The 70517-nt window shown below is 46.4% G+C and overlaps 2 protein-coding genes and 1 long non-coding RNA gene across 11 annotated transcripts in view; 1 reads left to right on the forward strand and 2 right to left on the reverse strand.

Annotated features, from left to right (window-relative positions):
• Nucleotides 1–7223: 7223 nt before the first annotated feature.
• On the reverse strand, nucleotides 7224–17622 carry LOC144301860 (uncharacterized). 2 transcript variants are annotated; one of them, XR_013368761.1, is made up of 3 exons: nucleotides 17313–17622; nucleotides 13675–13825; nucleotides 7224–10628 (listed from the first exon to the last, which is right to left on the reverse strand). It is a non-coding gene; the product is annotated as an uncharacterized LOC144301860 (long non-coding RNA). The 2 variants fall into 2 exon arrangements; XR_013368762.1 differs by having other exon boundaries at nucleotides 17345–17617.
• Nucleotides 17623–20281: 2659 nt separating this feature from the next.
• Nucleotides 20282–49360, forward strand: IFNGR2 (interferon gamma receptor 2). Of its 4 annotated transcripts, none has more exons than XM_077879046.1 (7): nucleotides 20282–20417; nucleotides 29958–30090; nucleotides 35204–35412; nucleotides 39633–39778; nucleotides 43371–43530; nucleotides 43922–44079; nucleotides 48674–49360. In XM_077879046.1, the coding sequence occupies exons 1-7, from the start codon at nucleotides 20345–20347 to the stop codon at nucleotides 48812–48814; spliced, it is 1020 nt and encodes a 339-aa protein (XP_077735172.1). In that variant the 5' UTR covers nucleotides 20282–20344; the 3' UTR covers nucleotides 48815–49360. The 4 variants fall into 4 exon arrangements, with proteins under 4 accessions (XP_077735172.1, XP_077735170.1, XP_077735173.1 ...); XM_077879044.1 differs by lacking the exon at nucleotides 20282–20417 and adding an exon at nucleotides 20542–20917; XM_077879047.1 differs by lacking the exon at nucleotides 20282–20417 and adding an exon at nucleotides 28755–28815.
• Nucleotides 49361–61842: 12482 nt separating this feature from the next.
• Nucleotides 61843–70517, reverse strand: part of TMEM50B (transmembrane protein 50B) — a 55989-nt gene continuing 47314 nt past the window's right edge. For all 5 annotated transcript variants that reach the window (XM_077879065.1, XM_077879066.1, XM_077879062.1 and 2 more), the window contains 2 exons: nucleotides 66716–66773; nucleotides 61843–63300 (listed from right to left, as the gene is read on the reverse strand). In XM_077879065.1, the coding sequence (XP_077735191.1) occupies nucleotides 63255–63300; nucleotides 66716–66773 (104 nt within the window). In that variant the 3' untranslated portion in view covers nucleotides 61843–63254. The remainder of the gene's footprint in view (nucleotides 63301–66715; nucleotides 66774–70517) is intronic.

Raw genomic sequence — 70517 nt, forward strand, 5'->3', positions numbered from 1 at the left:
CTAAAGTGCAGCCAGAACCACAAACACTGGGCTGGGTCGTGTCTAGGCCTCCTACACCCCAGCTATGACTCTCTCCACCTCACACAACAGGATGGCAAACAGAAGCTTGCCAAGAGACAGGAAACCAAAACCCCACGGCAAGTATCAGCTCTGTGGCCCGAAATACCTGCATTTGAGCAACAGGGACTTAGGGCTCTGAGAACATCTGGACCGTGGGCTCCTCCTGGGGCTGCTTCTGCCTGGTTTCTCCCCCACTCACCCTTCCCTGGCCTCAGAGACTGCTTCCAGAATTGCTGGCCTTGAAGCATAAATGAAGCCGATGGATGATGGGCACACAGGGATTAAGCACCATGAACCCCGGAGACACCCTGGTGGGATGCATGACTCTAAAAGAGACGTTCTGTACCCATTAGAAGTCGTTCCCCATTTCCTGCTTTCTGCTCCACCCACCCACCCCGCCCCCGGGATCTATTAATCTATTTTCTGTCTACGGATTTCCCTGTTCTGGATGTTTCATAGAAAGAGAATCATACAACATGTTGACCTTCTGTAACTGATTTCTTTCTTTTTTTTTTTTTTTTAAGATTTCATTTATTTGTTTGACAGAGAGAGACAGAGCACAAGCAAGGGGAGCAGCAGCAGAGGGAGGAGAAGCAGACTCCCCGCTGTGCGAGAACCTGACATGGGGCTTGATCTCAGGACCCTGGGATCATGACCTGAGCTGAAGACAGATGCTTAACCATCCAGCGCCCCTAGCACAGGGTTTTCAAGGCTTATCCATGTGAACCTTCTTTTTCTTTCTTTCTTCCTTCCTTCCTTTCTTTTCTTCTTTTTCTCTTTCTTTCTCTTTCCTTCTTTCTTTCTCTTTCTTTCTCTTTCTGTCTTTCTTTCCTGCTGAATAATTTCTGTTAAGTGTATGTACCGCTGTAGCTGCTCCCCTTGGAAGGCACCCCGTGATTCATTGACGGCCAAGCTCCTCACAGGCTAACACTCCTCCCAAAGGACTTAGGCTCAGGACCCACAGTTCAGAGCCCCTGGGTCCTCCCCACTTCCGACACCCGGCCCTGAGGGTGCATCAGAGCCCCAGCCCAGCTCTCCCTGCCTTCATCCACCAAGATGCCTTCCTGTAACGCTGAACTTCAAAGCAAAGGAGTAGAGGGTTCCTATCACTCTTTCCAGAAGCCTCCTTGGCATGTCTGCAAATTAACCCGTCTGTTTGCAGTACCAGGTTGAAGCATCTCCGATTTCCTTCACAGACTGCATCTCAGCCCCAGGACCCTGTCCAGGCAAAAAGGTCCTGCCACGCTCCTACCCCCGCCACTGGCATAATCCCTGGGGAAATGCCTGGTCCCTCTGCAGCTCCAGGGGACACTCGGGAGGTTAGCCCCGGCCTCCAGATGAACCTCAAAGGAAATTCCAATTCCTACTCTGAAAGGAGGATCTGATGACAGCTCCTGAGCTAGGTGTATTCTGGCTTCAGCAGCCTTAAGACCCAGCCTCCTCGGGGCGCATGGGTGGCTCAGGGTTTGAGCACCTGCCTTCAGCTCAGGACGTGATCCTGGGGTCCTGGTATCGAGTCCCGCATCTGACTCCCTGCATGGAGCCTGCTTCTCCCTCTTCCTGTGTCTCTGCCTCTCTCTCTGTGTGTCTCATGAATAAATGAATAAAATCTTAAAAAAAAAAAAAAAAAAGATCCAGCCTCCTCCCCTGGCCCACAGGAGCCGTGTCACACGTCTCTGTAACAAGCGCGTGACTGTCTCAGCATGAGAGCACCTGACTTGTCCCCCAGGGCTGGGCAGGCCTTGACCTCCAAGTGCCTTCCTCCATCAGAGCACAACATAGGGCAAGCGGCCTATCCCAGTTTACCAGGGACTGCCCCAGTTTCAGCACTGAAAGTCCCCTATCAGAGGAGATGCCTCGGTCCCTGGCACACCAGGACCCTGAGTGAGCCACAGCGTTGGCTGCCGGCAGAGGGGGAGGGCACAACAGGAAGTCAACTGTGGCGGAGTCGTCCCAGGTGGGTGACTTGCCCAGGAGGTAGTAAGGCCTTGTCCACAGGTGCAAGGATACTGAGTAAAAACCCTTGCAGAGAAGCATGCAGAATCTAGCAAGGGACAGCTCCTGGCATCATTTTTGGCTTCATTATTATTAGTGAGATAGGACTAACAATTTGGAAACATACAGTTGGGGTTTTAAAAAAGATTTTATTTTATTTTTTCATAAGAGACACAGAGAGAGAGGCAGAGGGAGAAGCAGGTGGGGGACTTGATCCCAAGACCCCGGGGTCCTGGGATCACACCTAGAGCCGAAGACAGATGCTCAACCGCTGAGCCACCCAGGGGCCCCAGGAAACATACAGTTTCAGTGGCATTTAGTATATTTACAGTGTTGTGCAACCACCACCTGTAACTAGTTCCAAAATATTATATTACCCCAAGAGGAAACCCTATGCTCATTGAGTAAGTCGCTCCCTACAGCCCTCCTCCAAGCAGCCACCAACCTGCTTTCCATGTCCAGGGATTAGTCTATTCTGGACATTCCCTGTGAATGGAATCATGTGACATGTGACCTTTCGTACCTGGCTCAGCACGTTTTCAAGGTTCATCCACGGTGTAGCCTGGGTCAATGCTTCTTGCCTTTTTGTGGCTGAATTATATTTCAGAGCATAATTGTTATGTTTATTGAAGGTTCAAGCTGAGCTCAGACTTGCCATGAACCCCTCTAGGAAACAAGATAGACTTCACCAAATGCTTGCTCTGGCTGCTGTTTGGGATTTTTTTTAAAGATTTTTATTTTATTTATTATTTTAGAGAGAGAGAACAAGCAGGGGCAGTGAGGGAGAGGGAGAGAATTTCCAGTAGACTCTCCACAGAGCAGAGAGCCCAACTCAGGGCTTGATCTCACAACCCTGAGATCACAACCTGAGCCGAAACCAAGAATCGGAAGCTCAACAAAACAAGCCATCCAGGCACCCCCTGGCTGTTATTTTTAACCTCACAAATAAAATATCAAAATGTTTTCATTATGGGGGTACCCAGCTGGCTCAGTCAGTAGAGCATGCAACTCTTGATCTTGGGTCATGAGTGTGAGCCCCACGCTGGACATACAGTTTACCTAATTTAAAAACAAAAATGTTCTCCCTATGAGACAAATAAAAGGCAGATAGTAGTTATCAAGCCATGAGACTTGCATGCTCTGCTGTGCTCCAGCAGTTGAGCTGGGCTAGGCCTGCACGTCAGTGCAGAGAGCGCGTGGCAATGGCCTGTCACCTCGTCTTCATCTTGACTCCCTCCTCTGCCAGCACCCTCCCCTCATCAGGTCTCCCTAACTTAAAAAAAGTGACACAAATTTCCTTTGGCCCTACCACTTCCTCAGCTCACCACTGTGCTTCATCACCACACTCTTCTCCACTTCCTCACACCCACTCACTGGTTAATCCCTCCTGATTTGGCTTCCTTGCCAACTTCTCCACCAACACTGCTCTCTCAAAGCCACCACTGGCCCCAGCCACCACACCCCGGGGGCTTTGGTCCAAGACTCTCCCATCCTTTCCCCTGTAGCAGTTGATCCTGCTGAGCGACCCCCTCCTTCTAAGCACTGTTTTTGCCTCCCTCCTCCTCTGCTTGGTCTCGGCCTTATTGGCATTATTGGCGTTCCCAACTCATGCTCCTGAGGGTTGCAAGATCCCAGAGGCAGAGTGTGGGTTATCATTTTATACCCTTTGGAATGTCACATGCCATATCCTAACTCTGGGAAATGAACTAGGGGTGGTGGAAGGGGAGGAGGGCGGAGGGTGAGGGTGACTGGGTGGCGGGCACTGAGGTGGGCACTTGACGGGATGAGCACTGGGTGTTATTCTGTATGTTGGCAACTTGAACACCAATAAAAAATAAATTTATTATTTAAAAAAAGTTCTCAATAAATATTTGTTGTTGGTGTTCACATCAACTTGAGCTGTTGGTGTGCATTTGTTTCCAGAATGAGACAGGGACTGATTTCTCACCACCCTGGGAGGGCTTTTGAGCACGTGAAAGAGCATATGACCTTGACTTGATCTGATTTTTAAGCTGTACTGGATGTGATCAGAAGGCTTCGAGGAATAGTTTCCTGAGTTTCTTGATGTTTGCAGTGCTTACTGTTACTTTCACACTTAGCTAAGTAACCTTTGATACTGTGTGGTTATAACATAATAACCACATGTCTCTTTGTCTTCTCTGTCAAGGGTGAAAAATTCGAAGGTCTTTAACCACTGGTAAAAGTGTCTTCTCACATCAACCACATAGCATCAAATATTATGTGAACCAGATGGCTATTTCGCTAAATGAGTTGACTATAAATTACTAGCAGGTTACAAAGTTGCTTGAGCTCAGCTGAGTGTAAGTTAGCCAAAGACTTTATTCTGGGAAGCAAATTCCCCTCTATCGATCCCTTTCCTATTACCTCTAAGCCAGCCTTCTGGTTGACCGAAGCTTCCAAGACCTGTCTGATGATAGGGTCAGGAAGTCCAAGCTGTGTTAAGCTAAGTGTGCCTGGGGTCATCCCAGGCTCCAGTCATGCCTTCCTCTGCCATGTGGTCTTCCCTCAGCTTTAGTGGAACTACTTCCAGGGGGGCAGGTCCTGTTCAGTAGGTGCCTGGGACAAAGACAAGTCACCCACATCAAATGTCCTGTGGCTCATCAAAGCCATTTCCACTACAAAGAAGGGCCTAGAGCCTCCCTGTCTCAAGTGTCTACTTTCTCCAAATGCCCCATCCACCCAGGCCACTTCACCACCCCCACTAAACCAGTGCTGGGTCCTAGGATGTCCTCAGCAGCTGGGAACTTGCTTCCCTCTTTTCCTGGCCCCAACTAGGGCGATTCCCCTAAAAGAACCACCATGTCTTGGGCCACCAGCTGAGACACATGAATCCCCTCTTTTGGAATATCGCTTCCCTTATAGGGGAATTGTTGAAATCCCCACTAGGATTTCTCGACCTTTCTCTGACATTATTGATGGATAACGTAACCTCAGAGTTACACTGTGAAATCTGTCCCACGGGGTGCCCCATGCCAGCCCCGTACCTCCAAGGCCCTTTCTCAGAGGGCAGTGGAACTTTTCAGGGTCCTATAGTTAGCATAACCACACTCTGGAGTTGCCACTCGAGAGCTAAGGGGAGGTGTGCTGAGTACCCCATGTTACCGTTCAATAGATGGGAGTGGTTAACAGGCAACACAGCACCTTATCTGGAAAAAGTGGGCCAGAAATGTTTTTGCCATCTTGGGTTTAGAAAGCTGATATGATACAGGTGACGTTACATCACCTCCAGCACGACGTGACCAGTACCGTGTAATCAAACCATTTCTAGTTCTCAAAGGAAACTTGAAACTGTTTCACACTTAATGGGATCATTAAAGGCTCTATAGGCTTCGTGCTAGTTCAGATCATGAGTTAACAAGAATTTGTCATTTCAGACAGCCATAACAGAGCTCTTTGGATTTGGGAGCAGTTGATTAGAGTTGTAGACCCAAGGGTACCTGGCTGGCTCAGCTGGTAAAGCCTGAGACTCTGGATCTTGGGGTTGTGAGTTCAAGCCCAGAGTCCTGGGATCTAGCCTGCTCAGCAGGGAGTCTGCTTCTTCCTCTGCCCCTGCCTCCTGCCCCTGTGTGTGCTCTCTCAAGTAAATAAATAAAATCTTTTTAAAAAATTTAAAAATCTTTTAAAAAAATTATGGACCTGTCTTTTTAAAAATTTTTTTAAAAATATTTTATTTACTTATTTATGAGAGACACAGAACGAGGCAGAGACATAGGTAGAGGGAGAAGCAGGCTCCTTGCAGGAAGACTGATGTGGGACTTGATCCCAGGACCTCGGGACACGACCTGAGCCAAGGAAGATAGATGCTCAACCACTGAGCCACCCAAGCATCCCTGTGGACCTGTCTTATATCTCCTACATGACCTAATTATTTTATTCTGTGACACTTGCTTCTTCAAAGGCAGCCTGAAGTATGGACATGTTCATTTCTCGGTGGAGACAATTCTGGACTCTTGGCAAGTTTTCTCTCTCTTTTTTTTTTTTAATTATTTTTGATAGCAAGTCAGTATCTTTCTTTTTTTATGATTTTATTTATTTATTCGTGAGAGACAGAGAGAGAGAAAGAGGCAGAGACATAGGCAGAGAGAGAAGAAGCAAGCTCCATGCAAGGAGCCAGACGTGGGACTCAATCCTAGGACTCCAGGATCACACTCTGAGCAGAAGGCAGACACTCAACTGCTGAGCCACCCAGGTGCCCCAAGTTTTCTCTTCTAATCAGCTCCAATGCCCTTTGACCTGCTGATAGGATAAGCCCCAGTTTCTATGTGACATCACTGGGTTATTGGTATCACCAGGCCCAAAGTGACACTAGAGTTTTCCTCAGGCCTTGGGACTACTTGAGGGGGTCAGACCCTCCAGCACAGATTTGGAATCATTTTATATATGGGTCCTGGTGTGATTTCTGATTCAGATTAAGGGAAAAATAGCTTTAGAGTTAAAATTCCCTGTCATTAAAAAAAAAAAAAAATTCCCTGTCTTTGAGGTTCTCTGAAAGGTAGACTTTGACTCATGGAATATATAGATTGGTCTGGTGCCATGACAATCATTGACAAAGTATTTCGCAACCCTATGTTTCAATATGACATACAATTTTTTTTTTCTTGTTGCTGCTTGATTGAGGTATAATTGGTATTCCTTATGCTATGCATGTTTGAATCCTCCCCTAGGAAGCTCTTGCTTATAAGGGACAAATCCAGTTGTTTGCCCTTTTGATTTTTTTTTTGATTTATTTTTAAAAAGCAAACAACATTCAAAAGAAGGTCTAGATGTCAATGTGATAACATAATATTATTTCTACTGTTTTCGGAATCCTGAATCTGCTCCTTCAGAAGGAATCCAGTGCAATGTGACGTGGTACCCTGGATTGGATCCTGGAACGAGAAAAGGGCATTAAAGTGGAAACTGTGAAATCCAAAATAAGTTTAGAGTTTAGTTAATATTAAGATACCAGTGTTGGTTACTGAGCTTTGGTGAGTGTTCCTTAATAATATAAGACCCTCAAGGAAATGGAAATAGGGTGAGGGGGACCCAGAATGCTTTGTACTATCTTTGTGCCCTTTCTATTTAAAATTATCCAAAATATAAACTACATAGAAAAAAAATTCCAATGGCAATTAGGTACTAAAGGAGAACATGTTTTATCACAGCTGTTATGTTTTAAACAAAAGATTTTATTATACCTCTAAATACCGCAATAGCTCTTTTTATTTAATTTTATTTATTTATTTTAGGGAAAGAGAGAGCAAGGGGAGAGGCAGAGAGAGAGAGAGAGACTCTCCAGCAGCTCAGAGCCCTAGGCCGGGTTCCATCCCGCGACCCTGAAATCCTGACCCCAGTAGAAATCAAGAGCCAGATGCCCAACCTACTGAGCTACCCAGTCACCCCACAATAGCTCTGATTGTGCAGTTTTTAAAAAGGTAACAACAAAGCACATTTCACTTTCTAGCCCTACTTTCCCCTCCTAATTGGTTTTACCATCTTCTCTTACTGTTGCCAAACCATTTCTAAAAGCCAGCTTGGGCAGGAGGTTTGTATTTTGGTTCTTGGAAATGAGACTAATCTGCTTTCAAGTGAAGGAGCCAAAGAGGAATTTAATTCGCAGAATAGAAACAGTCTCTTCTGTTTTGCATTTGCCCAGGAGCTAATGCTGCTGCATTTGCAGGATGGGAGCACTTGCAGAAGAGCCTGCGGACAAAACAAGCACCTTCCCCTCCCACAATCTGAGGATTCAGCGGTCTACGTAGAGCCAAGTTCTTGAGTGACGGGAGGCGGACGCAGGACCCTTGTGGACCCAAGGTCAGGAATTAGTTTTGCCCATTAGTCCATCTGGCTTCCTGTTTAAACGACGTTTTGGGGGTAGATAATTATTAAATTACTAAAGTCTGAGGGTATGTATGTTGAAGTTTAAATTTAGCTATAATGCTTTGAAGTCCTGGCTGTATCTGAAGTGTCTAGAACCATGCTTGACACAGAAGTGAAATATTCAAATATTCAATAAATATTTGTTCAAGAAACTTTTCGTTGAGGGATAAAAAAGTAAATGGATCCATCTCCATCAATACTTGCATAAGTCAAAATTTTAGTGTTAGGATAATGGTATTTCCTAGAATTGGCTTCATTTGAATCCAAGTGTTAGGACTAATTTCCCTTCCTGAGGCAATATGAGTGATGTCTGTTTGGTAAATAAAGGGTGTCACTGTGTCTAAGACAGTCCAGGTAAGTTCTGAGGCTTCATTTGCATGGATGCCCTCATCCTACTTGGGGCAGTGAGTGAGGAGGTGTTCTCAGCACCCCCTGGGTCCCGGGGTTTGACTGTGACAATACCAGCAGGTGTGGTGCCCCCCCACACACTGCTTGTCTGGGGAAGATCAAGGCAGGGCAGGGGGCTCCCCCCAAGCCAAAGAGGGGGTGTGAGCTGCGGGTGAGATCCTTAGGCAGGTGAGAAGAAACTGCCACTTCATGAACACTTCCCAAGTTCCTCCAGGAAGGGTTTCCCTCCAGCTTTAGATGGGGACTTTGAAAAGCTGGGTGGATCAGTAGCTCTCGGGCACAGCCAAGGGGTCACTTCCTGCCAGGGTTTCCCTACTCTCCACACGTAGGGTCGAGTCACCTCAGAACCTACCACTAGCCCTGCAACAGAAGAGGAAGAAGGTCTCCCATAGAATCTGCAACCACAGACTCCGGGGATGTCTGCTGGGACAGAATCCAGTCCAGCTCAGTGGTGCGTCCAGCGTGGTCTGAGACACAAGGTGCTGTGTTTCGTTGGTTGGCCTGGGTGTCCTCTGTCACCTCCACTAAGACTTCATCTCCACAAGCTTGGAGTTTTTGTTCTTGTGTTCAGAACAGGGCCCAGTGTGGAGTAGATGCTCAATAAACATGTGCTAAATGAACCAGAGATGGAAGGAAGGAAGGAAGGAAGGAAGGAAGGAAGGAAGGAAGGAAGGAGAGAACACGATACAGAAAGCAGCCTTGTGCTTTCTGAACATGCTTTACTGTCCCTGGACTCCTTCCATTCTTGCCTTCACCAACAAATGTACCTAAATCAATTTGTATTTGTTTTTTTTTTGTTGTTGTTGTTGTTGTTTTTTCTGTGGGCACCAAGTAGGTCACATAACTATGATGTTTGAGGTTTCAAAGAAAAAATGAAAGTCCATGTTGACAATAGTTTAAGACTGCAAGACAAGGCAAGAGATGCCTTCGCAAGGCATCTAACACCCATGAAATGGAAGAGAAGCTTCATGTAATGACCTGCTGTAAGATGGCCATGACTTTGCATGACTCTATATGGAAGGAGTTGGCCAACCCAAGGCTCAAGCTTGAGGGTGAGTAGGAGGTGTCTGGCATCTTTTTTCTCCATATTCTGGGCTCTGCAAACCAAGACTGCATCTGTAGAATGCCCTGCAACTATAGGCGGCCTGATTTTTACACAGTCATGAAACACAAGCACAAGAAGCAAGATTCCCTTCTAGCCCGTCCCAAATGTGGCTTCTACAATCTTCTCAAAATGAGGGAAGTAGTACTGCCCCCTTACCACTTCACAGCTGCTTAAGAATTTAGGAGTTTTCTAGATGCAAGCTGTGGTTGTCTGAGGGTTGTAAGATTATGGGGGAATTTTTTCTCTTCTTATTTTTCTATATTCTAGATTCACGATAATGAGCAAATACTGTTATTTGGGCCAGGATGAAGACAGCAATAAAGGCTTGCATGTGTTTTTGTTCTGTTGTAAGTTAGCCCACATAGTAGGGCCAACCAAGGCAAAAGTTGCTGTTGTCTAGAACAGAAGTCAGGCTGGAAGCAAAATGCATGTGCTTTTTAACTGCCTTTCTCTTGCCTTTGATACTAGTATACCTGTGGACATTAAGGAACCTGGTTTGTATTTTGGTTGCTGGAAAGCTGATTTAGAATATGAGTAGGATTTTTTACTACACACGGATAGACTGACTTCCCACGGTCACAACACGCTCTATCTTAATTTCCTGGACTCATCCTTTTGCCCTAGACCTATAATTTTGTATCTAATATTTTGTACCATGTATTCTTTTTTAATTTATGAATCTTTACAATAAAAAACATGTATATGGAACAAACAGCCATACAATATATTTGTTATTCTAAGCTGCCTTAGAATTCTAGAGAATGAGGTACAGCATTAATCTTTTTTATTATTATTATCGAGAAGTAGGATTCAGCTGATTGTTTCATAGGCATTGCCCCAAGCTAAGCCAGTGTGTTGACCCAGGTGATTGGCATTATTACATCACAGGCCAGCTTCTTCTGGAAGTCTCAACTTTGGCATGAGTCTTTTCAAGGGGAATGTGTACCCAGAAAAAATTGTGTGTGGAGAGGAAGGAATTAAATGAAGAAGGTTGCTGTTGCTGGTAATGCTTCCTCTTTACTACTGTGAGACAATGGAAAATAGATGTCCATCTCTGCCCCTGGCTCCTGGCATACAGTTTCCGAAGCCCTTGTAATTTCCTGGGTGATGGGAGTGTCTTTTGTTCTAATGAGGTGATGCTGAGTGGGTTCCTGGATGGCTCCTGGATGAGAGCTGGTCACTGGAAAGAACAAGCTGTGATTAGAAGCTTGGAAGTTTCTCGTAAGAAAGGTGAAGGGCTGGGCAGCCCGGGTGGCTCAGCGGTTTAGTGTCGCCTTCGGCCCAGGGTGTGATCCTGGAGACCCAGGATCGAGTCTCACGTCAGGCTCCCTGCAGGGAGCCTGCTTCTCTCTCTTCCTGTGTCTCTGCCTCTCTCTCTGTGTGTCTCTCATGAATAAATAAATAAAATCTTAAAAAAAAAAAAAAAGGCAAAGGGCTGAAAATAAAGTTAATGATTGACCATGCCTACATGACGAGGCCTCCATAAAACATGGAAGGACCTTAAGGGCATTATGCCAAGGGAAATAAGCCAGAGAAAGATGAACACCATATGATCTCACTAATATGTGGGATCTAAAAAAAGAAAACTAAACTCGTAGATACAGAGAACAGATTGGTGGTTGCCAGATGTGGGGGTGAGAGGCAAAATGGGTGAAGATGGTCAAAAGGCACAAACTACCAGCTTTAAAATAAATAAGTCTTTTTTAAAAAAATATTTTTATTTATTTATTCATGAGAGACATATACATAGAGAGAGGCAGAGACACAGGCAGAGGGAGAAGCAGGCTCCATGCAGGGAGCCCGACATGGGACTGGATCCTGGGTCTCCAGGATCACGCCCTGGGCCAAAGGTGGCGCTAAACCGCTGAGCCACCTGGGCTGCCCTAAAATAAATAAGTCTTGAGGATGTAATGCACAGCATGGTGACAATGGTTAACAGTACTGTACATTTGAAAGTTGCTGAGAGAGTGGATCTTAAAAGTTCTCATCACAAGAAAAAAATTATAACTTTGCATGGTGATGTTATAATTTAACTGGATTTATTGTGGAGATCATTTCTCATTTTTTTTAAAGATTTTATTTATTTATTCATGAGAGACACAGAGAGAGAGAGAGAGAAAGGCAGAGACACAGGCAGAGGGAGAAGCAGGTTCCATGCAGGGAGCCCGACATGGGACTTGATCCCGCGTCTTCAGGATCAGGCCCTGGGCTGAAGGCAGTGCTAAACTGCTGAGCCACCAGGGCTTCCCCATTTCTCATTTTTTAAAGGATTTTATTTATTATTTGAGAGAGAGAGCAGAACATGGAGGGGCAGAGGGAGAGGGAGAAGCGGACTCCCTAGGGAGCCTGGGACCCTATGATTGTGATATGAACCAAAGGTAGATGTTTAATTGACTGAGCCACCCAGGTGCTGCGATCAATTCTCGTTTATATACAGACATTGAATCATCATGTTGTACACCTGAAACTAATATAATGTTACATGTCAATTATATCTCAATTTAAAAAAAAAAAAAAGGAAGTTGCAAAGACAGAAAGAGATTGGAGAAAAAGAGAGAACTTGTTTTCAAAACCTCTGTTTGAATCTTTTTTTCCCCAAACATGTGTTTTCATTTCATTATTGTTATTCTTTGTGTTTGTAAAACATGTATTTGAGCCTCTTGTCAAATGTATACTCTAGGAGAATAATGGTTTTCCTCTGTATGTGTGTGTGTGTGTGTGTGTGTGTGTGTGTGTGTTTTGAGGGGGTGTTGTAATTCATATGTCAAATCCCTAACCTTTGTCGTGATAGTGTTTGGAAATGGAGTCTTTGGGAGGTAATTAGGTTAGTTGAGGTCATAAAGATGGGCCTTTATGATAGGATTGGTGGCCTTCCTGAAAGCCAACCACATCAGCACCCTGACCTTGGGCTTCTAGCCCCAAATAAAGTAAACTTTATTTTGTGAGAAAATATTTCTGCTGTTTACACCATACAGTGTATGGTATTTTGTTATGGCACCCTGAGCTAAGACACGGGGTCCTGATCTCTGGCTACATCAAGGTGTAAAACAGAGCTCATAAAACAAAGGTTTTCGAAACTGAAGTGAAGAGTCACAGGGCTTCCATCTGGTGGATGCTCCTCTCATTTCAGGGAGATTGTTTAGGAAACAGCAATAGTCACATTTCGAAAAGTCTGTGTTTGGATTATAGCAACCTAATCCCCCTGCGTGAATGAAATCCCGGGTAGTGAGGTTCCTGTTTTACATCACTGACCCGTCACCAGTTGACATTTCTGGTGGTGGAGCCATGCTGCCATACTGCAAGGTACAATTCCAGCCACAAGTCAAGAAACTGGATGCTCTAACTCACTTGAGAAGCCTTCCTGGGGGCAGATGGATGATGTCTCCAGCGCTTTGTGAAGATTCACATTTAGGTTTTGAAAGCAAGGGGAATAATAACGAACGAGGTAAGAAGTATATCTGAAAGGATAGTCGAACAGATGTGTTTGCATGGGAAGAGAGAATAAATGTGTTTAGGTTTTAGGATATGTAGCATAAAATTATCTTGATCATATGGTTTCCCTCATGAAAAATTGAAGAATTGGGGTCTGAGGGGAACTCCTGGTGGTTCTTGCAGGTGAACGCTTCCATGGCTTCTGACCCAGAGAAGGGGTATAGTGGAAGAAAGCTCGGCTCAGGCCAAGTGGCTGTAAGGGAGGCTGGGAATTGGCATCTCTCTGGAAGGGGGAGTATTCATAAGGCTGAATATCACCCAGATATGCCAAGGGTGTTCAAAAGGTACAGTCAGAAAACAAGATAAGCATACGGTGGTTATGAGGATGGAGGGAGGACATAGGGTAGGGTCTCAATAAACAGTGACTATTCTTATCGGAAGGTGTGGGCAATGCTCCCAGTTTGCTGCTGGTGACTCATCAGATGCCCCATCCAACACCTCCTGGCTACAGTCAGCTTATTTATAGCAGCCACCTCCCAGCCTGAGCCTTTTCACCTCTTATGTGCAATCTGCCAAGTTTTGCGCAGAAGTCTAGAGGACCCAGATGACAAAGTTAAACACAGAAGGATGATACAATCTTAATCCTTCCTGGAAATGGATCAGTTTGAGCTTCTCTAAATTACAAAACTGGAGAGGCCTCATTACACAAATTGTGCCCAGAGAACCTATGAAGAAATCTGAGCCCCACCCCTTCCAGTTCATGTTGGCAGCTTCCTGAAGCCCTGGGCACTTACCCTAGAGGTGTCGAGGCTTTTCCAGGAGACTCGCCAGGATCAGGAATATTAAAGCGTCAGCATGCACCTAATTATAGGCATCCCAAATGTAGTGATCCGAAGGGGCATATGCAGCCCGATGTTTATGGCAGCAATGTCTACGATAATCAAACTATGGAAAGAGCCCAGATGTCCATCAACAGATGCACGGATAAAGAAGATGTGAGATATATATATAGGAATACTACTCAGCCATCAAAAAACCCGCAACATCTTGCCATTTGCAATGATGTGGATGGAACTAGAAGATATTATGCTAAGCAAAATAAGTCAATCAGAGAAAGACAATTATCACATTATCTCATTCATATGTGGAATTTAAGAAACAAAACAGAGGATCATAGGGGAAGGGAGGGAAAAATAAAACAAGATGAAATCAGAGACAGAGACAAACCATAAGAGACTCTTGTGTTTGTTTGTTTTTAAAGATTTTATTTACTTATTCATGAGAGATACAGAAAGGCAAAGACGCAGACAGAGGGAGAAGCAGGCTCCCCGTGGGAAGCCCAATGTGGGACTCGATCCCCGGACCCCGGGATCATGACCTGAGCCAAAGGCAGATGCTCAACCACTGAATCACCAAGGCACCCCTCTTTTTAATTTTTTAAGATTTTATTTATTCATTTGAAACAGAGAGACAGAGAACATGAGCAGCGGGGGAGAGGTAGAGGGAGAGGGAGAAGCAGACTCCTGCTGAGCAGGGAGCCCGACATGGGGCTCCATCCCAGGACCCTGAGATCATGACCTGAGCTGAAGGCAGCGCTTGACCAACTGAGCCACCCAGATGCCCTAAACCATAAGAGACTCTTAATCATAGGAAACGACTGAGGGTTGCTGGAGGAGGGGTGGGTAGGGGTATGGGGTAACTGGATGATAGGCATTAAGGACACATGGTGTAATGAGCGCTGGGTGTTGTAAGCAACTGATAAATTACTGAACTCTACCTCTGAAACTAATAATACACTATATGTTGATTAATTACATTTAAATAATTAATAAATATAGACATATCTTCACTTTTCAAAAAGGTTAAAAGGACCAATAAAATGTCCTCCTCTCTCTGCCTAGTCTCTCCTCTGTGCCAAATTTCTAGATACTACCCATCCCCCTGTTTCACAGAGGAATAGAATGCATAATGTCGTACTTTGTGATACTCTTGTCACTCTTGTGATACCTTGAAGGCGGTAAAAGAGAAAGAGAGTGTATATTTTTGTAATGAGGTTTTATGGGGCCCCACGGGAAGGGGGGGACCAGAAATGCAAATCTGCAGGAAGATGCAAGGGGGCCTCACAACAGACATGATGAGAAGACAGGCCCCAGGCTCCAGTGAATTTGTCCTTTTTGTTGTATGCCAATCCCTGGGCTCTTGCTATTGGCCTTTCTCAGGATGGAGGACTCCAAGTGACAAATCAAGGCTCCACTTAGCATTGCTCAGGGCCTATTCTGGGCTCAGAGCTCTTGCTACTCTGTTTGAATCTATGGAGGACACTCACCCACCTGCACTTTGGAGGTAACCGTCTCAGTCAAGGCTGATTCCAGGAGGTGGTCAAGGAGGGCAACGAACTCTAAAGCAGAGACTGAGCTTTAGAATATAGGGTGTGGGTGGGGGAGGAGGTGAGAGGTGAAGGAAGTGGGGCAGATACCATCAGAAGAGGAGTGCGCAGGGACCCTCAGGAAGTTCATCATCAGAGATGCGCTGATGGACTAGTGGGTCTTGTCAAGGAGTCACAGAAAGTATGATCCATCAGGTAGAGGCAGGCCTAGTGATGAGGAGACTGACATGGCAGGGTGAGAAGTTTGGCGTGAGGTGCAAGGGACCTTGTAGCCAAGAGCCCACCCCACCACTCGTTGGCTGTGCAATTTGGGGGTATGATCAGTCATGTTTGGGTCAGAGAAGCAGAACCCCTGGGTGGGGGGGGGGGCAGGGGTGTGATAGGAGTTGGACCCTGGGTGATTGCAGGAGTTGGCTACCCAGTCTGTATGGGACGATTTTTCCTGTATCTGAGGCTGGATCCCGCAGCTCTCAGGGCAGGCAGTGGGGAAGAGAAGGTTGGAGATCGCAAGGACAAGCAGGAAGCTAAGGCTGAGCTGGAACCACTGTTGGTTTCTCACCATCTCCAACCTCCAACACAGATGACAGCACAAGGGTCCTGCAGGAAAAGCTTTGTCATGGAGCTAACGCACTCCTGGCCCAGGAGACAGGGAGGTTGGTTGTACAGAGGATTCAGCAGGAGCTGGAGGGGCCTGGTCCTCGCTGTCCAGGATGCCAGCAGATAAGCCACAGTGCTAGGAATGGCAACAATGTCCCGTGCCCTGCCCCAACCTCCTGAGAGTGAAGGAATATGGTTTCACTTCTAAATATTGTACAAAAACATCCTTCCCTGCCCATGCTAACTCGAAACTCTGCAAGAAGGGGAATTCTAGGAAATGCAGTTACAGCTTAGCTACGTTGACACAGTACAAACCCACCATAGGGTAAGTTACTTCGTTCTCGGGGCCTCAGTCTCCTCATCTGTGAATTGGGAGTCATAATCCCCCTACCTGAGAGGACTGAGTGATATAACACATGGAAAACCTCCCCCGGCCAACAACCAATATTGGCTTCTTTCTGCCATCCCCCCTGAGGGAGATGAGGGGAGCACCTCCAGATTACTAGTGTAAGGAAAAGATTTCAGGAAGATTAACTGGTTAGAAGATAGCAAATTAATGGAAAGGGAAGGAGGAATTTGGGTTTGGTAAGGCTGAAGTTTATATAAGATTATTAATTTTTTTAAATCCTTTTTTTTTTTTATTCAGAGAGAGAGAGAGAGAGAGAGGCAGAGACACAGGCAGAGGGAGAAGCAGGCTCCATGCAGGGAGCCCGATGTGGGACTCGATCCTGGGTCTCCAGGATCACACCCTGGGCTGCAGGCGGCACTAAACCACTGCGCCACCGGGACTGCCCCAAGATTATTAATTTTTATATAATTTATATTTATATATTTATATGCTATTTATATAATCATCTCTATATTAATGTATTATTTATATCAATTATTGTTAACCATGTAATATTATTTTTTTTAAGATTTCATTTATTTATTCATGAGAGACACAGAGAGAGACAGAGACATAGGCAGAGGGAGAAGTAGGCTCCCTGCAAGGAGCCAGATGGGGAACTTGATCCCAGGATCCTGGGATCATGCCCTGAGCCAGAGACAGACACTCAACCAATTAACCACCCAGGTGTCCTATAATTATATGATATTATTAAATAATACACAACTGGGGCACCTGGGTGGCTCAGTTGGTTAAGCACTTGCCTTCAGCTCAGGTCATGACCTTGGGGTCCTGGGATGGAGCCCTGTTTCTGGTTCCCTGCTGAGCAAGGAGTCTGCTTCTCTCTGCCTCCGTCCCTCCTCCTCCCCGTGTGGGCATGCACTCTCCCTCTCTCTCAAATAAATAAGTAAAAAAATCTAAAAATAATAATAATACACAGCTAAGAATATATAATTAGGTACAAAATCATTTATTCACAATGAGAAAATAAATCACAAGTTATCAATTTTTTAAAGCTTCCAAATACCACTAACATTGCAAAATGCAGAAAAATAAAATACCTGTATTAATTGTCTGACTCTGGAATACGTACATCTTTGTGTCATCTTTGTCTCTGCAAATGACGACCTTCTGAAACATGCTCTGTATACAGAATAGAAAGTCGATTCAGTCTTTCCTCGAGAATGATGTATCAAAGTGTTCATTACTGATACTTTAGAAGGGTTCCTTTTGACTTGACCATTTGTTGGTGATACACAGTATTAAGACACTTCTCAAGAAATGCCACAGCCACCCCCCCCAGCACCACCCTCCATGAGAAGTGAGTTAAAAGAGAAGTCAGAGAGGGAAGAGACAGAGGTCCTAACAACTGTGGTTAGAATCTCTTACTTTGCAGATTTTGGAGAAGCATATGACAATGCAAACTCTGTGCCAGCAGCCCCTTGGAGGTTGGGCAAGCGTGTGTGTGTGGGGGCGGGGGGGTGGCTGGGAGGCTAAGCTTTTGGTAGTTTCACAGTAAATCTGCCTCCAAAAGGGAGAAGCTGCAGAAGGGAACCCACGTCGGTGTTATATGCAATAACCAAGGAGTTGCATGATGCCAGGCGGCTATACATGGGACCAGACAAAGGGTAGTGGATGCTTAGACATCTTTCCCAAGAAATGCAACAGGATTGGCTTCTTGTTCTCTTTAGGTGTAGGATCTCTGCGGAAGTCAGAGTCATCTAGCGATGACCTCAAAAGTAAAAGTCTTCCAGCCAGGAGGAACGCGGAAAGGAGAATTGGCCTTTCCATGGTGATCAAGCATTCTTGGCATTTACTTGCTTTGGGGATATTGTGTGCGTAAAATAACAACAGAATGCCAGGCTCAACAGCACTGGATATGTTCCTTTTAGTATCTTGTCACGGACTTCTGTAAGGAAAAAGTAAACCCTCCACATTTTAGCAGGGAAGAGCTCTGGAAGGAGATTCTCCAGCTGGGAAGAAACAAGTATTCTGTGGAGTTTTACTGCCTTCCCCGCGCCCCCATCGAAAACCATTGTCCTTTCCTCTGAGAACCCTACACCAGCGCTCTCTGGCATGGGCTGAGATGGATGCTCGGCTGTCTTTTCCTTTAACATGATTTTTTTTTCTTGACTATGAAAGTAAAATATGCCCTTTGAGGGGAAAAACGTTTAAAAAAAGAAAACTGTTACCATTCATAATCCCATTACCTACTTTATGTGAGTATGGAGGCATGTTTCCTCCAATCATTCTCAATGTGCGAGGATTCTGGCTTACATACTGCCTTTTCCACTTAGCATATAAACTTATCTCTGTGTCTCAAAAAACTCACTCAAAGCATCATTCAGATAACCGCTAGATATTTTATCACCTTTTTTTTTTTTACAACAGTGACCAATTTCAAGAGTTCTACCAAAAAAAAAAAAAAAAAAAAAGCAAGATGTTGGGGGCGCCTGGGGGGCTCAGTCTCTACAGCTGGAGACTTGTGATCTCTGTGTTTTAAGTTCTAGCACCATGTTAGGTACAGATTACTTAAAAATTAAAAAAATCTTTTAAGGGGCACCTGAGTGGCTCAATGGTTGAGCGTCTGCCTTTGGCTCAGGGCGTGATGCCAGGGTCCCAACGTCCTGGGATCGAGTCCCACATCGGGCTTCCCACAGGAAGCCTGCTTCTCCCTCTGCCTATGTCTCTGCCTCTCTTTCTATGTCTCTCATGAATAAATAAAATCTTAAAAAAAAAAAAAACATCTTTTAAGTAAATGAAATAAAATGTAAGAAGTCCAAAAGTAAAGCCCTATGTTGCCAAATACTTTGTTGGCAAGTAGCCCAGCAGACTCCTAAGTGGGCCTTGGTTACTGTTTTTAAATTTTTTTTTTAAGATTATTTATTTATTTATTCATGAGAGATGTAGAGAGACAGAGGCAGAGGGAGAAGCAGGCTCCCTGTCAGGAGCCCAATGCACGGGACCCCTGGGACCATGACCAACCAACGGGGGCCAAAGGCAGACACTCAACCACTGAGCAACCCAGGCACCCAGCGTTCTTCAATTCTTGATGTCCTCCATTCATTTCCTTCTTTGCGCCTTTCCTCCCCTGCTCAGCTGGGTTTACGGCCCATCTTGGGGGAACCTAGAAGACCCAGATCCTTGCAGCTGGTATCAAACTGGAGCTTGGCCCAGGCTGGGAGAGTAGGCCTCGCCCCAGCCCCACGGCCCCTCACCCCACCCCACTCCCCCAGCTCCTGAGGTCACTTCCTCATTCACTTCGCAGCCCAGACCAGGGCCAAACCCACAGGCCACCCAGAAATGTGGGACGTTTCTCTCTTTTCCCTCCGCCTTGCTCTGTGCCCCCCGCCCCGTTCCCCAGAGCCCCACACCTGCCTTCACCCGGGCCGTTTCTAACCTCTGCACCCTTAACCCTGTTTCCAAAAAGGGGTTAAAAGCTTAGTGTGCACTTGAGAGGCTACGAAAGCAAAGTTTAAGCCAAGGGAGGACCCGTGTGACCCCCACGCATCTGGGAGCAGCAGGGGAAGGGGGGATGATGGGGCGCGGGTGGGGGAGGGCGCGGAGGCGAGGCTCGGCACGAGGCCCACCGCGAGCCTTGGGGGTGGGGGAGGGGGAGGGGGAGGGGGAGGGGGCTCTTCCCGGAGGGGCCGCAAGCCCCGGGCGGTGGGGTCGGCGGGGTCGGCGGGGTCGGCGGGGTCGGCGGGGTCGGCGGGGGCCCCGGTCTGCCCCCGGGGCTGTGCCGGGCCCGGGCGGCCCGCTCCGCGCCCGCTCGGGGAGGCCCGGGCCTGGGCCGCGGGGAGAGTCGGCGCCCACCGCGCGGGTCTGGCCGCCAGGAAAGTCCCGCGGCCGCGGGGCGGGGCGGGGCCGCCGGGAGGGGCCGGGAGGGGCCGGGAGGGGCGCGGCGGCCGAGCCGGGCCGTCCCGCCGCCGCCGCCGCCGCCGCCGCCGCCGCCCGGGAAGGGGCGGGCCCCGCTCTCCCTGCGCTCGCCATGGCCGCCGGGGCGGCGACGTGAGCCGCTCGGGGGACCCCGCGCCGGGGCCGGGCCGCTCCCAGAGCCGCGGCCGAGCCGGCGGCGCCGCAGCCCCGGGCCATGCGGCCGCCGCCGCCGCTGCTGCTGCTGTTGTTGCTGCTCGGCGGCCGCGGCGCCGCGGCGTCCCCAGCAGGTGAGCCGGGCCTGCCCAGCCCCACCCGGCCCCGCCGCACCCGGGGCCGCCCGGGGGCTCGTCGCAGCCGGTGGCCGCCCGAGGGGGCGCGGGGAGGGCCGCGGGGGCGGCTCTCGGGCGGCGCAGGTCGGGGGCGGGGATGCGGGGCGCCCGCCGCGGGTGTGGGGAGCGCGGTGAGGGCTGGACGGCGGGGAATTCCGGGCAGTGCCTGGGCGAGGAGCCCCCCCGGCCGGCCCCGGCGTCCCGGCCCCGGGTCAGCAGCCCTCCCGGGCCGGGGGCGCCCCCGCTGCCCCTGCGTGACTCGCGGCACCCTGCTTGCTGCTCGGCGGCTCCCGCCCGCGAGCCGGTGCGGCCGACGGCTCCGCAGGTCTCCGCGAGGAGCCAGGAAAGCCGGAGGCAGGCCTGGGGCAGGGGCGCCTCTGCCGGCCACGGGCTCGCCGGCCCGGCCTCAGTGCCCGCGGCCCCTGCCTGGCCTGGCGCGCCCTCCGCGGTGGCCCGAGGTAGGCGCGGGGGGCCCCGGGCTGCCTTCCTTGCGGCTGCGACAGGGGTGCGATTGATGGGGAGTGTGGGCGCCCTGATGGGGTCGGGCGGATGGGGGGCAGCGCTCGGGGCAGGACCCAGAAACGCCCCGACCCCCGGTGGCGTTGGCGGCCCAGAGTCATCGGAACCAGACTTTTGACCCCAGCTCAGCTCCCATCCAGATCGCCCCTTCCCTGGGTCAGCCTCCTCCTTACCCCCGACCACCAACTGCCCATACTTCTAAGCCAAATGTAAAAAGTTTAAGAGGACCTCAGCGAGGAAGGTGTGCGCAGGTTATCCTCTGTGTAGACATGTGTGTTTTTGGTTTGCTGCGTTCTTGCCCAGGGAGAGAGACTGTCATCGGTTGCGTAGCACTTAAATCGTGTCAAGAATTTAGATGCTTTGCTCAGGGTGTGGTTTAGGTTTGTTTCTTCTGCCAGCATCACTTAGAAAGGCTCTTAGATTCCAAATCTCCTGATGAGGGGAGCACACAGGAGGGTTTGTGCTCCTGGCTAAAGGGCTGTTTTCCTTTGAGACAGATGGATTTGAATCCTGACTTCACCCCTCCCGGCTTCAAGTCTTGGGCAGTCTCTGTTCTGCCCTCCCTGGGCCTCCTTCGCTTGCGATCTGGGGTTTGGCAAAATGTTGGTAACTGCCTGAGCTGCTGGGTGATGGGCTTGGTGGTGGTTCCATTATACTGGTGCTACTCCTCACTAGTGGTGGTCTGTGCAGCATTTGTTTGTGACTTGTCTGCCGAGAGTCTGAGGTGGAGAGAAGTATTTAGAAACTGCAATTTGACATTGCCCCAACACCGAAGGCCCTGTGTGTCTTTCTAGTAATTATCTTATAGTTTGGGTCTGTGTGATGCATCAGAAATAAACTGGTCCAGGGGTGCCTGGGTGGCTCAGCTGGTTAAGCATCAGACTCTTGATTTCAGTTCAGGTCATGAGATCAAGCCCCATGTCAGCTCCAGTGGGCGTGGAGCCAGCTTAAATTTCCTCTCTCTCTACCTCTATCTCTCCTTCCTCTAAAAAAGAAAGAAGAAAGAAAGAAAGAAAGAAAGAAAGAAAGAAAGAAAGAAAGAAAGCTGCTCCTTCGTCATAGATCCTTTGAAAAATAGCACCATGTTATGCTAATCTCTTGTGAATATTTAAAATTCTTTTATAATAAACCATTAAAAAAACTGGGATATTTTTAAGAGAAACTCCTAGTCCAAGCACAGAGTGAAACTATTAACAATGGTTATATAGTAAATGGGTAGTAGAAAAATTTCCATGCTTTCTCATAATTTTCAAGTATCCTTCAGTAATCATGAGATTGGTTTTATGGTCAGAGGGAAAAATATGAATATCGAAAACAATTTTTTTAAAAAGAAAACTTATAGTATCTATGCCTTAGAGTTGTTATAAGGAGAACGTATGTAAAATATTGGACCTGGTCTAAATTGTAGTGTACGGGAGGAAAACTTTTCCTTTTTGCCTTCTAAGTTCTGCCACTGGTCTAATAATTAAGTTGACAAGAGACAGAGTAATAGGAGGAAAACAGATTTAATTTTGTACCTACTGGAGCTTATAAAAATATGAGACTTGAAGAAGTAACCAAAATAGGCAGCTTTCCTGCCTGTTAGAGAAACAATGATTTGCGGAGATTTGACCAAACAAAGGGGTTTGAGTTGGGGTAGCAAATGAATGAAGAAGTAACAGAGGTTGTTTATAGAGCCTTGCCAGCCTTGAATTCCCTGTCTCTGAGTAAAGATGCTCTTTACCCTTCTGGTATAGGGAGGACACCTTCACAGGAGGAATTTATTTTTGGGGATAAAGAAAAGTCAGACTGTCCTTCTTGCACTGACTATTTCTTAAGTAACTTTAATTCCAAATAATTAACATTTAAAAAAAATCAACCTGCCAAAGTGACATGTGGGGGGGGGCATATTTTGCTCTAAAAAAACTTTTTTAAAAGAAGATTTATTTATCTGGGAGAGAGAGTATGCAGGTGAGTTGGGGAAGGGAGAGGGAGAGAAAGAGTCTCAAGCAGACTCCCCTCTGAGGGAGGAGCCTGACACGGGGCTCAATCTTATGGCCCTGAGATTGGGACTTGAGCTGGAATCAAGAGTCTGATGCTTAATTGACTGAGCCATCCAGGCACTCTTGTATTAAGTGACTCTTGTTTGTCAGAGAGGGTTTTATGTACCCTCTCTGTCTTAATGTTTTTTGGCTTCTCCTCACCCACAAGGTGTTGGAGGTAAGATGTTCATTATAACGCCCCATCCATAGAAAGATCCTAAAGGGTCTTTGCATGTCAAGATTAAATGGTTGATTTTAATGTTAACTGTACTTTAAAAAATATTTTGTTTATTTATTCATGAAAGAGACAGAGAGAGAGAGGCAGAGACACAGGCAGAGGGAGAAGCAGGCTTCATGCAGGGAGCCTGATGTGGAACTCAATCCCAGGACTCTGGGATCACGACCTGAGCCGAAGGCAGTCGCTCAACTGCTGAGCCACCCAGGCATCCCTGTACTTTATTTTATTATCTGTGCTTTATTTATTTATTATCTGTACTTTATTTTATTATCTGTGTGTGATGTATGGGTTTTTTAAAAAAGATTTTATTTATGAGAGAGAGAGTGAGAGAACATGAGCTGGGTGAGGGAGGAGAGGGGGAGGAGAGAGGTCAGGGTGATGCAGGGCTCAATCCAGGACCCTGAGATCATGACCTAAGCTGAAGGCAGATGCTTAACCAACTGAGCCCCCCAGGCACCCCTCTGTGTGTAATGTATGTTAACCAAAGAATCCTTTTGAGACCCAAGAAAGCCTATTCTTAAATACGACTTAAGTCTTAAATGCCTGGATCCAGGGTAGATCAGAGGTGATGGGCGGGGACAGGAAGGTGGCATGAAGGTAGCCCAGGAGGACTGTAGTTGTGAGATGCAGAGAACACTCTTCATACAGGTGATACCTGCGTTATCTCTTCTTACCATTAATGGTTTATGAGTTATTGTCCCATAGACCATGGAGAGGGAAGGGAGAGTGGAACTCTGTACATCCTACTATTATTGCGAACTTTTATCTTCTGGAGCTGAGGTGTCATTAAAGCCCTGGTGTCCACCTCCAGGGACCATATGAGTTCCTGTTGTTGTAACAAATCACCACCAACTTAGTGCCTTAAAACAACCCCAATTTATTATCTTACAGCTCTGGAGGTCAGAAGTCAGGCTCTGGGCTAAAATCGAGGTGTCGGTAGGGATGCGCTCCTTTCTGGAGGTTCTAGGGGGAGAATTGTTTCCTTGCCTTCTCCAGCTTCCAGAGAAACTCTGTTGTGATGACATTGGGTCTGCCCACATATTTCAGGAGAAGCTCTCTATTTTAAGGTCTTTTGATTAGGAACCTAAATTCCATCTACAACCTCAATTCCCCTTTACCATGTAACCTAATATATTCACGGGACACAGACATCCTTGGGGGGCTGCTCTTCTGCCTCCATCAGGGTCAGACTGTTGGATACAGTGCTCAGCATGGGGCTAGGCACCCTGTTGCTGGTCCCTGAAGGCAGGGTCTGGGTGACTGATTGCTACTTGCCATCTGCACAAGTAGCACATCCTGAGGAACCAGGTCACCCTGAAAGAGTCCCGTCTTAGAAATTTACTTAGCAGTGTCTAGTTTGCTTTTCATTTGTGGTCTTGCATTTGTCCCTCACTACAACTCCAGGAGAGATGGCACTGCTCCATAATTAAGGAGGAAACAGAGCCTTAGCTGGGGTGTTGGCAGGATCTGTGGCTGTAGGTTATAGGATCAGGATTCGAGCCTCCACCCTTTATCCAAAAGTTCTGTTCTCTTCCCACTGAGCTTATATGGACCACATTGACAGCAGGCACTATGACCCTAAATATACTGACTCTTAGGAGCCAACCAGCTAAGTCACAGTCCAGAGTGGTTCACCCACTCCCTGCAACAGCAGAGACCAGACAGATGGGAAGACTTCAGCAGAAAGCCAGGAAGGAAGAAGGGAACCTAAGCTTTGCTTGATTTTTGAGTGGGTGAACATGATGCTGAGGACAAGAAATTGGTTATGTAATCTCTGGAGGAGAGCACGCTGCTGGGCTGCAGGCCAGTCCTTCCCCAGATCCTGAGTGCCTGCACTTCCCAGCGGGGGGGCTAAAACAGTCCCCAAATCCAACAATGCCCAGCCTTCCTGGAGCTCCTCGCTCTTGCACTTAGGGACACTCTTGATAAACTGCTAGCAATGAGGAGAGGCATGGATCACGAGGTGCTCACCCTGTCCTCATCCCCGTGCAGAAAACCAGTTCATTCTCTCCACCTAACAACACTGTGGGGTCTGTACCATACCCATTTTTCAGATGAGACAGCCGAGGCACAGAGAGGTTAAACAAATTGCCCAGGGTGCCAAGGAGTGTGCAGCTTGGAACTCAGGCAGTCTCGTTCTGGAATCCTAAGCACCGTGGTGTAGACAAAGAACTCAGGTGGTAAACAAGCATCATTTGGACAAGTCAGGCAGGGACAGGGACTCCCAAGCCCTGGGCCTTTTACACCAGAAACCAGAGCAGAGACCCAAAGGGAGTAGGGGAGAGAGCCATGGCATAGCAGGAAAGAAGGTTCCAGAGAAGGAGCGGCAAGGGCAGGCCCTGGGTTTCCCAGGAACGAGGAGGGCCCCTTGGGGGTGAGGCAGCTCAAGGACAAGCCTTCTGAGAGGTGCAGAGGGCACTGTTCTGAGGCAATTGTTAACAAGTGGGCAGTCTTGGGTGTTTCATTGTGAAACCCTCGGTTTTAAGACTGGTTATCTCCTCTGAATGTGGTGAGGAGGGGATTTCAGGAAAGTCAAATGTCAGAGTAGAACCGTGGGTCACCCTCCACATCTTGGCAAAATGAAAGTTGAAGAAAGCAGAAGGCTCATCTGGAGACTCCATGTTTATGGGGAAGCCTTTCTTCTGGTCCAGCCGTCAGTTGCGGTAGAAGCCCTTCCCTCTTGCTCGGTCCTTTGGTACTTCCTTTCTTAGCTGAATATCTGGATCACGGATATGGGAGTGCCAGAAGAGATGGCTCCCCCCCCCCAACTCAGAGATGGGGAGATAGTGAAAGGCATTGTGACAGGCAGAGTAATGGTCCCCAAACATGTCCACATCCTAAGCCCCAGAGCCCATGGCTGTGTGACCTTACAGCGCAGATGGGACTTTGCAGATGTGACCAGGGATCCTCAGATAGTGAGATGACCCTGGATAGTAGGGCTCCGTAGGCCCACTGTGATCACAGGGGTCCTTCAGAGATGGAAGAGGAGAGTCAGACCAGAGAGGTGGCAGCGTGAATAGGCATCAGCCTATCTCTTCAACAAGTGGTGGTGGGAAAACTGGACAGCCGCATGCAGAAGAATGAAACTGGACTACTTTCTTATACCGTACACAAAAATAAGTTCAAAATGGATGAAAGACCTAAATGTGAGATAGGAAGCCATCAAAATCCTAGAGGAGAAGACAAGCATCGACCTCTTTGACCTCAACCATAGCAGCTTCTTACTGCATATATGGTAAAGGAGACAGAAGCAAACATGAGCTATGGGGACTTCATCAAGATAAAAAGCTTCTGCACAGCAAAGGAAACAGCCAACAAAACCAGAAGGCAACCTACGGAATGGGAGAAGATATTTGCAGATGACATATCTGATAAAGGGTTAGTATCCAAACTCTATAAAGAACTCACCAAACTCAACATCCAAAAAACAAATCATTCAGTTAAGGAATGGGCAGAAGGGCAGCCCCGGTGGCGCAGTGGTTTAGCGCCGCCTGCAGCCCAGGGTGTGATCCTGGAGAACCTGGATTGAGTCCTACGTCAGGCTCTCTGCATGGTGCCTGCTTCTGTCTCTGCCTCTCTCTCTCTCTCTCTCTCTCTCTCTCTCTCTCTGTGTCTCTATGAATAAATAAACAAAATCTTTTAAAAAATTAAAAAGAAAAAGAAATGGGCAGAAGACATGAATAGGCACTTTTCCAAAGAAGACATCCAGATGGCCAAAAGACACATGAAAAATGCTCAACATCACTGGTCATCAGGGAAATACAAATCAAAGCCACAGTGAGATACCACCTCACACCTGTCAGATAGCTAAAATCCACAACTCAGAAAACAACAGATGTTGGTGAGGATGCAGAGAAAGGGGAACCCTCTTACGCTGTTGGTGGAAACGCACACTGGTGCAGCCACTCTGGAGAGCAGTCCGAAGGTTCCTCAAAAGTTAAAAATGGGAGGCTCAGTCAGTTGAGCATCCAACTCTTGATTTTGGCTCAGGTTGTGATCTCAGGTCGTGAGATCAAGCCCTGCATTGAGCTCTGTGCTCTACGCAGAGTCTTGGGATTCTCTATCTCCCTCTCCCTGGAGACCCCTCCCCCTGTGCGATCTCTCTCTCTCAAATAAATAAAATCTTTTTTTTTTTTAAACTTAAAAATAGAACTACTCTATGATCCAGCAATTGCACTACTAGCTGTTTACTCAAAGGATACAAAAATACAGACTCGAAAGGGCACGTGCACCCTGATGTTTATAGCAACATTATCAACAATAATCAAAGTATGGAGAAGGCCCAAATGTCCATCGACAGGTGGATAGATAAAGAAGATGTGGTGTGTGTGTGTGTGTCTGTGTGTGTCTGTGTGTATATGTAATGGAATATTGCTCCGCCATCCAAAAGAATGAAATCTTGCCATTTGCAACAATGTGGATCTAGCAAGAGTGTGTTATGCGAAGTGAATAAGTTAAAGACAAATACCATATAATTACACTCATGTGGAATTTAAGAAACAGAACAGGTTTCAGGAGGAGAAAAAGAGAAACAAACCATTAGAGACTCTTAACATTAGAACACACACTGAGGGTTGATGGAGGGGAAGTGGTGGGGGCTGGGCATTAAAGAGAACACTTGTTGTGATGAGCACTGGGTGTTTTATGTCAGTGATGAATCACTGAATTCTCCTCCTGAAACCAGTTTTGCACTGCAAGTTAACTAACTAGAATTTAAGTGAAAATTTTAAAAGAAAGGGGCACCTGGGGGACCCTGTCGGTCAAGTGTCTGACTCTTGATTTTGGGCTCAGGTCCTGGTGATGTCAGGGTGGTTGGAATGAGCCTGTGTCTGGCTCTGCGCTCAGGGCAGAGTCCGCTTGGGTTCCTCTCTTCTCCCTCTCTGCCCCTCTCGCTCTTGCTCTCTTTCTCTCTCTAAAATAAATCAGTAAATTCTCAAAAAAAATTTTTTTAAGAAAAATAAATAAATGGATAGTCAAAAGAGAGAGAGAGAGGAGGAATCAGCCTGTTGTTGCTGAGGGAAGGAGTCAGAGCCAAAGAATGTGGGCTGCTTCTAGAAACTGGAGGACGCAAGGAGCTATTTCTCCCCCCAGAGCTTCCAGAAGGAACACAGCCTGACCAACATCCTGAGTTTAGCCCCAGTGAGACCAGTTTTGAACTCCTGACCTCCAGAACTCTACTAGAGAAATCTCATTGGTTTTAAGACACCAAACTGGTGCTACTTCATCCCAGCATTAATAGGAAACTGATACAGGAAGGAAAAGGAGGTCTCTGGGACTCTGATGGGTGCCCGGCGCTCACCAAGCCCTCGCCCCGGGGGCCCTGCACGGTGCTCCTGGCAGCAGGGCTCCAGTCCTGGGCTCTGCCCTGGGATATGCCAGGCCGCACAGCAGCCACAGCAAGCGAGGTGGGCCTGCCCTGGAGAGCAGCCCCGTTGTGGGCTGCTGCGGCCTGCCCACCGTTGGCCCTGGCTTTCGCCACGCCTGCTGTCAGTTGGCAGGAGTGTGGGGTAGCTGGTTGCAGAATGATCTGGAATGAAGGCCAGCCTGAGCTCCGAGCTGTGGAGACAGTGGGCATTCTGTAAGTAAACAAGTGGCCACAGACTCTTGGTTATGCATCCTTCCGAGGAAGAGCTGGCCAACTGGCCACCATTCTTCAAGATTGAATGCATTTACTGACAACGTGTGGTTTGAGTTTCCTGCTCTGAATTCTGGGACATGCTCTGCATGTTTTTCAAATCTTTCTTTCCACTCCCTGGGCGTTTCTCATTAATCTTTCAATCTCAGAGAAAGGTTCGTCATGATTGTGTTTCCTTGCGAGAGCAAAGGCTCCTGTGCTTGCACTCCCCGGCCGAGTCCTGTGAAGTATCTGCTGCAGGGGCTGGAACTGTGCCTTCCAGGTCACCCCAGGAAGGGGACTCTGACCTTGGCCGTGGTTCCCTGGGGTGGGTGTTACTTTGCTGTTTGTAGTCTTCAGATTTTACTGTGCCTAAGAATCAGCTGGGAAGCTTGTTGCAAATGTGGATTTCCAGGTCTGGGGGGTGTGGCCTGGGCATCTGCATTTCCAGCGCTGCCTTGGCGATTGTGATACGGGGTGGGGGTGGGGGGTCCTTGAGAAACACACAACTCTCATGGAACCCAAAGGACACGTGTCACCCTCCATGTGCCTTTGAGCTTTGCACACCTGGTTTGGGGCATGTGCATGTACCTGTGGAGGTGTATCAGACGCTCCCTTGGTATGAATGCATGTCTGGTACTAACGGAACTCTGGGGCTGATGCACGTCACGTGAGCACCGATTATCAGTGCTCACTTTTGGACCATACTGTTTTCTATCCCTTATTCCTGAAGGGGAAAGTGAGGCACAGACTCTCAAGTTAACCTGCCCACCAGTCATTAAGATAGGACAAGCATCCTGGTTGAGCCAGGCCCTGGCACCCAGGCCCTGTTCATAAGAACTGGAATCTGCAGGCAGAAAGGCAGCTCCAGGCCTCTCTTTTCTTCCACGGACTGTGTCAGTGGGGCCGTGTGTAGTCGAAGGTGGGGGTGAGGGGGACACACACGCCTAGCGATCCAGGTCATAACCATTTCTGCACTCTTACGGAAACAGAGCTGTGGGCATAGTTTGCTGACATGCACGTAAATAATTGTGATCAGATTTTCTCTTTTGACCCTCCCTTTGTCTCTCACCTCCTCCCCCTCCTCTCACTCTGCCCCTTTCAAGACTCCCTTTCCCAGCTCCCTGCTCCTCGAAACCCGAAGGTTCACCTGTACAACGCCGAGCGGGTTCTGAGCTGGGAGCCAGTGTCCCTGAGCAATGACTCGAGGCCCGTGGTCTACCAGGTGCAGTATAAATAGTAAGCCAGATCTTTCTGTTGTCATCTTTATGGGGAGTGGTGGGGGGAGCCCTGGGGTCAGCTGCTCGAGCCTGCCTCCTGGCAGGACGGCCTGCAAAGCCACTGGAAGCAGGTATTCCCCCTGGTACCTGTAAACTCTCCACGGACAGAGACTTCACACCCTCCCACCCACACAGGGGCTTAGACAGCACTGGTGCCAGAGCCTCTGCTGTCTACCCACATGGCTTCTTAGTTGGGTGGGAGACTGTGCTCTCATTGGTTTCGGGAGAGGCTCGTATAAGAGGGCTTCCTGTCTTGAAAGGCCAGGAGGCACCTTTTAGCCTTCATCTTCTTCAGGTTTGAAAATCTGGTTTATTGAACCTGATGGGCCAGCTGTGGCCTACCGAAGAACATGTTCACTAAATCACTACTAATTCTCGATTTCTAAGGGGATTTTTGCATTTCGCACATTATTCTGGCCCCTCCTTCTCTCTCTCACCCCTTTTTACAGTTGATCATCATTTGGTGTGCAACAGAAACATATGGGAAGAAGAAGAAAGGCAAACTCTTAAGGCCTCAGTTGTTACGTGTTTACCTTGTTACACAGGTTAAGTTACTAAGTTAAAAATGATTGGCTAAGTCGTTTTATTTTACCAGTTAAACAAAATTTAAAGAAATGGTAATGCTCAGTGCTTGGGAGCGCATGGTTGATGGAGATGGTGCTGGATGAGGATTAGTTAACACGGCTGCGCTATAGCAGAGTCATCTGCTGTACATCCAGAGTCACAGAAATGCCCACGTCACTTTTCCCCTACGCAGGTGATACAAGCCCCCATCAGAAAAAGAGAAAAAGGGGAGGGGGCACCTGGGTGACTCAGTTGGTTAAGCATCTGACTCTTGGTTTCGGCTCAGGTCAGGACTTCCCAGTTGTGAAATTGAGCCCCATGTTAGGCTCTGTGCTCAGTGTGGTGTCTGCCTCAGGTTCTCACTCCCTCTCACCCATGTGCTCGCTCTCTCTCTCTCTCAAATAAATAAAATCTTTAAAGAAAGCAAAGCAAAGAAAATAAAACCCCCTCATATTCATGAAGATATACCTTGAAGCCTTCATTGTCCATCAGCAGAAAAATGCCAAATCGTGTCATGTTAGCTAGTAGTTGAACATTAGGCAACTACTAAAAAGGATCATTGTGTGTCATCCGGTAGCAGTGGCAACCGTATAAAATTTGGACTGTATCTCTGGTCAACAACAGGGAAGGAACCTACAAAAATTACAGGCAGTTCATGTTAGAGGAGTGTGTTTCCAGACGACTCCTTTCTCATCTTGGAATGTCCACTGTAACAATATTTGCTTGATAAAAATACACTCTGAACCAGAGTTTTGGGGTTATCTCTGAATTTTGGTTCTCTGTTCCTCAAGTAAGTACCAGTAATCTATAGTACGTGGACCAGTTCACAAGGACCAGCTACATAATTTGTGGGGCCCAGTGCAAAATGAAAATTGTAGGGGGGGTGGGGGGGGCTTTGCTCAGAATTACTGAGAAATTCAAGATGGTGACAGCAGAGCATCAAACTGAGCACGTCTTCCGAGCAGGCCTTTGTGTCCCTGCATGGGTCACACGCCCACGAAGAAGCTGGCCCTACGCAGCATTGAGTAAACATGATATTGTGGGACCAAATAAGGTTTCAGTAACAGGAAATCACAGCTGATACACCGACTGGCATTCCTTAGCCTTGAAGGGGGAAGTACATCTGTGGGTCTAAGGAGCGCCAGGAAACAGTGGAAATATTCTAGTAGAAATATTCCTTACAGCCTTTGACAGTTTCCCATCCCAGATTAGCATGTTTACTTCGTTTTCTTTTCTTTTTTCTTTTTTTTTGGAAGGCATTTTGGAGATAGTTTTTTCTAGGCTAGAGGTTGGTTTTGGTGAAAGAAACAAAATATGGGGTGACGGTGAACGTACCTATTTGGAAGAGTTGAGGGGTAACGAGAAACTGAAACCAGGGCTGATCATGTTTTCTTTTCCAATTGCTGATTCGATGATGCGGGAGGGCCTTTGCTCTTGTTTTTGTTTTTCAAGACTTTTACATGTCGGGGATGTTTCAGTGACATGAAATAATTTCATTTTGAGGCTCGCGGGACTTCAAACTTTTCCATCCCACTTCTCTACAGTAAAGCATTACTGAAATTATAAAGGAAGGTGCCTGTCTTCTCGTAGTACAGGAGCCAAAGCCAAAATACTCTGAGCACTGTGGGAAAATTTAAAGTTTAAATCAGGGATTGCAGATAATGTAGCCTACAGGCTGTGTGTGACCCTTGGTGTTTAATTTTTTTTTTTTCCCCCAATTAGTGCCAACATTAAAAAGTCTGGAGATTTCACTTTTATTTATTTATTTATTTATTTATTTTTTGAGATTTCACTTTTAAAAACTTGACTTGACCAACCCGGTCTTCTGAAAATGTTTCTTTTCTTTTCTTTTCTTTTCTTTTCTTTTCTTTTCTTTTCTTTTCTTTTCTTTTCTTTTCTTTTCTTCTTTTCTTTCTCTTTTCTTTTCTTTCTCTTTTCTTTCTTTCTTTCTTTTTTTACTGATTTTAACAGCAATGCATGTTCTTAACAGAAAGGCGAGACTACCCAGAATTTAAAATTTAAACAACCTAGTGCTCTACAGCCCAAGGATAATCTCTATTCTCCTTTTAGTGTTTCTCTCTCTAGACTTTTTACTAAATGCATGCACTTGGTTTGACAATGTGCCGGTGCATGTGTAAAACTGAAACAAAACTGGGGTTACACTTCTGGGTCCTCCTTCCTTTTTTTTTTTTTTTTTAACCAAACATAGTTAATTAAGTGTAGGAGCACTTTTTCTCATAATTATCTCTGCATAAACATTTTTACTGCTCGTTTTATTGTATGATGTGTCAGACATGATGTATTTAACTCTTTCCCCACTTGCGGGTGTAGACAGTCCCCAGTTTGTGACTGTTGTCGGTAGTGGCCTCGTACATAAATCACCCGATTGTTTTCTTGCATTTGTAGCAGAGGAATTGCTGGGTCAGAAAGGACACTTAGTGTTTTTGGAAGTGATCCAACAGAGGCTGAACAGCGAAGTCCATAATTGTGCAGGTGTTGAACAAATGATTCACATGGTGCTTACTGGGCACCAGGTCCTGGCTCAGGCACTTCGCTCATGTCTGCTGGTTCAACCTTCATGATACCTCGGGGAGGCAAATACTACAGTTGATCCCCATTTTATAGATAAGGGGACTAAGGAACAGAGAAGCGAAGGAATTGGGATTTGAACCCAGTTATCTGGCTCCAGAATCCATTTGTTCAACCACTATGCTGTGTGCCCTCTCATGGTGAGGGCTGCTTTCCAAATGAGATAATTTCAGGGGCAGAGGCAGGTCGTGATGGACCCATCATGGAAGGGAGCCAGTGTGACTCCCTGGGTGAGACCCAGACTGCCCGCCTAGCAGTAAGAGCCCTGGACAGGAGGCCAGAGTCTGGCTGTGAGCAGGGCCACGCTCTTGAGGCCGTGTTCACTTAAGTGGAACCAACATAACCTTGTTTCTCCCCTTTGCAGAGAGGTGGAGAGGCAGCCTCCAGAACGCAGCTTCCTTTTCCACTCTTCCCCCTAAAACCACGGTCATGTGTCAGCTCTCATTTAAATTTGAATGGCTTGTCCCCCTGTAGGCCCCTTTGGGGAGAAACATTTTTCAAAAGCAGTTCTGAGAAAGGGCCAAGTTTGGAGGAGAGAAGAGGATGGGGAACAGGAGTGGTCCCCACTGGTAAATGGGGAAGTGAGCCTTTGAAATGTGGGGAGCCTTCTGCCCAAGTTCAACAGCTGGGGTCTTCCGGGAAGCAGGTTAGAGTACCTATAAGTATCTGTAGAACTTAAAAAAAGAATACAACCCACTTACTCTTGCTGAAGCACACCGCCAACCTAAGATGGGGGTGCCTGTGCTTGGGGATCTCTCTCCCGAGTAGGATCTGGGCACCCAGCGCTTGGCGGTCATGTGAGTGTGGCAGGCATCTTCCATGGAAGCCCTGGGCACGCATCCTGAAGAGGCCTTCATCTTGCCACTTGCCACTTTGACAGAAGAGTCCCCAGTCGAGTCAGAGGTACACTTAGAAGCACGTGTGATGCGTGAGAGCCAGTGGCAGTGATCCTCAGCCTCATCTCTTCCATGTACCCTGGTCTTGCTTTCTAGGCCAGAGCTGCTGTGTGTGTTCTCTACAGAGAACACTGCCTACTGCCCCCCATTGAGGTTTCTAGCAGCCACCTCCCTGGTTTTCTCAAGTCTGTCACCTAAGGACAGAGGTCAGAGGGGATCCCTGGGTGGCTCAGCGGTTTAGCGCCTGCCTTTGGCCCAGGGCGTGATCCTGGAGACCCAGGATCAAGTCCCACGTCAGGTTCCCTGCATGGAGCCTGCTTCTCCCTCTGCTTCTCCCTCTGCCTGTGTCTCTGCCTCTCTCTCTCTTTCTCTCTCTCTCTTTCTCTCTCATGAATAAATAAATAAAATCTTTTTTAAAAAAAATAAAGGACAGAGGTCGGAGCTGGAGAGTAGAGTCCCATGTGGGGGTGTGGCATTGGGACTCTGGGGAATGCATTGTCATTTACCAGAATATGCCGCCTTGGATTTAGCAGGCTTTTCACATGGGCGAAGCAAACTTTAAATGGACAGCTGTGGGGATACTGGGTTTCTTTGGGGGGATAAAAAAAAAAAAAAGCCCTAAAATTGACCATAGTGATAGTTGCATAACCCTGTGTATATACTGGAAGTCATTGAGTTGTGCACTTTGTTATTTTTGTATAAAAATTTTATTTATTTGAGAGAGAGAGAGAGAGCACGAGGGAGGGGAAGCAGAGAGAGAGGGAGAAGCAGCCTCCCTGCTGAGCAGGGAGCCCAATGCGGGACTGGATCCCAGGACCCTGGGATCATAACGTGAGCCGAAGGCAGACACTGCACTGAGCCCCCCAGGTGCCCTGAGCTGTCTGCTTTACCTGAGTGAGTTATTTGGTCTGCACACTGTATCTCAGTAAAGCTTCTTTTTTTAAAAAAATCAGCTCTGGGGGAACTGTTGCGTGTGGGAGAACAGAGAATTCTGTGAAGTGAAGGCCTTTCTTTCCCTTCCAGCGCCTCTGGCAGTCAGTGGTACGACTTCAGTGTGGACAGCATAGGTGTGAACTGTATGAACATCACCACGATGGAGTGTGACTTCACCCCAACCAGCCCTTCACAGGAGTTCCTACCACACTTAAACGTCTCCTTGCGCGTCCGAGCTAAGGTGGGAGACCTGGTTTCCACCTGGGTCAGAGTGCCATGGTTCCAGTACCTTAGGAATGGTAAGTAAGAGAACGTGGCTGTGAAACTTCCTTTATCCTTTCCAGGCTTTCTTCACTTTACTCCTCACTGAGCAGCCTGGACTCCATGCCCCTCCGTCCTGTCCCTCACCCCACACAGCCAGCAAACCGGTGGGGATGATGGTCCAACCCGAGTACTGACCATGGAGGCTGGCACTAGAGGAGTGTGATTTGCTAGCCCAGAGTCTGGCAAGCCACGGCCTGCGGGCCACGTCCGGCCCGCCAACCTGTTGTTGTAAATAAAAAACTATTGTGTAAGAACACAGTTTCACCATCTTTTAATAATGTATGGTCTGTGGATGCTTTTCAAGCTACAGCAGTAGAGCCAGATGGTTGCAACAGGAATCGTCTGGCCTGCGAAGCCTAAATTTATTTGAGCACTTTACCGAAAATGTTTGCTGACCTCTGGGCTGGACGAGACACTAGTGTATTGGCTTCACCGATCACCCTTATCTCTTCTGGCACAACTTCCTTTATGATCAAGAAAAGCTTTAACTCAGCCTTGAACAGTGCCTGGCACATAGTGGATATTCAATAAAGACTTGCTTGAATGAGCACATGTGCTCCCAGAAATTGGAAGGGGGCGTAAGAATCGACAGATGCGAGCTTGTACATTCGCTCCTTCCACAATTCATCTTTCACATGTGCCCCGTGTTTCTTCAGTGTTCGTGGTTTACGCAGACATCAAGTATGGGATCCCGATTCAAACAAGCTAAACAGAAGCATAAGACAGTTGAGGGATGTGGTCACCATCTAGCTGTTTGATAGTCTATTAGCAATTAGTGTTAGTTTATCTTAGGTATTCTATGTTATTATAATCTTAGGTATTATAAGGGGGGGCCCTATCCTTTAGAGACACATGCTATTTCCACTAGAAAATGGAAATGGTATTTCCACATGAAATGATGTGATGTTTCGGATTCATTCAAAATAACCCAGGGAGAAGGAGGGTTGAAGGCAAAGGGGATGGGCACGGGAGGAATAGAATTGGCCATGACTTGACAGTTGATAAAAGTTGGGCAAAAAAAATAAATAAATAAAAGTTAGGCGATGAGTACATGCCTTGTTGTTAGGATCTTCCCTCTACTTTCTACGTGTTTGAAATTTTCTGCAATAGGAAGCTGAAAAGGACAATCAACGGTTTGTGCCAAATGATGCAGGGATGGAAAGAGAAGACAGGTCATTTACTCATTTACTACGGACAAGTCGTTTGTCCTCGAGTAGAGGACCAGCACACGTCTGAGCTATGAAATGTCACCTCGGTGGAAATTAATTAAAGAAAAAAAAATGTAGTGGGGGTCCCTGGCCATAGCCCAGGAGAAGAGGAATGGAAATAGAAGGTAGGGCCTGTTGTGAAAGTCCTTGGTCCGGTGCCAGCCATCAGTTGCTCTCCGTCGTCCCGGTCCGAGCTGGGCAGCAGTGCTCCCAGGTCGTTCCTGGCTGGGATGTCATCCTCTGCCCCTCACTTGTAAAGTCTCAGGCAGCGGTGTCCTCAGATCCCATCGCTGTGTTCACCACTTGTACACTCGGGCTGGATCACCAACGCGATGATGCTTTACCAAGCGTTTGGCCGGAGAGGAGGAGATGGCTGCAGGGGGCAGGCTGTGACGTCACGTAGACCTAGGTTCAAATCCCAGCTCTGCTGCTTCCTGACTCTGGGCAACCAGGGTCACTCCAGGCTTCTCTTTCTCCCTGTGGGAAGTGAAGATGACCTTCTGTGGCTGGGATACAGATCTGGGTGGACACATGGACTATCCACGTTGCCTGGTTTACAGCAATAGCTTAGTACATGGAAGCTGCTACCAACTATTATCTACAGACAATCGAGTCTTTCTCCAATGTGTTGAGAGAAGGTCGATTGTTTCCCCCTCAAGAGACAGGCTTATCAGGTTGGTACCAGACTCCAGATCTGTGACTCTCAGAAGGGCAGGTCTCCCAGCACTGGCCTTCTGGGAGATCAAGTGACTGGTCACAGCTGGCACCCTGGCTTCCAGGCCCACTCCCATGTGTAAGTCACAGAAAAGTCTCGAGAACATGTCCTACCAAGGTGAGAGGCCTGTAGCAGGCAAGTCAGCGCCTTCTCAAGCTCCAGTCACTTGGCTGTGATAGGAAAGCTTGTAAACACGTGGGCCAGCATCTGTGAGTAGGTTTTAACAAAACCTTTTCATCACATGAGGCCAATCCACTCACATTGCTCTGGCTGGCAGTGGGCCAAGCTGGCCCGGTGTCTGTCTAGACATAGTTCCTCCACCAGAAGAAATGAGATCGGAGGGCACAGCTGCAAACCTTGCAGGGACCAATTCCTTTTGCACAGAGTAGGGTGGCCCAAGCAGATGCCTGAGCCTTGCCCACCCGGGAGAGCCCAGGCAAGAGCTCGGAAACACAAGAAACATCCTCCCGCTACTGTGAACATGGGACTGTTCACAGTCATCCATCTGATCGATCGCCTGCACATGTCAACCGTGCAGAAATGAGCCTCTTAGAACTCGTAGGACCTGAATTATACTTCGATCTGAGTTCCTCCAGTTAAGCACATGGTTTAAATGCTTGTTTGATGAATCCTGGAACCCTTCATCTATAGGAGTTCATGAGTCACAGTCTTGGCTGTCCTGTGAACTATATGAAAAGCTTCAACAAATAGACTTCTGATGCCAATATTTCTCTGTCTCTTTCTTTCTTTCTTTCTTTCTTTCTTTCTTTCTTTCTTTCTTTATTTATTTATTTATTTATTTTTAAACATTTAAAAAAAATTTATTCATGAGAGACACACACACAGAGAAAGAGAGAGATGCAGAGACACAGGCAGAGGGAAAAGCAGGCCCCATGCAGGGAGCCTGACGCGGGACTCGATCCCAGGTCTTCAGGATCACACCCTGGGCTGAAGGCAGAGCTAAATTGCTGAGCCACCCGGGCTGCCCCTCTGTCACTATATTTAAACATAGCAGGACAATGAGCTAGGAGACATGGATCTAAAGGTTTGTAAACACCACTTTTTTCACTTATAAAGAAATTATAAGGGCTGTGCTTGGGTGTATCAGTCAGTTAAGCATCTGCCTTTGACTCAGGTGATAATCTCAGGGTCCTGGAATCAAGCCCTGCCTCAGGTTTTCTGTTCAGCAGGAAGCCTGCTTCTCCCGCTCCCTCTGCCTGCTGCTCCCTCTACTTGTGTGTGCACTCTCTCTATCTCTCTCTCTCTTTCTCTCTGTCAAATAAATAAAATCTTTAAAAAAAAGAAATTATAAGAATGTATATTAAAAATAAATATACACAGTAGATAGATAGTAGGTAAGGACTAACAAAATCCTCTCCTCCTCTGCCTAAAAATTTGATCTTCGGCTGACCTCTCAGCTATCTCTGGAAATCTGATCAAGGTGGCTTGTTGGCCATGTCCCTAGGCAGTGTCATCACTTATGTCAAAATGACCCTTGATTGATAAACTGCATCTCCCTTGGGGCCATGTTAAATACCTTTTAGGGATCCGGGTCTTTGGGTTGAGTGCAGCAATTCTTAAAACTGTGCATGTCCCTCACGGGGACTCTGGAAGCTTCCTGCAGAGTTATCCTAAGAGATCTTGGCTCTTGGGGCTTTGAAGCCTGAGAGGCTCCAGTACTTGCCTGTCGTGGGTCTTGCTCTCTGCATGGAAGCTGTGTCCTAGGGTAGGGGATTGTGGAGAGACTGGCTCTGGGCCACCACATGGACTGTTGCCAGAGCCATCCATCCACTGAAGGCAAGAAGCCCCTTGTGGTGCACCATGGCCCTCCTGGACCTCCTGCCCCTTGGCTGCCCACGTTAAGCTTGTACCCCAAGCAGTCTCTACTAGTCTTGAGCATCTGAATGTGATCTCATTGCATTTATAAATACATGTGTGTGTGCATGTGTGTACACACTATAAATATAAAATTATGTTGTAGTGGGACGCCTGGGTGGCTCAGCGGTTGAGCATCTACCTTCAGACCCCGATCCCGGGGTCGTGGGATTGAGTCCTGCATTGGGCTCCCTACAGGGAGCCTGCTTCTCCTTCTGCCTGTGTCTCTGCCTTTCTCTCTGTGTCTCTCATGAATAAATAAATAAAGTCTTAAAATAAAATAAAATAAAATAATGTCTGCTATACTTTAGACTTCGATGAACAGAAAAAGTATGTATAAAATATATGTATATATTCATATATATATTTTTTGTTTGTGTTTGCTATTCTATTTCAGTGACCGTTGGGCCTCCTGAGAACGTTTGGGTGACTCCAGGAGAAGGCTCCCTTGTCATCAGGTTTTCCTCTCCCTTTGACATCTCTCCCTCCTCTGCCACTTTTTTGTATTACGTCCATTACTGGGAAAAGGGCGGAATCCAAAAGGCAAGAGCATTTTTTTCTACTTTGTTTTGCTTTTCTTTCCTTTGATTCAGCGAAAGAAAGTGTACTTGACACTGGATGAGAAGGACAGAGCATCCCAGTGTTGCCTTAGAGTCTGGGCCCTGAACCACTTTTCATCCTTCCCCCGGACACCCGAGTCTCTGCTCCCTGTGCGGAGCTTCCCCTTCCGCCAGGTGGATCTGAAGGCCCCTCCCTGCCTGACAGCACCCTAGCCCCACTGTTTGGGATGCTCACGGTACCCCTGTGGCACTCTAAAGCGTGGAGAAGGTTCTAGAGGGCCTGTTTCTACAACAAGGAGTCCACCACTGCAGTCTGCAAGGTTTATAGAAATTGCTCTGGTTTGAATGGCTTGCAAGGAAACCATATATGAACAGGCAAAAAGTCCACTGGGAGGAGAGAGAGCCTCTTAGGGAGAAGGATGGAGGAAGATTCGGGATGTCTGGGGAACTACAAGTGCCGGGATCCGTCAGAAATGCAGGAGGGGCTGTAAGGCTCACAAAGATGTGTCAGATCAGCAGGGCCTGGTCCCCCCTACGTAGTATAAGGGAAGATGCTGGCCTTAAATTGTCTACGGTGCCTGATTGTCCAAGCTGCACCTCATGAGGTTTTATCATGTTTATCTCATCAGGTTTTATGTAAGCTTCAGGGTTTCCTAAATTCAACAGTCTTATAATTTTTTTGTTTTATTTTTTGGCTTTCCGGTTTTATTGTGAGATAACTGACATTCATCACTAAGTATAAGGGGTACAGCATGATGGTTTGGACTTACGTATATTATAAAATGCTTATAGCTTTTTATAATAATAAGAGCTTATGTTTATCGAGAGCCTTCTTTGTATGGGGCCCTGGGCCAGGCATTTTAGCTACATCATCTCATTTAATCTTTGTACTGAGCCGAGTCACAGAGAAGGAAACCAAGTGTTTGAGTAACTTGCCCAAGGTCAGCAGCACAGCGGTGTGAAACATCTGAGCCTAGAATCCATGCTCTGTACTTTTTCTCTTACATAGTTTACATTTGCACTTCCTCCTTGTTTCTTAATAGTCTAAAAACATTGAGGAAGGCAAAATTCACTGAAGAAGAGACTCTTATCATATGGGGAAAAAGGAAATAATTACTTCTCTGAATCAAGAGATCAAGGTCTGGGCAACTAGAATAGAGAAGGGCCTGGTCTGGAAGATTCCAGAAGGGATTCTCCCCCCCCCCCCCCCGCCCCCGCTCCCCAACCAGAGCAGCTATACTTTGGATTTCTATGAACAGAAGACTCTAGGGCTCACATGAGTTTGAGAGCCACCAAAATATCCCCATCCCATCTGTGAGTCTATGTCCCCAGGAACAACCCCTAGATTTGCTGGAAGGACCCATGGGACCTTCCCATGGTTGTGTTCATGGCTATGGTTTATTATTATTATTTTTTAATTTATTTATTTATGATAGTCAGAGAGAGAGATTGAGGCAGAGACACAGGCAGAGGGAGAAGCAGGCTCCATGCACCGGGAGCCCGATGTGGGATTCGATCCCGGGTCTCCAGGATCACGCCCTGGGCCAAAGGCAGGCGCCAAACTGCTGTGCCACCCAGGGATCCCCATGGCTATGGTTTATTATAGAAGAAGGACACAAAGCAAAATCAGCAAGGGGAAGAGGCACATGGGCCAAACTCCAGAGGAATCCAGATACAAGTTTCGAAGAACTTTCTCCCAAAAGACTCAGACAGGACACACTTAATTCCTCCAACAACAAACCGTGAGGACATGTGAAATGTTCTCTGGGGAATCTTATCAGAGACTCTGCGCCCAGGGGCTTTATTGGAAATACAGGCCTCTTTTCCCTAGCACATATCAAAATTCCAGACTCCTAGAAGGAGAGCAGGTGTTCAGAATAAAAAAACATTGTTTGTATGATAAGATGCCAATACTAGTTAGGGAACGGGGGTAGGGGACGCAGAGAGGGGACACTTCTGGATTCCAAGTTCCCAGATGCTAGCTATGGTTACCCTTGCAAGCAGGCCCTCCAAGGACAGTGGTCTCAGGTCTCTGCAATCTGTTATTCTAAATTCTAGAAATGCCAGCTGGTGGCTGAAATAAACCCCAAAGGAAGTTTGTACTTAAAATTGCTTTATGTGGTGGGGCACCTGGTTGGCGAAGTTGTTAGGCACCAGACTCTTTGTTTTGGCTCAGGTCATGATCTCCAGGTTATGGGTTCAAGCCCAAGTTGGGCTCCTCGCTCACCAGGGAGTCTGCTTGGGATTCTCTCCCTTTCCCTCTGTACCCCCCCACACCCTACTCACACACACACACACACACTCTCTCTCTCTCTCTCTCAAATAAATAAATCTTTTTAAAAAATGCTTTACAAGCAAAAATTTTTCTCCTCTGCCCTCGTAGTCCATCACCATTAAACAGAAGAAAAAAAAATCATCTATGATCCTACTATTCCTAAGTAATATGATTATTTTATATTTTTAAAAATAAGATGTTCTGCATACAGTGATTTTCAGGAACCACTATAGCAGCTTCATCTCCACGTTACTGAGCATATTTTATACCACCGTTTCAAATGGCTATAGCATTTTCTCCTGCATCTCAAAATAGGAAAGCAATCCCTTAGAAGAAATCCTATATTGCCATAATGTATTTTTCCCGTTTCCCTGTGGAATGATGGCAACTTTGTCCAGGAGAGTAAGAAGCCGTTGACCAGAGGGATCCAGATGGGGGTGTTGATGAGGCCCATGAGGGAGCCAGTGGCATCAGGGACAGAACATGGGAAGGAGACAGGATCCTCAAGAATCTGAGATCCAGCTGTGTCCCCAGCTACATAACTCACCAAGATTGTGTTGACCAAAACTCTGTAAGAGAGGCCTCAGCACATTTCAGTTAAAACTGGAAGGAGACTGGGAACTAAAGGAACATTATTTCCCATGATGATTTTTTTTTCTCTTTTCGTTGACTACCTACCTTGAAGTATCTAGAATACGTTGACCATGAAGTACAAAATAGTGATTTTGAAGTAAATGCACTGGGCATTAAAGCTATTTTGTTTATTTTCAAAAATTTTTTTTACTTATTTATGTATTTTATTTATTTATGTGTTAGAGAGAGAGTGCGCAGGTGGAGAAGGAGGGGGACGAGCAGACTCCTCGCTGAGCGTGGAGCCCAACGTGAGGCTCTATCTCACAACCCTGAGATCATGACCTGAGCTGAAATCCAGAGTTGGAGGCTTAACTGACTGAGCCATCCAGGTGCCCCACTTAAGCAATTTTAAAGGAGAAAATTTCATCCTAGACATTGGAATTGGCTAAATCCCAGTGGCAGGCCCTCCACTGCCACAGCGGGTGGGCCCTCCGAGGGCCCAGAAACACATCTCTGAAGCCATCAGTGTCTTTCTCCACACGGCTCACCGGATTTCACGTATAAACTGTGTCCACTGCAAGCCAGTGACTCTCTCAAGACAGAAACTCTTTATTCTTTGGTTTTGATGTTCCCTGCGGATTTGAGGAAATATTGGAAAAGGTAGAAGGGGCTCGACCGTGTGTGTTCAGGTAATTTTCATATGTGCTTGTTGGTGTTTTTTATATAGGTTAAAGGCCCTTTCAGGAGCAACTCCATTGTGTTGAATGACCTGAAGCCCTTAAGAGAATATTGTTTACAAGTCAAGGCGCAACTGGTTTGGACAGTTTCAAAGCTCTCTAGACTCGGACATTTAAGCAACGTATCTTGCTACGAAACAGCAGCAGATGGTAACGTAGGACACCTCACGGCCTTTCTGAGCTGGGACAAGAATCCTCCCCAAGTAGTGAAATCAGGGATGGCTTACTAGGTGGAGGGACGTAGGAGTGGGGATACCCAGAGAGAAGGGCAAGAAGCAAGGACAATCTCCTTGCTGAGAAGGAAGGAGAAGCTGAGATCAACAGTAATAACAGCCCCAAACAGCTAACGGTGCTTGCTTGATTTTAGGATTGCCTCTACTAGCTACTCATTCAGGCATGTGAGGCTGGGTGGAGGAGGGACAGTATGTGTCCATTTCATGAGGACAGTGAAGCCTCTAAGCAGTTGGTAGATCAAGAATGACCTGATATTTATTTCCCGTGTGGGATGAGCCTCTTGTTCACTTTTGTGTCCTCTTCTTAGCCACTACCAAGCTTCAGCAAATCATCATAATTGCCGTGGGAATCTTTCTGTTGCTGTTGGCACTGGCAGGGGCCTGTTTCTTCCTGGTCCTGAAATACAAAGGCCTGATAAAATACTGGTTTCACTCTCCGCCAACCATCCCATTACAAATAGAAGAGGTACGTATGCACATGTCTAGTGGGTGACATCTTAGCACTCCACGGCCCCCCTGGTAATGCCTAAGGGTATGGCAGGGGACAAAGCCATGGGCATAGAGAGTTGAGTTAAAAAGTGGTATAGGGCAGGGGTGCCTGGGTGGCTCAGTTGGTTGAACATCCCGCTCTTGATCTTGGCTCAGGTCTTGAGCTCATGGTTGTGAGTTCAAGCCCCACGTTGGGCTCTGCGCTGGGCATGAAGCCTATTTTTAGAAGGGTTATTTGTACACCCGGGTTCATAGCAGCATTATTCACAACAGCCAAATGGTGCAAGCGACCTAAGTTTCCGTCACTGGACGAATGGATAAGCAAAATGTTGTCTATCCATACAGTGAAATGTTATTCAGCCATAAAAAGGAAGGAGTTTCTGACCCAACGTGAATGGACCTTGAGGATATTATGGTAGATATTAAACCGGTCACAAAAAAGAGAAATACTGTGTGATTCCACTTCTATAAGATACTTGGAGGAGTCAAATTCATAGAGGCCATTCAAAGTAGAGTGGCGGGTACCAGGGTCTGGGCAGGGAGGAAGAAGTGGGGAGTTAGTCTTTCATGGGGATGGTATTTTAGTTTTGTAAAATAAAAACAGTTCCAGAGATGGTGGTGAGGGTTGTACAGCCGTGTGAACGTATTTTATGCTACTGAGTCGTACACTTAAAAGCGGTTAAGATGTAACTTCTCTGTTATGTGTATTTTCCCGCGATTTAAAACACTTTTTTAATGGCATGAAGTTGGTGAAAAAAGGTAGCCAGTTCCTGGCCTGGCCAAGAAATTGGCACATGAGCCCCATGCCTTTGGGAGAAAGCCCCCAGGGAGCCTGGCAGAGGATAGGGAGGTGGCAAAGACAGGGGTCTAGAGCATGGGCTGTGGGTCAGATGTGTGCACTTAGAAGGATTCTAGGGCAAACGCACCCAGGGCTGTGAGTACAGAGCCTTGCACGCCGAGAGCTCCCTGGATGTTACTGGTATTTTGAAAGACCTGAGGAAGGAGGGTGGACGGGGTCTCGTGGGAGAGTGGATTTCCTGCACAGCCCCACCCGCCCCGAGGCTCTGAGGTGGCCTGGCCCTCCGAGGACACCACGGGGGACACGCTTAGGGTCAGAAGTGAGCCAACAGAAGATCATTTAAAAGGATTTGCTTCTGGAAATTTATTGGCAGCAAAATCGGGGCAAAGGTACTGGAAACAGAATCGCACTCTGTTACACCTCGACAGAGTAGGCGTTAGATAAAGTCCAAGTCTGCGGAGAAAGAGCAGTGCTTCCAGAAAGAGCTATATGTTGTGCCCAAGATCACAAATCCGAGAAACCGCCAAGGAGCCGACACCGATGCAAGCACACGAGGGTTTATTTACAAGCTCGAGCCTGGGTCCAAGTGTACCCGACGCAGCGGAGCAGGGACTTGGACCCCGAGACTAAGAGGCTTAGCAACTTTATAGGGGCCAGTGGCCAATGGGATACGCAGAGAGTTGCGCAGTCATGCTGGTCCGCTGAACCGGATTTCTGGTTAGGGTGTGCCCTGGTCTGACTAGGGCGGGGTAGTGCCCTCAGTAATAAGCAGGTCAGCACAAGGCGGGTGCAGCCCAAACTAGAGTCAGTCCTGCTCTGCTTGTCCAGGGGTAGGGGATTTTGTTTAATTTCCTGGGTCCCACACTGTAGTCCCTCATCTTCCTTCCCTTGTCGGGGTATTTAAAGTACACAGACATAATACAAATTACATGTTCAGGGGCTCCTGGGTGGCTCAGTGGTTGAGTGTCTGCCTTCAGCTCAGGTCATGATCCAGGGGCCCCGGGATCGAGTCCCGCATCAGGCTCCCCATGGGGAGCCTGCTTTTCCCTCTGCCTGTGTCTCTGCCTCTCTGTGTGTCTCTCATGAATGAATGAATGAATGAATGAATGAATGAATGAATGAATGACAAGTTACATGGTAAATTCCCTCCTAGAACCTCCATGCAGATCCTGCATGATTCCAGGCACTTGAGGCCTCCAGAGTAGTCAGCCTCATAGAAGTGATACGGGAGAGCTTGGATCTTGTCTGACAAAGTCAAAGAATGAATCTCATGGACATGAGAGTCATGGGAGTGAGCCAAGTGACAGAAGTTTATTAAGCAGACATACAGGGAAAGCTCCCCACAGGGTGGCCAGTGGGGGCCTTCACGTCCCTCTTTTATAGGAAACTGACCAGGGTGCTTGGTAAATTTCTTGTCCCTACCAGGGTGGATATTTAGAACAAACAGGTGGACTTGTAACTATCATAATAACAAACAAGATGTTTTTGTAAATATCATGAGCCCAAACAAGGTGCTCCCTTCTCTCTGGTTAACATCTCCTCCATAACATTTGTCTACATCTGGGATTTCAGTGAACCTAGTCCGGTAGCCCATGGCCTTGAGGTTCTTATGCAGTCTTGGTTTGAGCAGGGACTATTTTTAAATATTTTTTTAAATGTGTTTATTCATGAGAGAGAGAGAGAGAGAGAGAGAGGCAGAGATACAGGCAGAGGGAGAAGCAGGCTCCATGCAGGGAGCCCAACGTGGGACTCGATCCTGGGACCCCAGGATCAAGCCCTGGGCTGAAGGCAGGCGCTAAATCGCTGAGCTGTCCCTGAGCAGGGACTATTAATAACACTTTAATGGCATATTTCTGTGATTGCTTAGTAACCATTAGAAGGGGGGGTACCCCCTAACATTTTGGAACCAGGGAACCAGGTTTATTTTTCCTGTTTCTGTCTTATCTCTGTTTTCTTGGGATTGGTAGGAGCCTGACTCTGGGGCCTTTCCCTAATCTTTCCTTGCCTCGCCCTGTCTGCCCCTAACTCATTCCTACATCAGAAGCAGGGGTGGAGGGCAGCCCCAGTGGCTCAGCGGTTTAGCGCCGCCTTCAGTCTGGGGAGTGATCCTGGAGACCCGGGATCGAGTCCCATGTCGGCTCCCTGCGTGGAGCCTGCTTCTCCCTCTGCCTGTGTCTCTGCCTCTCTGTTTCTCTCATGAATAAATAAATGGAATCTTGGGAAAAAAAAAAAAAAAGAAGCAGGGGGTGGAATGTGGTTGCCAGGGGCCAGGGAAGAGGGGCTCGAGGGGATGCTGTTCATTGGGTCTGAAGTTCCAGTTACGCACGATGAGTAAGTCCTGGAGATCTGCTGTACCTCATCGTGCCTATAGTTGGTACCGCATTGTGCACTTAAAAATTTATTAAGAGGGCAGCCCAGGTGGCTCAGCAGTTTAGCATTGCCTTTAGCCCAGGGCATGATCCCGGGGTCGTGGGATCGAGTCCCACATCGGGCTCCTTGCATGGATTCTGCTTCTCCCTCTGCCTGTGTCTCTGCCTCTGTCTCTCATGAATAAATAAGTAAAATCTTTTAAAATTTTTATTAAGAGGGTAGAACTCATATTAAGTGAGTTCTCTCTCTCTCTTTCTCTCTCTCTCTCACTCACACACACACACACACACACACACACACACAACCCCCAACCTTCCCTGGTTAATATTTTCACAAAATAACAGCCTTCAGTGGGACTCAGAATCTTCCTTGCATTTGTCTCTCCCTCACAGTAGAACAACCAGCAGGTCGCTAGGAAGTGAATTTACTACTAGTTTTTCCTGTGGGGTGTGGCTCTAAAACAGAGTTTCAGTTCACTTTCCTGGGAAAGTGTGAAAAATATGTATCAAAGGGCACTGAAGTTACATGAGAAGAGTGAATCAGGTTTCACTCATATTTTTGAGGTTTCAGAAGTGCACATGATTGGTTTATGTTCTCGTCATGAGTAAGCTCTCAGCTCACTGTGTGTTGCAGTGTCTCTTGGCACGTCCAAGAGCAAGGCATGGGTTTCTGGGTCACTCAGCAGTGAAATGATGGCTCAGCCTAGAGCAGGGGTGGGAGGGGAAGGGCAGATAGAGACCTCATGAGGCCCCTCTCCGTCTCTCCCCGGCCCAGCGCCCCACTTCTCTGCTCTCTGCTCCGTGTGTGTTGTGTGAAACAGAAGCAACCAGAGTGGAGGGGCTGAGGAAAACCTGGCGAACTTTCCCTCTCTTCCCCTTTAATGAGTGAACCAGATGCCCCACATCCTCCGAATTCCAGAGACGTTTTGGGAAGAGCCACCCCCGAGCCTGCAGCAAGTGCAGCAAGTCAGGCCTCGCTTCTCCCGAGCTCTGGTGTGATCTTGGTTGGCCCTTGGATTCGTGTTCAGGTTACTACTGATGTGAAGGGTGTTCTTGTTTGTTTGATTGATTGGTTTTTAAGATTTTATTTATTTATCATGAGAGACCCAGAGAGAGAGACAGAGACATAGGCAGGGGTAGAAGCAGGCTCCCTGCAGGAGCCTGATGTGGGACTCCATCCCAGGACCCCGGGATCATGACCTGAGTCAAAGGCAGATGTTCAACCACTGAGTCACCCAGGTGCCAAGCTTCTCTTGTTTTAGAAGTTGTGGTAATGGTGGTCAGCATAGGATCGCACACCTAGGGAAAATAGGCCTGTGCCGCCGCAGCTAAGAGTCAAGTGGAAGGTCTGCTCTTTTGAACTGATAAAACTAATAACAATGTTGGTTTTCAACCTTTTCTAGTATTTAAAGGACCCAAGCCAGCCTATCTTAGAGGCCCTGGACAAGGACAGCTCGCCAAAGGATGACGCCTGGGACTCTGTGTCCATAGTTTCGTTTCCAGAGAAGGAGCGAGAAGATGTTCTCCAAAGCACTTTGAACTAAAACTCTGGTCCAGTCAGCCAGCCTGTGGGATGAGAGCTCTGAGCCATTGAAGCTGCTGACGTTCCTGTCAGGACTTTACGGAGCCCTGCATTCCATAGTCCTGCCCCCAGAAGCCCGATGGTGCTTTGGAAGATGTAACAGGTCTCATGGGGGAGGCACACTTATTTTTTTTTTCCTTTAAACTAAGGGTTTTCTAATCATACAAGTTTCCAGAATTATTATACAGAGATATCCCAGAAAAATTAAGATTTCTCTTAAACACTAAAAAGCCATGCAATTATTTGTCAGCAAAATGGCTCTGACACACCTGATGTTTTGCTCATTGGCAGCCGGGACACGGGGTCCTCTCCTTGACTGGACCCCTCAAGCAGATCACATAACCTGTCTGTCCCAGCCTGTCCCAACAAGGGACAATGAGTGGCCCTTCTTCATATCCAGTCTCTCAGCTTAAAATGTGATTAGTCCTGTAAATATTATCCTGCGATTTAAGCCTTTTTTTTTTTTTCAGGCTAGGGAATAAAAGATTGTGTAATTAACTTTTTACAAGTCAATGTGAATGTTGTGCTGCTTTCCACTTTATTTTGGCCTTCTTTATTTTCTGCAAAGTTCCAACTCCTAAAAATCACTATATCTGCATTTTCGTTTTCTTAAGTGATACCCAGTGGAGCTACCAAGGCCTCATGATCACTCAGAGGGAACAGTCTGCGTGCATCCCTTGGTTCCTTAGGCAGGTATAAAGGGCACTTTATTTTTTATTATTATTATTATTATTATTATTATTATTATTATTATTATTTATTCATGAGAGAGAGAGAGAGAGAGAGGCAGAGACACAGGCAGAGGGAAAAGTAGGCTCCATGCAGGGAGCCTGACGTGGGACTCGATCCCGGGTCTCCAGGATCACACCCTGGGCTGAAGGCGGTGCTAAACTGCTGAGCCACCCGGGCTGCCCTAAAGGGCACTTTCAGAAGCTGCATGAGCACTTCACTTTTTAGGAGTTGTGTGTTGACCAAGGCAGGGGCTTGTAGACAGTAAAGAGAATTCGCTGATGGACAACAGTGATACCCACGGGGCATTGCACTCTTCTGATGAGGGAAGTATTGACAGGTTCTTTGGTTCAAAGGCTTTGGATTGAAAATCCATTTCTGGGATCCTTGACATTTGGGAAATGGATGTGTAGTTACATGTGCCCTCCCCCAACACACACACACACACACACACAAAGTGATAGACTTGCTTGTAAGGTCTGCTTTAGCCCCTACTGGTGGCCAAAACACACTGGGAAGAAGAGACATGGTATGATTATGAAGCTTCTGGCGCTGGTCAGTGGGACCAAGTTCTCTCTCATCTGGCGCTTGTGCCACTGGTGAGGAATTGGCTCTTGGGCTGACTTTCTAACCAAGCACTGTGTACTTTGCCGACAAGACATAAAAGGACCCCTCCTCCCCCCAGACCCCGCTCCATGCAAGTGCTCTTGGGAGAGATCCGCTTTATTAGGTGCATCTGAGTCAAGCCTGGTTTGGAGGAAGAGCTAGTAGGTGGAGACTGAACACCTGGCTCAGATCAGGTAGGGGATGTGAGATAGAAGGGCTTCCTTTTTGGGGCTGTGGGGTGAAGCACAGCGAGGGTGGGAGGACATGCATGTAGCAGAAAGCAGGCTAAGAGTCTGAGCCCGGGATCCCTGGGTGGCGCAGCGGTTTGGCGCCTGCCTTTGACCCAGGGCGCGATCCTGGAGACCCGGGATCGAATCCCACGTCGGGCTCCCGGTGCATGGAGCCTGCTTCTCTCTCTGCCTGTGTCTCTGCCTCTCTCTCTCTGTGTCTATCATGAATAAATAAATAAAATCTTTAAAAAAAAAAAAAAAAAAAGAGTCTGAGCCCAACAGAAAGGGGACAGATAGCTCTGTAAGAGAGGAAGTGCCTATGTGCCACCGTGTGGGGAAGGGAGTTAGTTCCAGCTAGTCAGGGGCCAGCAGGCTGGCTCTGGGGACCAGATGCCCAGAAGGCTGAACTGGCTTCAGGGCCTGGAGCAGGAGGTCGCTGTGGTGCAGGCCCAGTAAGGCCCTTCTTGTTGAAGGCAGTGGCTTAAATCTGTGACACTCAGAGCCCAAGCCCAGAGCCAGCCCTGTTCCCAGGGGCCTCTGGGGCCAGGCTCAACAACGTTACTGTGTTGTAGGGGAGACGATGCCAATAACACCAAACATGCCACTTCTCCATGGCCCCACTTCACCATCCTAACTCAATAAACATCCTGAGGAGGCGTGGGGCTGGCCTCTTAACCACAGGAGGATAAGAACTAGTTGACTAAGAGTCTCCTTTTCTGTAGCTCTTCCCCCAAAACACCTGATTCTACTTTGTAAAATAAATAGCTCATCGATTAGAATTCATACTTGTACTAACTTGGGACTTTAATTTCTGGTCAGGCTACGTACAGAACCATAAAATGAGTCAGAAGCCACCTTATACATCATTTACAACAGGGCAAGCTGTAGGCCATGCAGCAAATCCAGGCCGCTCCCTGTATTTGTAGCTAAGAATAGTTTCTACATCTTTAAATGGTTGGGGGTGGGGGGAAATCAAAAGAATAGTATTTCATCACGCATGAAAAGCATATGAAATTTAAATTTCAGCGTCTGTAAATCAACGTTTATTGGAAGGCAGTGACTCTCATTCATGTGCGTACCATCGCTGGCTGCATTTGCACTGCTGGGGAGAACTGAGAAGGCCTACAGGGCCAAGATATTTACTACTTGGCCCTTTCCCAAGGAAGTTTGATGCCCCTTGACCTACACAATGAAGTGTTCACTGTACAGGAGAAAACAGACCCATTCTCATTATTTAAGTGAATACAAAGTCCCTGCAAGAAGCCATTTGAAAAAAAAAAAAAAAGAGGAAAAAAAGCCATTTAATGCTGAGATGATCTCATTCAAGGGTCATATATTGTGTGGGAGAAGTATTCTTGCATAAATTCTTTTTCTTGTTTTTTTATTTATTTTTGTTTTGTATATATTTGTTTATTGGAGTTCGATTTGCTAACATATAGCATAACACCCTTGCATAAATTGTACAAAGCGCATCATGCACTGTGTCCTCGGGCAGGGGGAGGGAGGCAGGAGTAGGGGTATGCAGATCAGTGGAGGGAAGAGGGGCCTCTACCAAAAACAGGGCGCCTGGAGATGATGGATTAGTTGGAACAAGGCCACCTCTGGCCTATAAGGCACCTTTGTGTGAATCAGACGTCCAATGTTCAAGACATTGTGCTTTCAAGCACCACGAATTTTCTAAGGCCAAGTAGCTCATCCCCTGTTCCTGCGCTGTGGCTAGCGCACCCTGGGGGGCCCGAGGTGCTCGGCTGTGCAGGGACAGCCGCTGGTGGGACCCCAGTACCTGGGATGGTGGTGATGCCCCTGGGTGAGGAGCTGCTGGGCTTGGGGGGTGGGGAAGGCAGGCCCCTGGGCAGGAGTGGGAGGCCGGGTGGTGCAGAGGAAGAAGACTCTGTACGTGTAGGACACAGGCTAATGCACTGGAGAAATGACCACTGCATGTCACCCAGCAATCCCCAGTGTGGAGAACAGCCCAGTCCCTAGCTGGTGCTTGGCCATCGCCTTTATGACTCTTATTTCACTTACAATCACTGATATCTGCCCTTAGCAGGTTTTTGTTGTTGTTGTTGTTGTTGTTTTTAAGAAAGATTTATTATTATTTTTTAAAAGATTTTATTTATTTATTTATTCATGAGAGACACAGAGAGAGAGGCAGAGACACAGGCAGAGGGAGAAGCAGTCCCATTGTGGGGAGCCCGATGTGGGACTCGATCCCAGGACCCCGGGATCACAACCTGAACCAAAGGCAGAGGCTTGGGGATCCCTGTGTGGCTCAGTGGTTTAATGCCTGTCTTCATCCCAGGGAGTGATCCTGGAGTCTCGGGATCGGGTCCCATGTCGGGCTCCTTGCACGGAGCCTGCTTCTCCCTCTGCCTCGCGCTCTCTCTCTCTCTGTGTCTCTCATGAATAAATAAATAAAAATCTTAAAAAAAAAAAAAGATCTTCTTTAAAAAAAAAAAAAAAGGCAGAGGCTCAACCACTGAGCCACCCAGGTGCCCCTCCCTCCCTCTCTTTCTAAAGTAAATACATCTTTAAAAAAAAAATAGTGCTGCCCCCAGTGCCTGCACACAGTAGGCACTCAATAGTAGCCATTATTATATGCAACACAATCTCATGGGGATGACTTTAACTCCACAAACTGAGGTCAGCCACAAATGTCCCTTCCTCTGTGCCAGACTGCCCAATAAAGCATTCGTCAAAGGCCACCAAAATAGGAAAAACACCCCTTCAAATAACTTGCCATTTTTATTTATTTATTTTTTTAAGATTTCTATTTATTTATTCATGAGAGACAGAGAGGCAGAGACACAGACAGAGGGAGAAGCAGGCTCCACGCAGGGAGCCCGATGTGGGACTCAATCCCGGGTCTCCAGGATCACACCCCAGGTTGCAGGTGGCGCCAAACCGCTGCACCACGGGGCTGCCCTAACTTGCCATTTTTAAATCAACGCTCAACTGCTGATTCACCCAGGTGTCCCTAAAGATTTATTTATTATTTATTTATTTGACGGGGTGGAGAGGAGCACAAGTGGGGAGCAGAGACGGAGAGGGAGAAGCAGAACCCCGTGCTGAGCAGGGAGCCTGATGCAGGGCTGGATCCCAGGGTCATGACCTGAGCTGAAGGCAGATGCTTACCTGACTGAGCCACCTCAGACAGGTGCCCCCTGTCCTTAATGTTTTAACACATCTGCAGAGCCCCTCGTTTTGCCCCCTTCAGCTACTGGAAAACAACTCAATATCTCTATGAGGAACCCCAAGCTTCCCCCCAAAATCGGTTTGCTCTATGCCAAAAAGCCTCTTTTTCAGATGACAACATCCCAAACTGTCCTTGCCGTCTGGTGGGAGTGAGAAGCCAGCCAGGCAGTGCCCCAGGATGCAGAGACCCGTGTTCTCCTGTGCAGCTCACAGACCCGCTGGGGCCCCTGGGTGGCTCAGTGGTTGAGCATCTGCCTTCGGCTCAGGGTGTGATCCTGGGGTCCTGGGATCGAGTCCCGCATCGGGCTCCCCGCAATGGGACTGCTTCTCCCTCTCCTGTGTCTCTGCCTCTCTCAGTGTGTCTCTCATGAAGAAATAAATCTTAAAAAAAAAAAGAAAAAGAAAAAGCAAGGGTTCCCTGATGGGAGCACAGTAGAAGGGATTCCTTCCTCCTCGCTTCTGGCCAAGGCGAGGGGAGAAGGCCGCCTCCACGGGGAGGGCTGGCCAGCTGGTCAGAGTGGGTGCTAGTGCCCTGGGCCCCCACAGCTGATTGTTGCTGCTGGGGAGGGCTCTGGGCAGTGCCAGCTCTTGGCCAGCCCCCCGGGAAGACAGGGAGTCGCCCTGCCTAGAATTCCATCCCAGGGTAGAAAACACCTGAATGAATGAAACAAGGCTCATTCATATTCATTATGAATTATTATTCATACCACTACTCAGTTACAAGGAAAAATAGTTAATATCTTTTGCAAGTGAGTTTATGCTTTAACTAGGGGTATGTGTATAAATAAGCCTTGGGGGTCCCCCTGTCCCCTTTTCCTACTAATTGGGGGACCCAGAGAAGCCACCACTGCCCATGTCTAGCTGCTCTCTCTACTGTAGCTATTTGCAAATCTAAAGTATCTATTTGCTCATCTAAACATGAATTTCTCTCTACTGTTTTCTTTTTTTTCCCCAGACATTTTCTATGAGAATGTTCCTTTTTTTATAATGAAATAATATCACAAGTTTTGTACAAGATGAAAGTGCTGTGCTCTGGCCGGAGAGAAACAGGGATGTGAGGGCCCCAAAACCGGCTGATTTCAGGATACAGCTGAACCCCCTACCTCCCTCATGACCCCCATGTCCCCTGCATCTGGGTTTATCTACAACCAGATGAAAAGCATTTATATATGTAAGGGAAAGATTATAATTTGCTGCACACAAATGTATATCCCACCTGCCCTGTCACAGGGCCACTTACTCTTGTTCAATTCCACAAAATGCTGTTAGAAAAAAATATATATATATATATACACACATATATATTTATATTTATATATAAACTCATATATATATATATGAGTTTGCTCTATTTGATTTATCAAGTTAATCAGTCTCTGTCCCCATAGGTTATCTAAGTTAATTACAAAGGACTAAAACATAACAAACATGACTTTTGTGGTATTCCTGCCAAAAATGCACAACCTGTAATCGTAAGGGACCATCAAACAAATGTAAATTGCGGGGCATTCTACAAACCAAGCATCTGCATTCTTCAAAAATGCTTTTAAAAAAATGCTTGGTCATGGGGGCACCTGGGTGGCTCAGTGGTTGAGCACCTGCCTTTGGCTCAGGTCGTGATCCCGGGGTCCTGGGATCAAGTCCCGCATCAGGCTCCCCATAAGGAGCCTGCTTCTCCCTCTGCCTACGTCTCTGCTTCTCTCTCTGTGTCTCTCATGAGTAAATAAATCTTAAAAAAAATTTTTTTTATCTTTATTTATTTTTTATTTTTTTAATGATAGTCACAGAGAGAGAGAGAGAGAGAGAGAGAGAGAGAGAGAGAGAGAGGCAGAGGGAGAAGCAGGCTCCACGCACCAGGAGCGCGACGTGGGATTCGATCCCGGGTCTCCAGGATCATGCCCTGGGCCAAAGGCAGGCGCCAAACCACTGCGCCACCCAGGGATCCCCAAATTTTTTTTTTTTTTTTTAGATAAAGGTTTGTAACTTTCCTGTAAGTCTGGAATTATTTCAGTAAAAAAAAAAAAAAAACAAAAAACAAAAAACAAAAAACAAATTCATCAATCTCTAAATTCACAACTTTCAGAACAGGGAGGTACATACACTCAACATAACCTGAACCACTTTTTGGTACCTGGAATAGATGCTCCCAAATCAGAGACTGGTGCTTATGGCATAATCCACGAGTGTCTGGAAGGCCTGCCCTCCCCTTGCTGCACCTACTTGTAGAAATTTAAAATACTTTGAAGAGGTATAGATTACCATCTGAAAACCCTATGTAAAGTGGCAGAAGCTGTGTGAAAACTGTTACAAAAAGATAGGCAGGGGGCAGGCTCCAAACAAAACAAAACAAAACAAAAAACGAAAAAGCAAGGGACTCCGGACGTTTTTCTTTACGGTGGCACGCCACCTTGTGCCAAGAGGCTAAACAGCTCTCGAAAGAGGAAGGAAACGTCCTTCCCTTCAGGCAAAGCCATCCGGGAGAGATAAGGGCCTGCTGATATTGAGCACTTAACTGTTTCCAGGCACTAAGTTAGGCACCTGCTCGTGTTCATTCTCTCTCTCTCTCTTTTAAAAAAATTAAATTCAATTAATTATCATATAATGTATTATTGGCTTCAGAGGTAGAGGTCAGTGATTCTTCAGTCTCATATAACACCCGGTGCGCAATCCCATCACGTGCCCTCCTTAATGCCCATCACCCAGTTACCTCCTCCCCTCGCCCCCCACTCTCCAGCGCCCCCCCAGTTTGTTTCCTATGATGAAGACTCTTTCGTGGTTTCTCTCCCTCTCTGATTTCATCTTGTTTTATTTTTTTCCCTCTTTTCCCCTATGATCCTGTTTTGGTTCTTAAATTCCACATATGAGTGAGATTGTATGAGAATCCTCAAACACCTCCAGATGGGCAAACAGCCTTGGGATCACAGAGCGAATACGTGGTGGGGCCAGGTCTAGGGATGAGTAACCAACCTAAATATAAATGAATGGTTCCCCACAAAGCCCAACCCCAAAACCAGAAATCTCTAGGAAGAGTCCCATGTGAAGTATCCCTCCTCCTTTCTCTGTGCCCAAAATTTTTATCCTCCATGTCAGGCCAGCCGATGGCTTTTCCCGAGGCCCCAGCATCCACACTGGAGCTCCCCTCTCCCCTTGAGGACTTCCCTGGTTCCATCTGTTCTTCTAAAGCCACCATCACAGCAGTTTCTCCAAATTTTCTTTCTCAAGGTGTTCTAGGACACAAATTTCCAAGTCTCGAGTATGGAACCATCAAACTGACACCTCTCTCCTCAAAACATGCAATTCATATTTTATACAAGGCTTTTAAGAAGAAAAAAACTTCAGGGGGGACGCCTGGGTGGCTCAGTGGTTTAGCGCCTGCCTTCAGCCAGGGCGTGATCCCGGAGTCCCAGGACTGAGTCCCACATCGGGCTCCCTGCATAGAACCTGCTTCTCCCTCTGCCTCTCTCTCTCTCTCTCTCTGTCTTATGAGTAAATAAACAAAATCTTTAAAAAATAAAAAACTTCAGGGGCACTTGGGTGGCTTAGTTGGTTGAGCTTCTGGCTCTTGGTTTCTGTTCAGGTTGTGATCTTGGGGTCGTGAGATAAAGCCCTGTATCAGGCTCTTGGCTCAGTGTGGGGTCTCTCTCCTTCCCCTGTCCATATGCACATGTTCTCTCTCTCTCTCAAATAAATAAAATCTTAAAAATGAAAAAACTTTACAGAAATAATGTTTTAACCTGGTTCAGCCCAAGGATTCCCGAGCTTCTTGGACCACAACACCTGTCTTCCTCAAGGAACACCAGGGGCAGGGGGCACATAGGGTAGCATGGGGAATGCTGGCTGAGGGAAGCCCAGGGCCATGCACTCTGGAGCAAAGGGCCTGATCTGTGACCCCAATCTGAGGGCAGGTTCCTTAACCTCTCCAGATGAAAGTTCTTGCTTCCAAACTGAGAGTGAAATGAGACAACACGTAGGACACAACGTCTGTTGGGGAAGGTCACTGACAAGATGGGGACTGCCAGTTGACTCAAGAGCTGGATCCGAGCACTTGGAGGCTCCTCACTCCCTCCCCATCCTTGGAATGGGGTCCTCTTGCCTTTCCTGCGCCCAGAGCTGCTCCAAGGACACGGCCTGGAGATGGTGATGGGGTGTTGAGAGCACCTGTGCAGTGCACATGATGGAACCTGGTTAGGGCCTCTTTATCAACTTTTAAGACTCAGAGTTAGGGCAGGTGTGGAGAACCCTTCGCCTTGCTGCCGCCCACCACAGGCCTCGTGTGCAAGTTTCCTTGCTTATTAAACCCACCACCTGGGGTCCTGGGCGGCTCAGTTGGTTGAGCAGCCAACTCTTGGTTTTGGCTCAGGCCATGACCTCACGGTGGTGAGATCGAACCCCGCATTAATCAGAGGGGAGTCTGCTTGACCCATGTGTGGTTCGATCTCACCACCCTGAGATCCTGACCTGAGCCAAAACCAAGAGTTGGCTGCTCATCCAACTGAGCCTCCCAGTAGGGGAGTCTGCTTGGATTCTCTCCCTCTCCCTCTGCCCCTCCCCCAGCTCATGCTCTCATGCTGTCTCCCTCTTCCTCTCCCTCTAAAATCATTTAAAACATAATTTTAGGGCAGCCCGGGTGGCTCAGCAGTTTAGCTGAGGGGTGATCCTGAGGATCCGGGATTGAGTCCCACGTCGGGCTCCCTACATGGAGCCTGCTTCTCCCTCTGCCTGTGTCTCTGCCTCTCTCTCTGTCTCGAATGAATGAATGAATGAATGAATGAATGAATGAATGAATGAATGAATGAATGAATGAAACATAATTGTAAACACCTGGCCACCTAGCAGCCTGGAGTGGCCTCTTGCTTCGTCCTCCCCCACCCTCTGAGTACAGGGCTGGTGCGGGTGAGGCTGGTTGCAGATTCAGAAACCACCTTCTCCGTAACCGTCAGGGCACAGAGCGGAGCAGGAAGGTGACCTCAGGAAGTAGGGACCTAACGTGAGAGGCCCGCGGTAGAGCACGGAGCGCAGAGAAACGGCCGCGAGAGGAGTGAGGGTGGAAAAAGGACACGGTGCAGGAGGAAAATGAGGGCGACGGGAGCTCTGTAGCTGCGGCCGATGTTCGTTATTTGTAAGCCGGGCCACTTGCCACCTTATGGGTTTGTTGCTCCCCCTCGGGGCAATGCCAGGCCACATGCGCAGGTGCATCCAGGGGCCAGCGACTGAGTCACCTGCCAGGCGTGATGCCAGCTGGGCCGGGCCCCCGGGGGACTCGTTTGTGGCTTCAGCTCTGGGGCCGGGAGTGAGGGCCCTGACTGCAGCCTACTTAGAGCCACGTTGCTCCCGGCCCAGGGTCTGGCCCATGTCGCCGTGCGGACCGGCCCCCAGCGCGGTGGCCCTCCAGTGCCCCCCTGGGCTCCCAAGCGCAAGGGATGGGCCTTCGGAGAGAACAGCAGGCTTGGGAAGCTGCCTTCAGGCGTGAGTGGTGGTGCAGTTTTAAGGTCGAGGTCCAGGTAGTGCAGTTTTGAGGTCAAGGTTAAGGAATCAACGATGTTCAAGAATGTGGTTTTCAACAGAGACACACGTGAGCTGAAGTTACATTCGGAGGGTGTGAGGAAGACGCGGGCAGGGGTGAACCTAACCCTGGGTCCCCCCCCAGGAGCAACAATCGCTGATCCGGTGTTGAGGAGACTTCACAGGACCTACCGATTTGGGACGAGGGTTGGATTTGGAAAGTTTGGGAGTTGGAGGTCTGGAAGGAAAGGGAGAAGGAGGGTGGAGTAAATATTTGGGTGTTTTTTTTTTTTTTTTTAAGATTTTATTTATTTCTGGGATGCCTGAGTGGCTTAGCGGTTTAGCGCCTCCCTTTGGCCCAGGGTGTGATCTTGGAGTCCGGGGATCGAATCCTGCACTGGGCTCCCTATAGGGAGCCTGGTTCTCCCTCTGCCTGTGTCTCTGCCTCTGTGTCTCATGAATAAATAAATACAAATCTTTAATTAAAAAAAAATTTATTTCTTCATGCCTGTGTCTCTGCCTCTGTGTCTCTCATGAAGAAATAAAATCCTTTAATTAAAGATTAATAAGTAATCTTTTAATAACTTTTAATTAATTTAAGGATCTTTATTTTTTATATTTTAAATTAATCTTTTAATTAAAGATTTTTATTTATCTCTTCATGAGACATAGTTGCAGAGACACAGGCAGAGGGAGAACCAGGCTCCCTGTGGGGAGCCCTATGTGAGACTCCATCCCTGGACTCTGGGATCATGCCCTGGGCCAAAGGGAGGCGCTCCACCACTGAGCCACCCAGGTGCTCCTATTTGGGCTTGTTTGCAATGAAACTGAGAAGGGGCACTAAGAAAAGTAAAGACCGTCTAAGTATCAAAGAAAATATAACTGTGTTCATGTTTAAGAAAATGGAACTATCATAAAGCCTAGCTTTCGAAAGCAAAAATTGCCACAATTTCCTCAAGGTGAAGATCTATTCCAGGATCAAAGTATACCTTGATTTTCCTCCATAAATCTCCAGAAAAGCACCGAAACTACCAGTCACTTCAGGCTGTTCCTTCGTAGGTTGTTTTTTTTTTTTTTTTTTAAAGATTTTATTTTTATTTATTTGGAAGAGAGCAGGAGAGCAAAAGGTGGGGGGAGCAGCAGAGGGAGCAAGAGAAGGGAGCAGGGAGCCTGATGCGGGACTCAATCCCGGAACCTCAGGATCATGACCTGAGCCGAAGGCAGATGCCCAATAGACCGAGCCACTCAGGCGTCCCTATTCCTTTGTTTTCCATCAAAGAATTAAGAAAAACAATCAACAAAGTTAAATAAGAACTTCTAGATCAAGTAGCTTCTACTTTAATTTTTCCTGTCTGGACAGATGATACAGTGAAGAGCTTGCTCTAACCTAACTGCGCCCTCTGTTAACCACAAAATGTGTCTAATTGTTGAGAGAATAAAATTAACATAGGATGTTTCTCCCTCAGGATTTAATAGGTTGTTACTTGAGATTGTCTTGAAGTAGCCTCAAACCTGTACAAACTTTAAACAGAATCAAAATGAGAGTGCGATGACAAGAGGATACAGGAAAAACTGGGATAATTGAATCTAAAATGAAACAATGGGGCAGCCCGGGTGGCTCAGCGGTTTAGCACCGCCTTCAGCCCAGGGCCTGCTCCTGGAGACCTGGGATCGAGTCCTGCATCGGGCTCCCCGCAGGGAGTCTGCTTCTCCCTCTGCCTCTCTCTCACTGTGTGTCTCTCATGAATAAATAAATAAAATCTTTTAAAAAATAAGATGGAACAATGAAGCTGACATGATGACTGAAAACCCTTCGACTGGAAAAATGTTCAGACCCTGAGTTCAATGTCAAACATATGGGTGAGGCTCTTGCTCAAGTAGCAAAAATTATGCAAATGTTATGTGACTTAACATCAATCTTTCCCGTTCAACCTTGCTACTTCATTATGTTGATACATATCAAAATTTATATAATAGAAACATTTAGACTGTTTTTTCATAGTGGCAACACCACTAGGAATACCAGGATCTAAGAAGCAGTATAATAAAACAGAATGCTTTGGTAATGCTGGTCTACCTAAAAACACCAAAAGACACTCAAATTCACAGCCATTGAACCTGTGTAACGGGGAGAACTTTCTATTAAGGGAAACCCACGTATTTTTTTTTAAGATTTTTAAAATTTATTTTAGAGAGAGTGAGCAGGAAGGAGAAGAGGGGAAAGAGAGGGAGAGAGAATCTAAAGCAGACTCCACACTGAGTGTGGAACCCGATGGGGGGCTCAATCTCACAACCATGAGATTCTGACCTGAAACCAAGAGTTGTACTCTTAACCAACTGAGTCACCCAGGTGCCCCTCATGTATTTTTAGATGATTATAGAGGGCTCCATCTTTTCTTACAATACCTGTAAGGGTATGAACATTACCCCCCCAGACACGCCTTTTTTAAGTGAGTAAACAGAGGAAGATTGAGTGATTTGCTCACAAGTACAAAACAAATTCATGCCAGAATCAGGAATAGAGACAACAGCCACTATTTCAGTTGGTCTTCCGGCATGCCCTTCGCTAGCCTTCATACTAGCATTTTACGAGTCTGAGCATAATCTATTTCTCTTTATGTCACAAAGAGAAACTGCTTCTTTGACCAGGTCCACTCGAATAACTGAAAGTGAACAACAAGCAGATTCTTATGGTTTGTTTTCTCCAAATGATTTCACAATATTGGGATGTGTGAGAAGTAATATTTATTGCAACACGTTACAAGAGAGTGGCAACCAGTAAATGGTCTTACAAGTTGTTGGAAGCAAGACAACTGACACTGGAAGGAATAATGAAACAAGAAGGCGTCTAGACAAATGCACAGCATTCCACAACCGCTTCATACTCTGTGCACGGTAAATCCTCTCAGAGAGGAGAGAAGGTAAAATCAAAATAAGGCTTGTTAGAAGCTGCATATTAATACCATTGCTATTATTCTGTCTTACAACAAAAGGTGCTGTATAATCCCTCTGGAGGAAAAAAGTGCAACACGAAGCCTCTATAAAGCAAACATAGCAATAAGGACCCAACCACCGCTTTGACATCTCTCCTAGGAATACACACGGTGCAAAAAAAGTGCTTCAAACTCAGCAAAAGGAGGTTTCGACTGGAATATGGACTTTCAGGTTAAAGATATATTTTGCAGGAAGAGTTCACCCAAAGTGCAAGAGCTACCGCAGAGAGACACTTGCAGGTGGTAACTAAGTGGAAGAAATGCCTAATTTTTCACTAGGTCATAATGATTCCCTTTGGGAAGAAGTGCTTTATCTTGAAACTAATTATTCCAGTTTTTGTTATATGGTTCATGCTTTTAGACTGCAATTGTCTCAAACTTGCTTGATGCTGAATTTTGTAATGTCAGAAAATAACAGCCTGCCAAAAGAGAATCCCATTAGATGGATCCCTGGAGCTGCTTTTACAAGAAGCATGTTGCTGAGCTGCCTTACAGCCTTTTCACATTAACCATATGAAGCTGAGCTTATTTGACCTCGTATTATTCGTTCTCAAATAAAGTCACGTTGGAGGAATTGTCTTTAAAAGAGGCTTTCAAACTGGTCCTTCAGGCATTTAAAAAATCTTCATATAAAAGTCCACTTCTTTAATACATATGAACAAACACCTTTCCTTTAAAAAAATCTCATTTTTAAGCCAAAATAAATTACAACTTGCTGAAATATCCTTTCTAATGGCTCAGTGCTTATTTCAGGTACATGGAGCTGTATTTTTTTTTTTTTTTTTTGCACATCTTCAGAAATTAAAGATACTAAAACACAATGGTTAACTCTTAAAATGACATGAAGATATAACCCTGGCTCAAGGAATAGATCAAGCTTTTAAGTCTTTAGGAATAAAAAACTGATTCTTATCATCCCATCCATATAGTTTTATATTATATACATATTAACAATCTATTAAATGATTTTTTAAAAAAGCACAGAAACTTCATCAAACTATTTTAAAACTCAGAGCACAGAAGTGTAAAGAAACAGAACATTTAATGTACAATCTATCCCGTTTGGCAATGTGTAAATCATGTCGAGGGAAGAAAACTTATCTACAAATATAACAAAAGAAAAGGAAGTGTGCTCTAAGAAGTGCTCTCAGGTCCAAAGCTCTTCAGTTCTTCCAAATTTGTAGATCAGAGTGCTAGAAAGATATTAAAAGAAATCATGAGGAAACAGTGCATGGGAATGAGCAACAAAGAAGTCACTTTCTAAGCATGCTTTGACAGGTATCTCCCTGGTTCCTCTGGATCAATTTCTAAAAATAAAGACTGCAGTGGTACTGGTCTGAATGTGCTCATTTTATACAGCAGTTTGTTGGCCTTGATGGCTAAGCTTGGTTGATTAAATAGACTTTCTTAAAGCCTGGGAAGTTATTAGATAGAAAACCTGTAAGGAAAAGAGGCATTTCTCATAGCACAGGGATGAGGGCCACTTTACATCGCTGGGCTTAGGTCATACCTGGGCTTTGATAACCGAGGAATCCTAAAACAGACCAGGCCGCACTTCTTCATTCATTTACCATATAATTACCGTCCCCGGAGGACTGGCTAGGCAGCGGGCCCTAGCTAAGTTCTAGGAATGTTGGAGTCACAGCAAAGCAAATGGTACTCAAGAGCAGAGCTGAGAGCCTGAGGAAGACCATCAAATTTCAACAGCAAAAAAAATGCTGTAAAGGCAACACACCTGGTGCCAAGAAAGTGAAACAGAAGTAGCTAGAGAGGTCGAGAAGGTCTTCCTGAGAAAGTGGCGGCTGAGCTGGGATCTGAAGGAAGGGTGGAAATGATCTTGGTGAAGTACAGGGGGAAGAAGGAGGGTGCAGGGGACAGAGGTAGGGCACGCTGGGGCCGTAAGTTGAGCTGTGGGTACACGGGATGTGTTGGATTTGAAATGTCAGCCACCCAGGAGAGGGAGGAAAGTGGACACTTGGTTCAGACGTGGAGACAGACCCTTGTGACTCATTGGCATATATGCAGTAATCAAGGTCTTGAGCATAAAGGAGTTCACTTTGAGGGAGAAGAGGCCTGGACTTGAGCCGTAAGAAACTTCAAAAGTTAGTAGCCAGTGGGTGGAGGGCCAGCTGCAAAGGAAGCAGAGGAAGAGTGGCCACAGACATAGGAGCCACACTCTGCTACTTAGAAAGGCCCAGCACAGAGGAAGCACACAGAAGGGTGGTTAACTTGCCAGGCTCTGAGCTGAGCATTCAGTTAATGCAGTAGCCAGGGCACATGAGCACAGGAGTTTTTCTTTCTTTCTTTCTTTCTTTTTCTTCTTTTTTCTTTTTTCTTTTCTTTTCTTTTCTTTTCTTTTCTTTTCTTTCTTTTCTTTTCTTTTCTAAGATTGTATTTATTTATTCATGAACAACACAGAAAGACAGGCAGAGACAGGCAGAGGGAGAAGCAGGCTCCCTACAGGGAGCCCAATGAGGAACTCAATCCCAGGACCCCAGGATCACGACCTGAACTGAAGGCAGATGCTCAACCACTGAGCTACCCAGGAGTCCCTAGATTAGAGTTTCAAGATCTGATATCTGAGATCTTGAAAGATCTTGAAGATCTAAGATCTTGAAACTCTAAACAGTGCCTAAGATGTCTTCAGGAAAACTCAACTGTATCCCCAAAGGACTGTTGGTCACATGCCAGGAAATAATTACAAGACAGCAGAAACCATCAAACATCTTTGAAAGCCACGAGTGTCCAGGCCACGATGCAGTAAGAGAGCAGAGCACAGCGGTCTCCTTAAACGGAGGGGACGGAGCTGAGAGTTCAGAGAGGCCAAAGCGGCTAGAGTCCGTGAGGCAGAGTACACACGGCTAAGGAGAGAGGGAGACATGCAGGAGACTCCCCTTGAGTCTTCTGCTGAGAACTGATGAGCAGATGAATGTGAAGAAACTACTCAAGGGGAGGGAAGGAGTAAGTCCCAGAGCTGTCACAGGGCTGGGAAGACTTCCCAACCTCCTAAGCAGTGGGAAGCCTCAGAATCGATGGTGCATAAAATGCACCCCCTTAGTCAGGGGACATGTCACCCCTAGACTGGGGCAGCTCTGGCTCTGTCCTCCAAAGCTTACAAGCGAGACTCAAAAGGATCGAACTGTCTCCGAGTGACCTAAGTGCACCCAGGATGAAGATAAAAAATGTTTAAAGGAATGCCAAAAAATCCAGCCCCCACCCCCACAACCAGCTGCATGTGAAGAAGCAACTGAAAGGAGAAAGACCCAAAATAGAGTAGAAATTAACAAGCAGAGACTCAGAACTGACACAGAGGAACTCTGAAACAGTTAATAAACATGCGTCCTATGTTCAAGAAGGTGCTGGAGAGTGTGAGCATGTTAAGGAGAAATAAGGAAAATCAAGCAAATGGAGATGAAACCCATGTGTCTGAGGTGACACACCCCTGGATAGGAGTGATAGTGGACACCTGCAGGAGAGGAGACTAGTGTGACCATAAAGATATAACAAGAGCAAGTGTCCCAAATGAAACACAGAAAACAAAAACCAAAAAAGGACGAAGTACTAGGGGTAATGACTCAAGAAGCCCAGTATATATGGATTCCGACGACAGTGGGATGGACGGGGGAAAATCTTTGAATAAATAATGGCTGAAAAGATTCCAAATTCAATGAAAACGAAACCCACAGAGAGATCCAAGAAACTCAATGAACCCCAAACAGAATAAACATGCAGAAGGCTTCATCTCAGCACATAATAATCAGGTTGCTTTAAAACAGTGACAAAAACAAAGTTCTTCAACGCTTAGATCTTAATGATTTGGGGGGTAGGGCTATAAATTTATAAGTGGATGCCTAAAATACTTATTTTTATGTTAAAAGACATTCATTCTGAAAAGCATAGGATATGGGCTTAATATTTTTATTAGTAAGTTCCAATGTGGGGCTCAAACTCATGAGCCTGAGATCATGACCCAAGCTGAGATCAAGAGTTAGATGCTTAACCAACTAAGCCACCCAGGTGCCCCATGAGCTTTATTTTAGGGTTTTTTTAGAAGATTGCCCCTGAAAAATACTTTTGCTTCGTTTTTTTATTTACTTTTCTTAAATACTTAATCAAAAATTCAATTTCCTAACCAGTTTTTTATATGACATGATAATAACATATATTAAATCTGATTTCTGTTTTTTTTTTTTTTTAAATAAAACCTGGTATGGTTTTTAATAGGCTATGGAAGAGTAGTCTGGGTTCAAGTCTCTGCTCTGCAATTACTAGCTGGTGTCCCGAAGTAGGCTTTGAACCTTATTTCCTCATCTATAAAATGGGAGCATCACCTGGTTTGTAAGTAGTATTTTAGACAATTACATGGGAACTGCAAAGGCAACATATATAAATCATCCAGCTGAGCTCTTAGCTCAGAGCAGGACCCCAATTAAATAGTTTACATATGCCCCTTTATACAACAGCGGAATTTTCACCTTTTCAAAGAAGTTCTACACACTGTTAACTAATTCAAAGGATTTATACATGTTTCATTCTATATGCTGCTCTTATAATGAAGTGAGATTTCTGTAAATGCTTTAGGTGTGGTTAAGAAATTAGGCAACTTACCTAAAAAATATAAGTGCATTTTGAAAAAACACAGCTAATCCTGGATAAACATCAGTATCTGCACATACAAAGTAAAAACAGATTAGAAGATTGCAAAAGGCAAATGGCAGTGGTGCAGTATTTGTGCCACTCACAATGACACACTCTGTATATTATAAAATACGGCTATTATTCATTATCTATGATGAAACTTTAGGAAGAAAATATCCATCTTATTCTCCCAAAACATCTTATTCTCACTCTGGATAAAAGACAGTGAACTTCGTAGATTCTCTTTTTTGTCTAAGGCGATTCCTATTTGCTTGTAGCTGCAAGAGAGCTGCTAAGGAAGCAGCAGTAGCTCGCTCTGCCCTTATTTGCAGTTTTGCCTCTTGAGGTTTCACTTATCCTCGATCAAGCAGATGATCCTCCTGATGGGTTATCAGTAGGTCACCAGTAGCCTAAAGCTACATCACTCACCTCCCTTCATCTAGTCACACAGATGTGTTGTTATCTCACATCATCACCAGAATGAGAGGGTGATTATAGTACAAGATATTTTGAGAGAGAGAGAGAGAGACCATATTCATGTAACTTATTACAGTATACTGTTATAATTGTTCCATTTTATTATTAGTCCTTGTGGTTAATCTCTTACTGTGCTCAACCTTTATCATAGCTCCTCAAACTTTATCATAGCTCCTCAAACTTTATCATAGCTTCTCATGTATAGGGATATCAGAGTACAGGTAGGGTTCAGTACTCTCCATGGTTGCAGGCATCCATGGCGGGGGTCTTGGTATATAACCCCCATGGAAAAGGTGGGGGGAAAACTATTGTATAGAAATACAAAAATGGGGGTGCCTGGGTGGCTTAGTGGTTGAATGTCTACCTTTGGCTCAGGTTGTGATCCCAGGATCCCGGGCGGGATCAAGTCCCGCATCAGGCTCCCCATGGGAGCCTGCTTCTCCATCTGCCTATGTCTCTGTCTCTCTATCTCTCATGAATAAATAAATAAAATCTTAAAAAAAATGTAAGAAAGATACAATTTAATTCTTGATGATTTAGTAGTCTAATAATCTGTATACTTATAGTGGGCAAATTATTTAGTCTTATTATGCCTTAGTTTCCTCATTTGTAAAATGGGCATTATAACATCACCTACCCCACAGAGTATGAGAAATGTATGACTGTGTGTATAGTGCTTCGAATAGTACTTGGCCCATAAAGTGCTATGTAAATGTTAGCTGCTATTATGATTAGTCATAGGTCAAGAAAATCTGCACAACAAAAGATTTGAAATATGTGTCAGAAATGCTCTCTGAAGCAAAAGCATATTCAATTTATAAACAGGAAAGTATATATAATGAGCACTGCTGTACAAATAAAAAGATGAAATCCACAACTGAGAAATTTCTTTTTTTATTTTATTTTATTTATTTATTCATGAGCGAGATAGAAAGAGAGACAGAGGCACAGAAAGAGGGAGAAGGCTCCCTGTGGGGAGCCCAATGCGGGACTTGATCTCAGGACCCCGGGGGATCACGCCTTGAGCCAAAGGCAGACACTCAACTGCTGAGCCACCCAGGCATCCCCACAATTGAGAAATTTCTCATTGTGTACTAGTTCTTTAAAAAAAAAACACACAAAACCAATGACTGCACAACCTTTACAAACTTCCTACTTCCCTACACACCTTCCAGAAATGATAATTTATGCCCATTTTCATAACAGAAACTGGAAAGTTCCACCAGTTGCTTGAAGTCACTAAGTAGATTTTCCAAGGAAATCAGTAATAGTACTTAGAGTCAGGGACAGAGTGAGCTTAAAACACACTTCCCTATATGATTGCATTTATATGAAATAGGCAAATCTACAAAGACAGATTAGTGGTTATCTAGGGCTGGTGGAGAAGGTAATGGAAGTGACTGCTAATGAGTAAGGGGTTTCTTCTGGGATGACAGCGTTCTAAAATCAGAATGTGGGGTGCCTGGGTGGCTCAGGTGGTTAAGTGTCTGACTTCGGCATAGGGTCCTGGGATCATGCCTGCCATCCGGCTCCCTGCTCAGTGGGGGGAGTCTGTTTCTCCCTCTGCCCCTCCCCTGACTTATGCTTTCCAGCCCCCTTCAAATAAATAAAATCTTTAAAAAAAAATTGGATTGTGTGATGGTAGCACGACTCTAGGTATATTAAAAACACTGAAACATACACTTTAAAGGGGTAAATTACTTGAAATGCAAATTATATCTTAATAAAGCCGTTTTTAATAAAGCACTTTCCTTTACATGAGGTTCATACTAGAACTGTGTCCTCCATTAGTATTTTTAATTAAAATAACCTTTCTTCTTTCTTTCTTTCTTTCTTTCTTTCTTTCTTTCTTTCTTTCTTTCTTTCTTTCTTTCTTTCTTTCTTTCTTTCTTTCTTTCTTTCTTTCTTTCTTTCTTTCTTTCTTTCTTTCTTTCTTTCTTTCTTTCTTTCTTTCTTTCTTTCTTTCTTTCTTTCTTTCTTTCTTTCTTTCTTTCTTTCTTTCTTTCTTTCTTTCTTTCTTTCTTTCTTTCTTTCTTTCTTTCTTTCTTTCTTTCTTTCTTTCTTTCTTGTAATCTCTACACCCAACGTGGGGCTCAAACTCACAACCCTGAGATCAAGAGTTGTACACTGTCCCTCCAACTGAGCCAGTCAGGCACCCCTACATTTTAGATATATTTGATGAATAATATTATCTAAACAGCAGTCAACCACTTGTACTGACTTATTTTTTTTTTAAGATTTTATTTATTTCCTTGAGAGAGAGCATGTGAGAGAGAGAGAGCGCACACAAGCAGAGGGAGGGGCAGAAGGAGAAGCAGATTCCCCGCTGAGCAGGGAGCCCAATGTGGAATTTGATCCCAGGACCCCTGGATCATGACCTATGCTGAAGGTAGACACTCAATCACTGAGCCCCCCAGGTGCTCCAGGAAATAAGTTATTTTGTGCTGAAAGACAAAAATTTTCAAAGATAGAGCTAGGAATTGAAGGAGTCCTATCAAGGGTATTAAAACATCAGCTGTGGGTAAGGACAAGGCCATGCGGCAGTTAGACAAAGAGATTGCAGGGGTAGAAGGATCAGAAGATGAGTAAGTGGTGTTACGTGTTATCTGAAACAGACTCCTGGTCTTTGAAGTGAAGGGAGAGAAAAGCAGGTTCTTCTAAGACTGGATCCTGCCTTTTGACCCCACCCTGGAGGAAAACCATGGTGCCTGGAGTAGCCACAAAACTCAGGATGGTGCACTGTGAGCTCACTCCACTGAGTGAGTGAGCAGGTTTCTGCATGAAGGCTACAGTCATGTCTTCAGTCTTACCCCTAAAAATCTCCCCTGTACCTATGCCTAAAAATTCCAGGCTGGGTTGGAGAGAGGACATCTCAGTGGAATACTGGGGTTTATACCCCTGAGCTGAAACTCTCGAGGCAAGGTATGTTTTGGAATTCAGAAATTTTCACATGTAGGAATGGTGATGCAGGGCAGAAATACAACATAGCAGCCCAGCTCTGTTGGGACCAGCCTCCACAAGGAAATACAACCACATTCTAGCAAGAAAACATCTGAATATCAATTCAATGGAATAAAGACCATAAGGAGCCCCTGTCAACTTAGGTCAGGTTTGGCTGCCAATCTGGTTATGAGAAACCTAACTTACAGCACTTTGTGGATTTTAGGATTATGTATATGGGATTGTAGAGCTGTACAGATTTCCCACTTTACCACTTACAACCCTCAGTAAATGGACCTCGAGTATACAGCCTGGCTGTCCAAGGTAAAGAAGGTAATCAGAAGCACTAGAAATG

This window comes from Canis aureus, chromosome 30, assembly GCF_053574225.1.
Source record: "Canis aureus isolate CA01 chromosome 30, VMU_Caureus_v.1.0, whole genome shotgun sequence".
Taxonomy (NCBI): Eukaryota; Metazoa; Chordata; class Mammalia; order Carnivora; family Canidae; genus Canis; species Canis aureus.

Bases quoted from the DNA above. Each gene is read 5' to 3' on its own strand.
- IFNGR2 (XM_077879044.1), top strand. From the start codon at position 20,557: ATGCGGGGCGCCCGCCGCGGGTGTGGGGAGCGCGGTGAGGGCTGGACG. The intron at 35,413-39,632 runs GTAAGTAAGAGA...ATTCTATTTCAG, and splicing joins GTTCCAGTACCTTAGGAATG to TGACCGTTGGGCCTCCTGAG. The intron at 44,080-48,673 runs GTACGTATGCAC...AACCTTTTCTAG, and splicing joins TCCCATTACAAATAGAAGAG to TATTTAAAGGACCCAAGCCA.